General features: G+C 35.4%; 2 protein-coding genes across 2 annotated transcripts; both read right to left on the reverse strand.

Annotated features, from left to right (window-relative positions):
- Positions 1–30,535: 30,535 nt before the first annotated feature.
- On the reverse strand, positions 30,536–31,201 carry LOC149375955 (uncharacterized). Its single transcript, XM_089595103.1, has one exon. The coding sequence runs from the start codon at positions 31,199–31,201 to the stop codon at positions 30,536–30,538; it is 666 nt and encodes a 221-aa protein (XP_089451229.1).
- Positions 31,202–31,939: 738 nt separating this feature from the next.
- LOC149375956 (uncharacterized) lies at positions 31,940–33,382 on the reverse strand. Its single transcript, XM_089595110.1, has 2 exons — positions 32,656–33,382; positions 31,940–32,571 (listed from the first exon to the last, which is right to left on the reverse strand). Exons 1-2 carry the CDS (start codon positions 33,380–33,382, stop codon positions 31,940–31,942), a joined length of 1,359 nt encoding a protein of 452 aa, XP_089451236.1.
- Between the last annotated feature and the right edge of the window lie 38,707 nt (positions 33,383–72,089).

The raw sequence follows: 72,089 nt of genomic DNA on the forward strand, positions 1-72,089 counted from the left end.
TGCCGTTATCGAAGGTTAAACACCCCTCTGGCCCCTCAGAAACTCGCCTGGTGGCCAATCTGCCTCATTTCGGTAGGGTGCTGGACTACTTGATTGCTGAGAAAATTTATGATTATTTGGAAGGCGCCTCGCTTCTATCACCTTTCCAGTCGGATTTTTGGCGAGGGTTTAGTACCCAGACAGCTCTGCTGCGGGTGACTGACGACATTCGATGAGGTATGGATAGGGGAATGATAATTTTCTCTGTTTACTTCGATTTTAGAAAAGCCTTTAATACTTTGGATCACCGTAGACTCTTGTCAGCGCTCAAACAGCTAAATTTTACTACTGACTCAGGGATCGTTGCCTGGCCCGATACTGTTTTTCGTCTACATTAACTCTGTCATATCGTGTCTTAAATACAGTAAAGCTATGCTCTTTGCAGACGACCTCCAGTTGTGCATCCAGTGCCTGCCTGAAGATATACCAGATACTATTAGAAAGTCTAATATTGACATAAGTGCTATCGATTGTTGGACCAATAATCATGGACTGTCGTTTGATTTTTCTGAGATTACAGCACAATTATTGGCAACGCCTCAGTTACTGAGGACGATTGATTATTCAGATATACCACCAATAGTTGTTCACGATACAGTGGTGCCCTTCGTTAAGTCAGTTAAGAATTTGGGTCTTATTATCACCAACGATCTTACCTGGAACACCCAGGTTTCTCGGATTTGTTCGGCTGTCCACGGAGTATTGCATAGGCTCTGGTTTAGGGCGGGTTCGTTGTCGTGATCAATGAAGAAAATACTTGTGGCTGCACTTGTGCTCCTCCACTTCGATTACGTGTCTCTGGCCTACTTGGACCTTTCGCAGTATCTCTAGCTCAAGATACACCGTTTGTTTAATACAGTTGTAAGATTTATTTTTGGGGTAGACCACGACGCTTAACCGAGACCCTTTTACCGGCAGCTCGGTTGGCTGACTGTTGGGGCCCGGAGGAAATACTTTCTGGGTTGTATGATTTGTCGGTTGCTTACCTCAGAAAAGCCGAAGTACTTGGCGGACCTATTTCCGCAGACCAAGGGCCTGAGGAGATCTGCTAGGCGTGTTACGTCTGGCTATTTTATACCTTTCGTACGCACAGTCACGTATGAGCGTTCTTTTGTCATAATTGCTCTAAAATTATGGGAGGAGATTCCTGGGTCTGTGAAATTGAAGGTCACTTACGAATCTGTTAAAGTTGCGCTTTTTGAACGTTTGTTTAACGATTGATTTTGAGAGTTCATTATAAATGTTGAGATAGATTTTGAATCATACATACTTACATATACATATACGAACTCACGGGTATACTTACTGGACACACAATAATTTTAATTTATGTATTTTATATTAACATATAAGTTTATATTAATTGTTATAGAAATGCGTCTCATTGATTGTTCTAATAGTCTGTTACTTATGCCAAAAATTTGTTATATTTTATATTATTGCTTGTTTTATATAATAATGTTTGTAAATCCTTTTTTATTTTTTTACATTGCCATACGGCTTATTAAACCTTGACATTAATAAATTTGTTTAAATTATCATCATCTCTTTCTTTCTCTCTCTCTCTCTCTCTCTCTCTCTCTCTCTCTCCGAGGTTCGTAGCCGTCGCACGTATTACATTGAAGCTCCTGTTTTTCAACCTGGCTTATATATATTCACACCTCCAATGGAGTTTTTATCAGGTACGCCACTACTCAGAGCCTGGGGTAGGCCTCTCACCTGTCTTCTTGGGGTCCTAGGCCTCCTGGTGCGTGGAGAAAGGTCTTTATTTACATTGTGCTGCCATAACTTCGCTGGAAGTGGAGCTGTTCTGATCCTTGTCTGACAATCACCGGCGGTCTGGTGGCTGCTCCCTGCAGGTTCCTTGGCTGCTGGCGTGTGATGAATGCTGTTACCGTGATCTGGTGAGTGTTTTCCTGCAGCATGCCTTGGTGGTTTTCTGGCCTCTTGGAGTACATCATCTGCTAGAGGGCCTTCGCACGTCGGTAGTCGACGGTGGCGCCATCTTGTGGGGCAGTTGTGAGCGCCGTTACGGGTTCTCCATCGATAGCTTTTTTTTTTACTGTTTTGTACGCTCGACTATTTGTATCCCACTGACGTGCGACGGGTTGCAGCTCTGCGGGCTTCTATGAAACCGTTCGTTCAGCATTAAGCGTAATTTACACTGACATCTAAATCCAAGCGTATTGTTGATAATTTTGTACTATTTTATATATATCCTGTAAATATAAAAAATAGTACCTTCGTATCTACATTTTTACTCGGTGTTACTGTAACTGTTCAACTCGTGAGCTGACGTTATTATCTGTTTTATTGTGGTTATTTTGCTTGTCTCTTAGTGTTAGTGTGCTATTATATTTATTTTAATTAGTATTCAATGAGTGACCCTCAGCGTAGTTGCCATAAGTGCTTAAGACCATTGGTGCACCGGGGTAAGAGCTGTCTGACTTGTAATAAGACCTTTCACAAAGGCTGTATTTTACTTTACTTAACCAAAAAAACGAGTAGTAGTTGTTGCGCTCGGGCTTTTAGTGATACTGTTCAACGATCTAGAGACTCATCATTGCGCGGAGCATCGCAACCTCAGGCAGGTACACGTGTGCGATTGGTTGATAGTGTTCGCGGCTTGGGTGCGGCTGATTTGGATCGGGGGGTCTCTGTTGTGGCGCCTTCGGCTGAACCCAGTCTGCCGGCGGGAAATATAAATACCGATACTAACCTTTTTGGGGACAACCAAAATATGGACGAGTCTTTCAGCTCTGTTGGCTCGGCTACTGGTCCCCCAGATGGCAAGGATCTGGGCACAGACGGGCTGCCCTTGGGTTGGGACACCTTTACACCGTCTGATCAGTTTGCTGCGCTCTATAAAGCCATCACAAAAACCAAGGCTGATACCGATAAGCGGCTGCAGCGAGTGGAGACCCAAGTGAGTGCTAACTCAGAGGAGTTGAGTCAGTTGCGCCGTGAGAACATACAGCTTAAGGCCACACTTCAACGCGTGGTTGAGGCTCATAGAGATCCGGCGCCGTGTCAGCTGAAGGTTATCGGTGTGCCGGCGCGTTATACACTTGACCCGCGTGATTTTATTCAGAGGCTCTTAGTCGTCCTACAATTGCAGAGTGTACTCTTAGACGTACTGGATATAGGTGCGTTCAAAGTTGGAGGGACTGCGGCAGCTGCGTCTTCTGGTGAAAATGAGATACGTGATAGAACCAATGAAAACAGCTCTTACTTGAAAACTCTTAAGACCAGCATGTCTCGCTATCATATTATTAAAGCATACAAACGTATAAATCCGTTAAAATTCTCGCAGATATACAGCGACTTCACTGGTAATAACACTATTAAACTATATGAGTTGCTTCCAAGATCAACGCACTCATTGCTCATGAAGGCCAAGTCTAAAGCTAAAAGTATTAATTATAAATTTGTATGGGCTCGTGGCTGCGAAGTTTTCGTGCAGCGGGATGAGCGATCTCAGCGACAGAATATACTTTCTGAGGCCGACTTGGATCTGCTGCAATGACTGCCGCGGCCGTGTGTTTCTGCTCAGGGCTGTGGGCGTAAGTTCCTCCGTCTAGCGCACCTCAATATTAATTCCATTCGTGAACACTTAGATGATTTCTGATACCTCCTTAACCGCCACAATATTGATGTCCTAGCACTTTCTAAGACTTGGCTTACACCCTTGCAATGTTCGTCCTTGTTTCATATAGCTGGTTATAAGTTGATGCGCAACGATAGAGGCCTTACGGCAACTACAGGACGGTGACGGTTTGTTCAGAGTGATGGTGTGGCCTGCTACGTGCGGGAGAACATCACATGTGATATTGTCGCGTCCCCACAGATCCGCAGATTAAATGAAACTGAGTACTTGATGTTGGACCTTAGGGTCAATGACGGCCATCGTATTCTATTGGCCACGGTCTACAGGCGCCCGAAGGGCGATGTCCTTACTGAGTTCTTTGCTGCGCTGCAGCAGGCTGTGGGGCGTTTTTCGGGCGTCCTGGTGGCCGGGGACCTGAACTCGGATCTGCTGGGACAAGACTATTATTCTAACCATCTTCGAAATCTGATTCTCGAGAATTCTCTCTATTTGGTCCCATTTGGGCCCACGCATCATCGTGGCGCCTCGCATACGTGGTTGGATGTGGTTTTGACGGATTCTAGTGAGTGGGTCCTGGTGTCTCGGTCGTCCAATGCACCATATGTCAATGGCCACGATTATTTGATTGTTGATTACAATATTACTGTGCCCCGTCCGTCCACCCTGCGCATAGTTCGAGATTTTAGACTTTTCTCCGCTGCTGAATTTAATAGAGATGTATGCATTGACCATCAACAGCGTGTGGAGCTGAGGGGTGGTGTGGAGGCTGGGGGCGTTAACACTTGCCTTGACGAGTTTCAGGGGATTGTGTTGGCGGCGCTTGACTCTCATGCGCCCTTGAGGGTGCGTCCCGAGCGCCGCCGCCTGCTGGCGCCCTGGTTTAGCCAGGATCTGAAGGCTAGGTGTAGGGCGCGTGACCGGTTGTATGGTTTAGCGAGGAGGACTGGTGACATGGCTCAGCTGGCTTAGTATCGTAGGGTGCGTGTCGAGTTGCGGAGGGACATTCGCTTTGCTCGGGACCAATTCATGAGGAGGGCCCTGGAGGGTGAAACGAACCCGACTCGGTGCTGGCAGGTTTTGCGTAGATATGGTCTTTTGGGGGCAAACCGTGAGTCTCCGCTGCGTTACCTCTCCGCTGATGCCGTCGGTGAGTACTTCTCCTCCGTGGCGTGTGTTTATCCCCTTTGCAGTGACACTGCGCTGAGACGAATTCTTCTAGAGTTGCCGGATGTTGTTGGATTCTCATTCGAGCCTGTAACGTGTGCCGAGGTGGGCCTGGCGGTTGCGCATTGTAATGGTAGAACTAGGGGTCGTAGCTTTGATGGACTGTCGTTTTCTTACCTGCGTGAGTCTTCTTCTTTTTTGATTCCGTTTCTGATTTATCTATTTAATTTGTCGCTTGAAACTTGTATTCATCCAGAGGACTGGAAAAAATTGGTGATTGTTCCACTCTCCAAAGTATCACGTCCCAGTGACCCATCAGATGCTCATCCTGTGGCCAATCTTGCTCACTTGGCTAAGGTGTTTGATGTCTTGATGGCGTGGAGGATATACAACTACTTGGAGACCAACGCCTTGCTTTCGCCTATGCAGTCCGGATTCCGGAGGGGCCATAGCACGCAGACGGCACTGCTGAAGCTCACTGATGACATACGCCTGGGTATGGAGCGTGGTATGGTGACGGTCCTGGTTTTATTTGATTTTCAGCGGGCATTTGACTCGATTGGCCATGCGTGTTTACTGCGTGTTATGGGCACAATGGGGTTTTCGGCCGAGTCTTTAAAATGGTTTTACTCTTATTTATCGGGTCGCTCACAGACAGTTCTTACGCTTGAGGGGGGGAGCACGGGATTTTTGCCAACAACCTCCGGCGTTCCGCAAGGTACTTCTCTTGGTCCTGTTATATTCCTTATTTTCATTAACACAATTCTTTCGGTTCTTTTCCATAGTACAGGTTTATTATTTGCAGATAATCTTCAAATTTATATTCAGTGTAAGCCGTGTGACCTCCCGAGGGCGATTGGCCTTTTGAACGAGGACATTGAGCGTTTTGTGTTGTGGTCTCAAAATTATGGCTTGGAATTACATCTGGGTAAGCTGTTGGCCACCTTATTTGGTACATGCCAGCAATGGATGAGGGTGGACCTGACTCGGCTGCCTCCTGTAATGGCCAGTGGCGTTGTTGTTCCTCTGGTCGAGAAAATCAGGGATCTGGGAGTGATAATCTCTAGTGACCTGACCTGGAATGCCCACGTATCTGCCATCTGCTCTCATGTCCATGGCGTGTTGTACTGACTGCGCTATAAGGGCCATCTTTTATCAAGTGCATTAAAGGCAAAACTAGTGGCGTGTCTAGTTAGACCCCATTTTGATTATGCATGCCTCGTATACATGGGCCTTTCTGGATATCTCACACTAAATTTAAATCGGCTTTTTAATACAGTAGTCCGTTATATTTTCAATCTCCGTCGTGATGCGACAATGAAGCCCTACTATGATAGGTTGGGTTGGCTGCGCCCGAACAAGAGATGCGAATATTTCTTGGGGGTATCGATATATAAGCTTCTGACCACGAAAAGGCCAAAGTATTTGTTTGATCTGTTTCCGCCGGTCTCTGATGAGTCTTGTAGACCAACGCGCCAAGCGTGGACTGGCATGCGAATCCCGCATGCTACACTAACATCGTATGCCTCCTCGTTCTCACTAACGGCAATGAGATTGTGGGAGTCTATACCGGCCTCTATTAGATTGAAGGACACGGTCGCGGCATTTAAAGCCTCATTTTACAAGTACGTAACCCTGCAGCCACCCGAGTAGTACATAATTTGCTAATTCTAGTATTATTTTCATTATTATTATTAAAACTGTTTAAATTTATTGGCGGATTATTAAAATTGTTTAAATGTAGTTTAATTGTAAGAGAGAGAAGTTAGAACTTACAACTATACCTGTGATATACTGTTGCCTTGTCATTGTATAGCTTTAAGTCTGATCTTAATTATATTGCGTTTTTTGTTAATATTCATCACATATAGTCTACATTAAATTTTATTGTTATGTTACCTTATATTTTACATTGAATTTACATGTGTATACGTTTCTTTTTTACTTTTATATTTTGATAATCACAAATGTATAAATATTGTTTTTGCCATACGGATCATATAGGTCCTTGGCATAATAAACGTGTTTCAATCAATCAATCTCTCTCTAGGCTACAACATATATTGAAGTGTACTACTTTATTGATAGAGTGTCTTACTGCAACTGTCCGTTTACTTTAATAACGTAGCTTCCAACGTCGTCTCTAGATGGGGCGTAGTGTAGTAAATAGTATGTGATTATGTAAAGCAGTTTTTAACATTGCAAAAGAATATTAAAGCGCGATTGTGAACCAGACGTAGTGTGCTCAGTCTGTCAAAAGAGATTCCATATGAGTTGTCTAGATATATGTAACCCCACTGATTATTTTTTTCTTAGTTGTTCAAAGCATTGCCCTTTATTAAACGGCTCAGCTCACCCTGAGCTGAGTAACTTAAATCGTTCTGCTTTAACCCTATCATCGGTGTCCAACAAGCGACTCCGATCTCCACCGTCGCAATCATCAGAGCAGTCAACTAAAACAGCACGTGTTGGCACAGCATCTACGGTTGTCTCGGGCGTTTATTCTATCGCAGAGTTTTCTAATGAAAATATGGCTGATCCACCACCATGGTTTCAGCAATATTTGGTAACCTATGCTGCTGATATGAAGGAGATCAAGGAGATGCAGAGGTCTTTGGATGGGCGTATTACGGCAGCTGAGGAAGGTCTGACCGAAATTTTTTAGCGTTTGGGATCTATAGAAAAGGCTTATGCTGATAATACTGCCACTGTTACTGTCACATAGCAGGATCGGTCTATGGTATCCACCGATCGTTGTGAGGTTTTACTTTCTGGCGTTTCACAGAATTTAGCATTATTACACCAAGATATTGTCAAATGTTTATTAAAAGCTATTGATTTACAGCGTATGTCACTTTTGATCACTTTTACTTATGATTGGGCTGATAGACGGGCTAGCGCATCCTCAACTCAAGTAGCCACATCTTCCTTAAGGGCCATTGTTCTAGAGTTATCTTCCCTGGTTGCTAGGAATCGTTTATTGTACCAGGCTTATCATCTTGCTGCAGCAAAAAACACTACCGTTTTTAGATCTAGTTGCGTGGGTAAATTGAGCTTGCGCGCTTCGTGGCCAAAGCCTTTGCATCAACTATTGTCAAAGGCAACTGCAGCAGCAAAAAATCTTAATTATGCTCGTCCAATAGTTCGTGACTAAAAGGTCTTTATTCATCAGACAAAAAAATCGGCTCATATTTATTTACAAACGGAAGCCGATTTTGCCACACTTCCTGTCTATTCAGCCACAACTCATACGCAATGAGATCTACTACCCTGTCCAATATCATCAGGTTGCTCTTCCAACGTCAAAATAGGCCATATTAATATCAATAGACTTAAAACAAACTTTTCACTGCTTGAAACTAAGCTATTAAATAGTCAGTATATGGCCCTTGGTGTCTTAAAAATCTTTTTAAACCATCTTGATAATGATTCTATTTGACGGCTATTTAATTTATCGCACTGATAGGGAGGAAAAAGAGGGTGGGGGTGTGGCTATCTATGTTAATGATGCTATGAAGGTTCAAGTCCTGGCAAGGTCAGATGTTGTCTATGACAATACAACTGAATATCTTATAATCAAGATTTCACAGGGTGCCTTCAAATTATTATTTGCTACTATCTACCGACGCCAAAAATCTGCTTACCCTATTAAATTCTTCAACGTGCTCACTGAATACCTTACCCTGTACTCTCTCTCTGTAGTCGTAGAAGATTTGAATGTAGACATGTCTTCAATTTCACAGGATTCAAGTTATCTACCTAATGTCATTAACTTCTATAGCCTACATCTAATTTACTCTGAACCTACTCATTATGCAGCTTATCAAAACAGACAAACACACACATGACTTGATCTTAGTTTAATAAGCGACATATCAAATCTTATTACATATACTAAATAAGACTCCCCTTTTGCAGCTGGACATGACTGGATGGAGGTAATATTACGACATTCTGCTAGTGTTACTCCACCATCAATAAAGCTTATACGCTTCTTAGCAAAAATAAATCGACCTGATCTCATAAGCTCTTTCACGGATGGTGTCAATCAATTTTTCATTAATACTCAACCTATCTATGATGTTCATTGTTTGACAATGTTACTTACCAAAACTACTACTAATGCATTTGATCTGCATGCACCTAAGCATGTAGTGATCTTCTCAAATCGGCAAAAGCCGTCGGTCAATGACACTATCAAAAAAAAATGAAGGAGAGAGATCGAGCTTACAAGGACTATCGCCAATCGGGGCTAAACATGGACTAAGTCAGGTTTTGGATACTCAGATTTTCAGTTCGTAATGCTCTTGATTGTGCTTAGAACAATTATTTCTCCTTAAAACTCAAGAATTTTCATGATTCAAGCTACCTATGGAGAATATTCCGTCAAATGAGGGTCACTGGAAAGACTAAATCAAAACTCTCGAACTTGTTTACTCCTCAGGAATTAAATACTTAATATGCTTCGATCATGGACAATTTTCTACTGCTAGCGATGGCTGAGCTAGCTGATGCCCTATTGTTGCTACTTCCGGAAGATCCCAACATGATCTTTTCTCTTAAAAACGTAACTGAAACTGATGCTTTGATTGCTCTCTCGAAGGCGGTATCTAGACCGGCCGGTAAAGACGGTATTTCTGTAAATATGATTGAAATGCTCACACCGAAAATTGCTTGCCTATTACAATACCTTATAAATCTCTCCAGTAGTACATCAAAATATCCTCAGTCATGGAAATCAGTGATTATTATGCCCCTTAGTAAATCCAAAGCCCTGACATCCCCATCAGATACTCGCCCTATTGCTCAGTCATCAGAGTATTCCAAAGCTTGCGAGCATTGTATTGATTCACTACTATCAGCGTTTATTAACTGAATCAACTTTCTTGATCCGTACCAATCTGCGTTTCGACAATACGCAAACGGCTTTTCTGAATCTTACTGAGGATATTAGATATGGGATTGAAAATGGTTGTTGTGGGATCGCTGTTTTATTTGATTTTACCAAGGCATTTAATCTGATGAGTCATCTAAAGCTTCTCAGAAAGCTCCAAAAACTTGGTTGTGACGATATAACTTTGAAATGATTTTACTCCTACATAACTGGCAGAAAACAGAAAACGGCACTTGACGCACACCCGATGTCAAACTGGGCTAATGTACCTTGTGGCGTGCCTCAAAGTAGCGTTCTCGGGCCTAACCTTTTTTTTCATATTTATCAGCGACCTGTTTCGATCTCTGAGTCATTGTGAGCACATTCTCTTTGCTGACGATTTTCAAATTTTCCTAACAGTGCCATGTAAGGGTGTTACGGAAGCAATTAGGCTGATAAACGAGGATATCTTTGCCATTGAACGGTGGGCTCATGAAAATGGCTTGCACATTAACCCTGGCAAGATCATGGCAAAAATTATGGGTAGCCATAAATTTGTTTCACGTTTGAATCTAGATGCTCTCGATAAGATTAGAGTCCTGGGCCATAACATTGAGTACGAGACGAAGATCAAGAATTAGGGAGTTTGGCTAAGCAACGATTTGTCCTGGTCTACTCATATTGACCATATTTCCATACAGGTATATCGCTCTCTACACACGTTACGACAGCATCGTCACTCCCTTATACTCGAACTACGCAAACATCTGGTGGAATCTATGATACTGCCCTATTTTGACTATGTTGCTGCAATCTACCATGGTCTTGACAAAACTCGTGAACTAAAGTTATATAGGTTGCTTAATGCATGCGTAAGATTTGTCGTCAGAAATATTCCGTATCATGCACATGTATCGCCTCATCGTCTAAAGCTTGGTTGGCTCAAATTCAAGCATAGGCGCGAGTATATGTTAGCATCGTTCGGATATAATTTGATAACTCACTAAAATCCAGAGACGCTCACTCAGCGCTTTACTCTTCGGTCGGAAATTGATTTGCACTACTCCACTAGAAGTCAAAATGAGGTCTTCTACTTTGGCAACCATCGTACTCAGGCTTGGACAGACTCTTTCGTTGTCGCTGCAGCTTACCTCATGAATGGCTTACCTTGCCCTGACTTTGCGCCTGACGGTCTTCCTAAATACAAAAGTGCTATCTTCCAAGAACTATTACGTCGTGACACTGGCGAGTGGCAGAATCGGACCATCACTCACTGACTAGTCACAATATCACGTGCATATTTTATTGTCTTTTACTCTATACTTTATTACATTATCTTGCTATATACTTCCTGTATTATACAGTTGTATTGACGAAAGTAAGTCTCAGCCCTCCCCGCTCCCCCCACTTCCCCTTAATTTACGTAGTTATTTGGTTGTTTTTCCATCATTTTATATCAAATTATATTTAAGTGAGCTCCCCCCGCTCCCCCTCAGCTCCTCCCTCCCCCTCCACTGGCCCCCCAAAAAAACTTTCTTATAAAACGTTTTACCATCAAAAATATACGCAGTTTAGTACGCAAGTCATAGCTCGTTTTTAGGAATTTAAAGTCACTGATTATAGGTCTCCCTTTGTCTATTTGCTCCCCCTTACTTACTATATGTCTCTGAAGTACCATTATTTGTTAAACTTGATTGAACTTTTACATTTCAAATCTCTTTCTGGTCCATGTTTACTTTACCATAATATAAAATTCTTGATTACCTGAGGACTTTATTAACAAAAAGACAGAATTCAGAAAAAGGTATAATTAAATAGACAAACACAATTAAGTTTTTAAAACAATAATTCATTCTGTTAGCATAATGTTGTGACATTTCATCTGTCGCTTTAACTCATCTGTTCTTTTAAAACCCTTTCCACATTTTTCACATATTTGTTTTCCATGGTTTTTATAAATTAACATACGTCTGTTTAAAAGTGGCGATCTTCAATGTTACATATTTTTTAATTACTAAAAAATTTCTTGCTAAACAATATTTTTACTTTCTAATTTATTCTTGGATTCAATCTGAATAAAAATTTTTTTTGAATTCTTACATCTTAATAAAGCAACGTATAATTGTCCGTAAGATAATAAAGGTTTTTTAATATACAATCCTAAGAAATCAAAACTCTGTTTTTTATGATTTGTTGATAAACATAGAACATGCTAATACAAAGGGAAACTTTTTTGTAAAGAAGAGAAAAGGTAATGATGATGAGGTGCCAGTATTTAATGTTATTCTAGGAATATAAACTTTGCTTTTTTTTTTCTCCCGTCATTATTTCTGCTTCTACATGATACTTAAATGATTTTGTTATTTTTAATCATTTGCCTCTACAGGACCGTCCGATTTACTTAAAGTTCTTATTAACACTACTATAGCATTTATTTTTAGTTTGAATTCGTGTGGTGGAAAATCTTCTCTGATATTATTTTAAAATTCTATTGAAAAATTAATACTTCTGTTATCATATGTTTTATCAACTCCTTTGTGAGTCACGTATTCTGCTGTTGTGAACTAATTATCAGCCTGCATTAATAAATACACCAGTGATGTCATTATTTTGTCTACTCAATCTGTTAGTGGGGGGTTGGCACGCGGAGCGCGCAGGGGGCGTTAGTATGTAGTTCACTAGTATATAAATATTTTATAAATATAAATATAAATATATATATATATATATATATATATATATATACATGTATATATATGTATGTTAATAATAATTCTTTTATAGTTACTGATTATGTTTATTTTACTAAAGATAGTACTGCTTAGCTGCTAATAGTTCTAATAATCTTTGATCTTTCATCTTAAATAAATAAATGAAAAAAATTGTTAAGATAGGGATAATGATGTATGTCAGAATAATTTTTCTCAGTATCATTGTTTAAAAGCTCTTAATAAATACCAGATTATTACTTATTGAAAGTGCTAATCTAATACTTTTAATACACCACTTTTGAACAGCTCACCTATGGAAAGATACTTTTAAGTTATCATGTTGCTATTGCTAAAGTGAAAATTATATTATCATTCTAATTTTCTTAACTTTTAATCAAATTTTATATGTATTAATGAACACTTTATAATTATTTTTCTTACAATACTTGGCAAATGTAATTTTGATACTGGCCAGATAAGGTTTTACCCCATGCCCAATAAATATATCTAATCTGATCTAATCTAATCTCTCTCTCCACTGTCTCCGCTATTGGGATTTCAGAAGGTCACGTGACTCTCGCGGTATATACGGTCATTTTAGGGAAAAACAACACAGGCCTAATGGGTGCAATTCTATTTTCATTTTTTTTAACATGTTCAACGATTGTAATACGATAAAAGCCTTTCAAAATCATATTTTTAAAGAGATGACAATACCTTAGCTATAACTTCCTAACTTGATTAGTTCTTTGCAGGTTAATACTTTTCTTTGAAAGTACGAAGACACACACTCAACCTGTACAAAGTTCTGCAGTTCCCGACTATATATTGGAGAACAAGCCAGATGTTAGTCAGGTTGAATGTGCGTATTCGCACTTTGAAAGGAAAAATTAAAGCTGCAAAAACCTAATTAAATTGGAAAAAAATTGATTAAGTACTGTCATCTCCTCAAAAATATGTGATTAAAAGGCTTTTATCGTATGACAATCATTGAACGGGTAAGAAAAATAAAAATAGAATTGCACCAATCAAGCCTGTGTTTTCTTCCCCCAAGTGACTATATACATTGCGAGAATCATGTGACCTTTTGGAATCCCGATACTCTCTCGCTCTAGCCTCAACTGATCACACGTTTGCGAGTCCAACCTGGCGCAATGTCGTCCGGGGTCCTCGAGTGGGTCGTTTGTCCTACGGTTTCACTCTTTCTCTCTTTTTCGCTCTCTTACCCGCTTCTTCTTTTCCCAGCGGCTTCCGTAGTCCTTGACCTGGAGGTCTCGTCGTCCTGAAAGAACACAGCAGCTGCTAGACTTCCGCTCACACACCTCTCTTCTCTCAACACTTTACTCTATAACTCTCTCTCTCTCTCTCTCTCAACTCTTAATACGAGAACCCACACAAAACACCAAAGCTCTCACTGCTTGCACGTAAGCGTACAGCTCGAGGCTCTACTCCAGACTGACTCACGATCTCTTGCTTGAGCAATGGGCACCGCACTATGTTCTGGAATGACGAAATCAAAGGAAGGTTTGTTCTAAATCTAATATCTTCAGATAGGAATAAGATAGAGGTCTGTTGTATTTAATTTGTAGGTCATTGTATTCCAGACATACAAAAAATAAAGTTAAGTCATACGGGTGTCAACCTAACCTTAAAAAAAATGTAAAAGCCATATTTTTCGTTTAACTTTATAAAACTGGTTGAATTTTATAAATATATTCTTAAAATACGACGTGAGAAAAAGTTTTAGAGCTCATTCCGTGCAAAATATTTCATAACAATCTAATGTGGACAATTTTTTCATTGTAAAGTTTTTGGTTTCATACCTGCCTGTCGAAAGCAATTTTGCGATCGATCTCTCTACCAATTCCTCAATTCTTACATGGCTGAAATTGTGCACTTCCCCCAGATTCTGATGATAATACAATTTAAAGTATTTAATATTATGTTACATCCAATATGGCCTCCATAACAATATGGCCGACCCCTTTTTTCTTCGGAATACCCTTATCATGGATATCAAATGAAAGGGTATTACAAGTAGGATTATTTTTATCATAATTAATTTAATTTAGGATTGTTTTTATTATTAACTTACTTAATACTTGCCAACATTTTCAATTTAAGAGTTTAACTAGAAAAATCTATTGATATAGTTGCAAAAAAAGATTTAATTTGCTGAACTGGAAATTTTTCTTTATGTTTCGCAGTTTAAAAAATACAAATAAAGTAAAATAATAAAAAGTATAAGACTAACATTCTAGCTCTTACTTATTGGCATAAAGAGTTAGTAAGTATTCTTATAATCTGAGTCACCCGTATGTTACTGTATGAATCAAAAATATCTTGTAGGTCCTGAATTTGGAATCTTCAATATGTATGTATGTATGTGTGTATGTATGAGAATTTATCATGAAACGTTTAATGCCCACTCTTACTGAATACCATGTACCGTACAACTTGCGGTGATTAACCATTTTTTTGTTCAAACATACATACACACAATAATATGTACATAATTACATACATATTAAAAATTCCAAATTAAAGACCTACATGATATTTTCGATTTATACAGTTACATACGGGTGACTCAGATTATAAGAATACTTACGAACTCTTTATGCCAATAAGTAAGAATGATTGTCTCACACTTTTTATTATTTCATTTAATCTTTTTTTTTTAAACTGCGAAACATAAAGAAAAATTTCCAGTTCAGCAAATTAAATCTTTTTTTGCAACTATATCAATAGATTTTTCTAGTTAAACTCTTAAATTGAAAATGTTGGCAAGTATTAAGTAAGTTAATAATAAAAACAATCCTAAATTAAATTAATTATGATAAAAATAATCCTACTTGTAATACCCTTTCATTTGATATCCATGATAAGGGTATTCCGAAGAAAAAAGGGGTCGGCCATATTGTTATGGAGGCCATATTGGATGTAACATAATATTAAATACTTTAAATTGTATTATCATCAGAATCTGGGGGAAGTGCACAATTTCAGCCATGTAAGAATTGAGGAATTGGTAGAGAGATCGATCGCAAAATTGCTTTCGACAGGCAGGTATGAAACCAAAAACTTTACAATGAAAAAATTGTCCACATTAGATTGTTATGAAATATTTTGCACGGAATGAGCTCTAAAACTTTTTATCACGTCGTATTTAAAACAATATTTATAAAATTTAACCAGTTTTATAAGTTTAAACGAAAAATAAAGTTTTTACATTTTTTTTTAAGTTAGGTTGACACCCGTATGACTTAACTTTATTTTTTGTATGTCTGGAATACAATGACCTACAAATTAAAAAAAACAGAACTCTATCTTATTCCTATCTGAAGATATTAGATTAAGAACAATCCTACCTTTGATTTTATCATTTCAGAACATAGTGCGGCGCCCATTGCTCAAGCAAGAGATCGTGAGTCAGTCTGGAGTAGAGCCTCGAGCTGTACGCTTACGTACAAGCAGTGAGAGCTTTGGTGTTTTGTATGGGTTCTCGTATTAAGAATTGAGAGAGAGAGAGAGAGAGAGAGAGAGAGAGAGTCATCGAGTAAAGTGTTGAGAGAAGAGAGGTGTGTGAGCGGAAGTCTAGCAGCTGCTGTGTTCTTCCAGGACGACGAGACCTCCAGGTCAAGAAATACGGAAACCGCTCGGAAAAGAAGAAGAGGGTAAGGGAGCGAAAAAGAGAGAAAGAGTGAAACCGTAGGACAAACGACCCACTCGAGGACCCCGGACGACATTGCGCCAGGTTGGACTCGCGAATGTGCGATCAGGTGAGGTTAAAGCGAGAGAGTATTGGGATCCCAAAAGGTCACATGATTCTCGCAATGTATATAGTCACTTGTGAGGAAAAAACGCAGGCTTTATCGGTGCAATTCTGTTTTTATTTTTCTTACGCGTTCAATGATTTTCACACGATAAAAGCCTTTTAATAACATATTTTTGAAGAGATGACAGTACTTTATCTATTTTTTCCCAATTCAATTAGTTTTTTGCAGCTTCAATTTTTCCTTTGAGAGTGCGAATACGCACATTTAACCTTACCAAAATCCTGTTTGTTTTCCTATATATAGTCGGGAACAGCAGAACTTTGTACAGGTTAAATGTATGTCTTCGTACTTTCAAAGAAAAGTATTAACCTGCAAAAAACTAATTAAGTTAGGAAGTAACAGCTAAGATATTGTCATCTGTTGGTACGCGTCCTTTTCTCCTCCTCTCAGTGTATATACAGCTCCCGAAAAACAAACACATTTGGAGAAGCTTTGACTTTCTGTTTTTTGTATATACGTTGCATCAGCAAGAGAATTTTGGAACATGGAGGCCATTTTGTCTCATTACAATTCTATGATAATTAACTTATAACTTAACTTAACTAAGTTACTAACATAAAAGTTCTATCATAAGCACACCTTGAGTATTAAAGACATATACGTATTCTGTAATTGACATTTGCTTTCGTGTTTTAAACTGATATAATTAAATGTGTAGAAAAAATGGTTTATTAATACTAACCTTATACTTTATAAAATTTTTAGCAATATCCAATGAAGAAACAGAAGCAAAGATATGTATTAAATCATCAAACTCCAGCACACACAAGTCCGCATTCCATCCCGTCCAAAATGGATACTTTTTAAATGACACTACTGCTTCGGAAAACTTTGAAGAAGATCTACTTAATTATAAAAATAAGACAGTAGAAAGTTCTAGTTTGAAAAATGTAGAAAAAAGTTCTGAATCGTCAAGTATTGTTACAATGGCGAAAACAGGATTTTGTGGAGTAACTGGTATAAAATATAAGAAGTTTATAAATTAAAAGTATTTATAAATGGCAAGCGTAAGTATCGTGATGTAATAAAAGAATAAATGTATTATTTGTCTATCTGCAACGTAGATCCTATTATGAAAATTCAACTGTCATAGTTTTTTACATTGTTAAAAAATATCTGTTAACAACAATTACAACTATAATAACAATAATAGGAATACTATTAAATAAAATAGAATACTGGAAATAGTAATAATAACTATGATTATAGTAAGAATAATTATAACTGGGATAATGTTTATGATAATAATAATAATAATAATAATAATAATAATACTAATAAAAATATTACAACAACAACAATAATAATAATAATAATCATGATAACAATAATAATAATAATTATTATAATGACTATAATAATAATGAAAAAAGTAATAACAAGGATAAAAACAGTTGTTGATGTAGTAATAATAATAAGTTAGTAACAGTTACATCAACAAAAGAAGTCATAACTGTTACAAAAAAAGTTGTAACTATAGTAGCAGTAACTAAAATAAAGGTACTAATACAAAAACTTAAACAAAATTCAATTACAGTTTCTGAATTCAGAAGTTTGTACCTCATTTAGTAGTAGAATACGAACACATAACGATTTCTTTTAACATTATATTCATTTTAAAGGATTTTTAACGTTTATATAAGAACTACTGAATAAATTTTTTTGTTCTCCTTCTTCAAAATAAGTTAATGTATGATAAGAAAGGTATGCATCTCACTGCTATATACTGACATCACTTTTTGATTCTGCCTACCCAGAGTTGCTTGCCTTTTCACCAGTTAAATTAAGTAGTTGACAATAAATGCACGTACGAGACTTTAACTATTTCCTAATTAACGTTTTTTACTCCAATCTTAATGACGAAGATCTTTATTTGCCACTTAAATAATTGGAATGGAAATAAAAGACCAAAAATCACTTAAACTCGCTATGTGTGCCGTTTTCTCTTCTATTATTATACGTATAACCATCGGGGAGAGCTTCTACATATTACTTTTTTACAAATCAAAACTTGAAGACAAAAACAACAAAAATAGCGAGTTTTGGTAAATTTTTGTCTTTTGCTGCTAATACAATTATTTAAGCCACTAACAAAGAACGTCATCGTAGAGATTAAGAATCAACACATGTGTTGAAAACAAAGTATGGTCTCATATGGGAATTTACTGTCGAATGATTAATTTTGCTATTAAAAAAGCAAGTGACGCTGTGTTGGTAGAATCAGAGGGTGGCGTCGGTTCATAGCAGTGAGATGCCAGATCTTATCGACGTGGCTGAGTGACTGCGCTCTTAAAACACCATAAATACTGTTTTAAATGAGTGATTTTTTAACACATATTTTAATTGTTAATGTCTTGTTATTTTTGTTATGTTCTTTGGGCCCATAAAAAGTGGATATCCAAGTTGAAATCGTCTACATACTGAGAAAATAATTTGTTTGTGTTTAATTCCATATGCTTACGATAATATGTATCTCGATTGGTGCCATCTGACCTGGGGCATGTTCAATGTAATTATGGCATGTGTACTTTTAACATGCTCTCTGTCTCAGTTAATATTTTAAAAGTTATACAGAACATGTAAACTAATTTTCTGTTAACACACTTGTACGTTGGTAGTAAACAAATCCGTCTCTCAGTGCATGTAGTAGATTATAGGCTCAACATATACAAATTTTGAAAGTTCGTTACTAAATATATATAAAAAGTGATTTTCTGTTAATAACAAAAAACACGATTGTTAAAAATGTTGAAAATCAGCTTCACAAAAAATTATAGTAATGCCTAGTATTTACTGCGCCATAAGCTTTCAAATGCTTTAATTCCAACACATTGTGAGATAACTGAAGAAAATTAGTTTTTAAACTTGATTTGCAACAAAAAAGTATCTTCCTAACCAGGTTTATATTAACTTTTTGAATGAATCGTTATGAAAGCAGTTATCTGTGGTTTTTGCGTAATTTTGTTAAATTTCATATAACAACGAAATTAAATCCTCTGGCTCTTCGACTATGACAGGGATTTAATATTCTGTTGTTGTTTGACGTACAGACAAAGATCTTTTTTTCAACGTCTACAAGAGAGATCATACAATATTAATATAGCAAGAACTTATATATGTGCTTATTAACTACAGTACAATTGAGGTTCAATATGAAATTAGAACAACAACTGTACACATTATTGTGTTAAATGATAACTAGTAACTATATAAATAAATTAATAACAATAAATAATACAAGTGATTGTAATTACGAAGCATACAATACAGTAGTGATTTAAGCACCGAATTTTTTTCATATGTAGGTAGACATGCACAAGAGTCTTTAAATGGTGAAGATAACTATAAAAAGTGAATTATAACGACTCGTGGTAAAAATATACCGTTCTTTACCTAACTTAAACAGCGAAATCAGGAAAATAAAAAGAAACTTCCAAGTTCTTGAAGCAGGAGTAAAAGTTATTATAAGACACAACGGCATCTTCCAAGTACATGCTGATTATCAGGGTGCAGAGAGATGGTTAAAGAGATAATTTTTCTTTCTTTTTATAATAATTAACTTTAAGCAATGGGATGGTACTCTATCTAACTAGTACAATATGCACTAGAGACAAAATTGTAGGTCTTACGTTTTAACAGTTTTAACGTAGTATTTAAAAAAGTTATTGATAAAGTGAAGTATCAGATAACAGCATCAACAATCAAAGTAAGAACTGTATCTTTGGTAGTAACAGCATAGTCTTACATTTGGGCTGACTTGAGATAGTAAGATACAATGTGGAAGGAAGAGTTCAAGAGACCACGAAGGGATGATATAAATAATACACAGCGTTATTTGACTTTGCCATTCTTTAAACTAAGCAGATAATAAGTTTATAATCTAGTCTGGTAGATTATAGTCTAAGATAGACTTGTGAGAAGTTCAATGTGTGGTCAGCAGGCCTTACTATCAATGTCACTTAAGCTGCTCGGTTTTCTCGCTGTCAAGATGTTTTAAAGTAAGATCTTATAAGTTGCAAGAGAATGATGAGATTGAGTCGATAGATTACTTAAAAAATTGATCTGTAGGATATTTGTAAGAACGTGTTTGAACAGTTTACTATCTTGAATTAAAAGTAATTTTTTTCTATTTTACAAATGATAATGTGCTTAGTTTTGTCAGCAAATATAGGCGTGCGCATACTGTACACTCCTTTGTATCCATCAGCTATACTCCGAAACGGTGTATCGGCCCTTGCTTACAGCTTGAATTGCCACCAAGCCGCACTAAAAAGAACTTTGAATGAAATTGTGATTTATGGTACCAGTGGCAATACACTCACGTTACAGTGTATACTGAGCGTTCGTTTTTCTTCATTTTTGTCTTCTCACAGAGTGGCTGGCTTAGATCTAGGATAGCTCAGGATGGTGGTAAGCCCGTGGAGGTGCAGGATAAGTAAAGTGCTTATCACTCCTTTTAATAATGTAAGACTGTACATAAAAATTTTTAAATTACAAAGTGGACAAAGATAAGGGTGATCAGCAATAAGAGCGCGTCGCCGTGGAACATATTTTACTCAAAGCTGACGGCACAGGCCAAGACAACTGGGTACGGAGAAAAAATACGCGGCTAACATAAAGCTTGTAGGTGTCTGATGCTTGTCTAACATTAAAGACGCCTTAAGTAAGAAAAGCTCCAGTGGAAAAATTTCAACAAGACAATTGCAGGCTCATGACACTTACCCTTGTAGGAAATTGGCTACCAATGCAAAATTCTTTTGGTGGGGTATAGATGCAAGGAGCCACTTTTAGTCTATGAGTTTTCATCTGTGAGCATCACAGGTGCCCTCAGGATAATAAGGAGCATTGTGGTCGACTGGTGGGAGCTACTTATCCCACAATAACTACTTCTTTTCTATACAGGTGAGAGGACGCATTCAGCTCATAAACTAACTATACCTTTTTGATGCTCTATTAATAATCGTAGTTTCGTGACTCTAGTACCTAGCGTGACAGCCAGCCGATTAACTTTGCATATTGCACAGTCATTAAAAGCTTATGTGGTCTATAGTGACCTTGAAGTGGCTCCCTACATCATACGGGCTCAATTTGCACATTTCTTAGAGTACAGTGGGGTATTCTTATACTGTCACGCGCTAATTATATTTAGCTGGCATCTTGGGTATGTTCCAAGTCTTTTATCACTAGCATCTGTTTTAACGCTAAATGGCTTGATACTTAGAGAATTGGCCTGCTTAGTAGCACTTTATTGTGTTTCGGACCTCTCAAAATACTGTCTTTTCATAAAAGTAAAGTCAAAGGATCTTGAGTGACCTCATGCTGATAGTTAAGTTTCGTAACTACCAGGCATTGAATGCTACGTCATCGAGCTGTTTTTCTGAAAACTAGTTTTAAAGGGGCGTATGTGTATTTTTTTGTCAATTGTTAAGAAAATAAAATACATCTTATTTTCCTTACTCGTCTTATTATTGTTATTTTTTAAAAACATTTAAAGATATTCAGTGAGTGTATGATGTGATCCTCCAAGACAGCCATTTGATTGGGGGTGTAAGGCTATTGTTTTTAATTGCTTTATTTGGAAATGGCTGGCTACTCTTTTTTTAATTTGCTTAGAAAATCAATGCACTAATTAATAGTTGAAGCTGCTTGGATTACATATACACAAAGGAATTTTTTGGCGAATGCATCTGCTAGTAGTATGGCTGTTTGATCCTGTAGTAGTAAGGCTATAGCCTATTTTGAGAACAAACATCATATCACTTAGATATACTTTTTATGTTGAAAGTTTGTGGGTAACGGTCCCACTATTTCTAAAGCAATTTCAGAAAAAAAGTTTGTTTGGTATGTCAGTAATGATTGATAATTTTTTTTTAGTTTTCAAACACACTAATTTCTTTAGTTGACATTCGAGGAATTTTTAAATAATTACTTGAAAAACGTCTTTCTTGTGTTCCCAAAATTGTTTGTTTTAATGTTTTGTTTACTCCCTTGTGCCATCACTACTTCATTTAAGCGAATAAAAACTTTATTGAGCGTTGTGGTGATGGTGATTTTACTTTTACTACTGGGATCTATTACGGATATATCCATGTTGAAATTTGCGATATGCTTCATTAATTGAGGTGTATTGATGAGTTATTTTCTCAAGCAATGTCATTCAATTATTGAATGGAGATCTTGTGCTACATCATTTAGTGATTGGCTGGAATGTTTGTAAGGTTCACGCAATCGTCTTTTTCTTATAAAGGTTTACTCTGGAAAAAATTATTTTATTTGTTTTATTGATTTGAGTGAGCGAACTTTTGAGCGTATTAGATATTTTATGCTCTTATATGGGTAGGATACAAAAAACTTTTTTTTTAGTAATCATGTTGTTAGATTAAAATAATTTCCTAATAAGTGGCCACCTGATCTGGCACCGCATTCTCGAAAACAGGTAGGTTGGGTGCATTGCCCTAAATTCTATTGCTGTCAAGTTTTCGTTTTTTTTTGGAAGTTAAGGCTAATGAAACTTCTTTGTAGCAAAAGCTTCTATTCTTCATACACTTTGGCATGTTTTATGGCATATTATTCATTTTTCGTAGATATTACAGCTGACAGCTGTTCTACCTCTCCATCTCTGAAGGTAAGCTGAGATATTTGGACACCAATTAGATTTCTAGACAACACATCTGCGTTGATGATTTAGAGATCTAAGTTGTACACTCTATCAAACTGAGAATTAGTGACTTTAAGACGCCTGCATGTTACTCTGGGACATGCGTCTTCTATCAAGTTGAGTTACTCGAGAGGCAGGAAAAATATGATCTCTTATTACATGTGCTTATCCTGAGTATTAGATGTAAGAGTTTAACCTATATATTTGAGACATATTGACAATTACCAATTGAATTTCTTTTAACTAAACGAGTATTTATAAAAAAGTTAAGTGAACAAAAAAGTATTTTTACTGTGTAACTATTTCCTTGGCTTTTTATTTTTTATGCTAGTGAGAGTCTATTGTTTCATTAATAAAGAATCTTCCTGTTTTAACTTATGTCATCATAATGGTATATTTTTTGTTGTAGTACGCTTTTTTCTAAGCTTGTTTAAAGAGACAAAAAAAGACGTATCCCATGGCTGTACGAAGTTCATAGCATTTTTGTAAATCCCAATAAAAATAGTTTGCCTTTCCTCACACAATGCAACTACAAAAATACTTCAATGAGATATATGGCTATCAAAGGAAGCAGTTACTAAGAAAATTATTTTTTTACACAAGCCATGGATAAAATACGTTTATGATGAATTCATAAAAAGTTTTGGAGGTTCTGTAACTTTTTTCTGAAATTTTAATACCCCAGACCTTTAGTGTATTTTGTATAATATTTTTAGAAGATTTTCAGTACGTATAAATTATCATTTGTGGGGCACTCACACAAGTTGCGCCATTTACTAAAGTACACCTCTTATGTCATCAGAACCAAGGAACTTTGGTTTAAGTTTGCCATAACCAAGTTAGATATTAAAATTATTCTGGAATAACATAACAAACAATATGTAGGAGTTGTACCAATCCAAGTTTGTGTGGAAAATGTGTAGGAATTGCAGAACTCAAATATTTCCTAGAGATGACCTATTTTTTGACATATTGCGACAAACATTTACCCTTTATATTAAGAGCTTGTAGAAATATTTTGCAAAGAGTAATTTCTTCGTTGTTCATTAAGCTCTTAAGTGAAACTCATAAAAATTGAAAACACTTTAATAACTTAATAGTAAAACATCATAAACCTGCAAAAAACCTACCCATACATCAACCCTCTGGGAGTAATACGAGATGTCATTTGTTTTTATTTTTATCTTGGAATAGTTTATCCCTGGTACGTACAACTTAAACAAAATTTTATCAAGATTAAAGGCATAGCGTGTTGGCTGAGACAACTAGAGTGCTTATCGAGAACATCAATAGTATTGGACTACGCTAAGGAGCGAGGTACAGCAAAGAAGGCCCACCGAAAGTGATTCCAGCAATACAGAGAAAGCAGAATTTGCAACATCCTACTGGCCACGAACTCATTTGTGTATTTTTAGGAAACACTAAAGGTTATCGCACGAAGCATTAGGAAACTCCGAAGCAGCAGTAACAACAATCAGTGATAGATGTAAGTTATTCATCAATAATGAAATTAACGCTGAGCCTTGTTAAAGTGATCCGATGAAATTGTATTTAAATAAACAAATTTTTTTTAAATTACTATAATAAAAAAATATAAAGTCCGGTCACAACATCCCCGTTAGCCAAAAAAAAGGAAGAAGATACTTAAATTTGTGGATAGTCTACTTTATTTCAATGATATTTTCAAGGATATTAAATGTGATTAAGTAAGAATTCAGGACAAGAACTGTACGCATATTAAACTTTCCTTGGGTTATTCTATATACTAAAAAAGGTACCATGGTCAAACATGCCAATATTTAAAATGCGCGAAACCAATACTGGAAGGTGATACACAGTAATCTCTTAAATATTTCAAATTTTTAAATTAGTAGGAAACGTATTCTTTTTTTATGGCGGTAAAAAATTCAGGCATTAAGCTCCAGGATTTTGTTGCTCTGGTAATAAAGTTGTGAGTTAAGAGAGAAAAAAATTTTTTTAATATATAATTTTTGGGAGTTATAAATCTTAACAGCTTCACCAAAGAGCCCTTTTTGTAAATTATACGGGAGATACTTCAAATCAACGGCCCCTTTACGAGCAATAGATGATTAGCAGCTGACAGTTCTCCTGGTTGGCCAGTGAAGTAAATTACTTGTTAAGCCAGTAATATATTATAAGAAAGGGGAATCTCAATAGAATTATCAACAAAACTTGCTTTATTGAATCACAAATATTATAAGGATAATTAAGACAATCGGAAGGTTAATAATAGAACTTGCTGTAGTTAGAGCTGGCTATAATTGTTGGCCATGAAGGGCCGCTAATTTGCACTTTCTTACTTTATAATAAATAAAACAAGCTACTTTTCAAAGCTGAAAAGATTTGAAACTTACAAAAAATACAGAAATAAAAATTTTTTCTCTTATCTTACAACTTTGTTCCCAGAGCAACAAAGTCCTGGAACTTAATCTCTATTTTTCTTATTGCCACAAAAAAATAAATACATATTCTACCAATTTAAAAATCTGTAAGATTTAAGAGATTACTCTGAGGGTTATCATTATAAGCTAATCTCCCACTTAATCCTATCCTGAAAACCTAAGGGTGATCTTCTCTGGCCTGATGTTGTAGTACCAGACTAATAGGGAGGATAACTACAATGTCTGAAACGTTAGAGCTCGTTGTAGAGCTCTTTCCCATTGTCTTCTGGTATTACGCTAGACTCGTTGGTGTCTAAAGCACCTTTTTTTGCAAAGCCCAGTCATTTTGGTGATCTAAGGTGGGGAGATAAATTCGTGATGCTTGACCGATAAAGTCTGTCTCGTTTGCTCGAGCTTATTTTTTCCCTCATAGATTTACTGTAAGGTTCGCCCAACGCAGACTTTCGAGAGAATCGGTGATTCCTGATCGAATGCTTAAAGTCGAGAGCGTAATGTATGGTTATCGGTTGCCAGGGTTTCCAGCATCACAACGAAACTGTAGTTGTGATGTTTGCCAATGAATAATTAACTCGATTTCATAGTTTCCAGCTTTATATAGTCTTTTAGTTGACGAGTCATTGCCGGAAATAGTAATAGAAATGTATTCGTTGACAAGTTAGTTTAACGTTAGATGGCCCTAAAAGGAACTAACGAGATTTATAGTTAATAAGGAGACGTAAGTACTTATAATGGCCCTGGAAACGGCCAGTGGTGATACTTCTAGTCATTTCTTATCATTATTGATCAACGATGGAGTGCCAGCTGCGCGTAGCTTGACTCTTACTTTCGGAGTCTCTGCGTCCGGAGATTATGGTGAAGACAGGTACGCCTGTCACCACTGGACAAAAAACATATTATCTTAAAATCATGCCCCAGATATCCAACGGTTTACTGTTGGTAAGGAAAGTTGGCCTGGAGAATATCTCTTCTGTGAGTATGCTGTTGGGACAGATAACTGAAAAGAAGGCTGATGAAACTTCCATTTGACGAGGCTGGCTGAACTAGACAGGGTTGTTTTTTCTGGCTCACTGTTGTCACCAAATCTGCTACAGTAGCATCAGCTGCATGACTCACAACTTTATTCGTGATGCACTGCCAAAGACGACTGTCGTATTCAGCAATTTTACTTCTACGCCACCTAGCAGATGCTACTAAAGAAAAGTGGAAAGCTAGCGTATTTTTGAAAATTTTTGAGCTAATTCATCACTTTTGCTCACACTTCTAAAGTGTCAAGAATCAGTATGCGAGGTTTCAGCAAAATCGATTGGATAGCTCTCATGGTTAGTGATTACAACTATGTTTGTGACTTTGCTTTATATATTAATAAGATATCAGAGTTAGTCATCAAACCTAATTAAATATGCAAAAGTATTTCTGAGTGAAGTGTATCATTTTTTTGTTGATCAAGTATCATCAGCAGATCAAGATGAATTTATCGTATTAAAATAACTCCCATAAATTATAAGTACACATTGATTATGAACACTTATCTGTTTGTTTTTTGATCATTTGAATAAAAAGAGAATTTTTACTTACAGGAGAAAGCTAAAAAAGATCTTAGGAAACAAATACATTTGTTTGTTATTTGTTTTTTATATTCTGCCATATAATCATGCTTTACTAGAAACTGTGTACAAATCTATGTAATAATATATGTATCATTAGTCCTTAGATATTGTCAGCATGGATTCCAGTTATAGCTGTAATAACAGCTGTATTTTATCTTTCTCTTACTTTATCCCATAATATCGAATTTTAAATAATGAGACTTTCATTGATTGTACCTCTTGGTTCACTTATAATCATTCTTATGATTTTAGTATTAAATTTTCGAGCTGATATAACTTTATTTAAATACTCTTAACTCAATTGAATTTTAATACAGATTCTTGTTAATCTTATTCTCTAACGATACCTTAAAAGTCTTAAGATGCTGGCTAGTTTTTTGAACAAAACTGATAGTAGCTAATGAGATATGATTTTTTACATTTTCTATAGTAGACGCCATCTTATAATTTTTAATACTTTGCTTTGTAAGCTAGTTACTGCTTGACAATTTTAATCTACTTAGCTAAGTCATACGAGTATAACTTATTTAACTATTCTGGTCTATTGGGATTGTAATTATCGACAAATGAATCATAATGTACATCTGTACACATTTTTTGAAGATCTTTTATATCTTTGGCTTTAATTTTTGACATCATGTACTAATATTATTTTAATACTTATTAGTTTTATCTGAATAAGTTACATGCAATGGTGTTCCTTATAACCAATCAGCTATTATCATTGCTCCGAATCGTTGTGGTTTAAATGTCTTATATTGTCTTATACGAAGTAATGACTGGCATGTCTAAATTCCATTTCTCCCTTTGTTTGATGTTAACATACATTTTTTTTTAAAGATACAAAAATTCTTTAACATGCTGAGCATCATTGCTTATTTTCCTATAAAGAAAAAAGGAGGTTTAAAACCATTTATCTTTTGTTCATCTTTTTTTAATTGATCAAATAACTTGTCTGAGCAAAGAAGAAACACAATTTTCGAATAACTAAAATTCATTCTAACCACGCCAGATAAGAAATGTTTTTAACGTAATCTTGCCGAATAGTTTGACCCCTTGTTGGATGACAGGTGTCAAACAACCAAGAGTTCTCATGCAAGCGCACAACGATTTTACTCTCTTTCCAACTCTGGCTGGCAGTAGAGGGAGAGCTCCCCCTAACTTTACCTTTTACCCAAGCTTCCCTTACTCTAACAGCTTGAACATAATCTTATACTATAAAGGCGTATTATCGTCTTTGGGTGAGTGGGCTATGTATTTTACGCGCCTTCATAAAATTTAATAAATATGCTATCGATTCTTGATCAGTCCAATTTTTTTTTTTTTTTTACCGTTATCATTCTTTCTGCTGTCCTTTCTTACAATGGTCCTTTTATTACAAGCTAATTTTTTGGAAAGCATCACAGTTTTTATTAAAAAATTGTCGTTTTTATCTATGAATTTAATTTATTATTTATATAATATTATGATAAACATAAAACAGTTTTTTGACATGGTAAGTAACAGCAGCACATTTTGCTAAACAACTTTAACAAATAGGCAGACAAACATTCTACTCACCAGACAACCAGATTCATTAAACTCAACAGTGGTTTCTGCAACAACAGCTACTACTAAAAACAAAATCATTCTCTAATCGACAAAAGCGATGGCAGTCATGCAAATATTTACATTATTAAGTACTCTAAGACTAAGCTTTTGCAGTAATTTGCGACTTATATTAATACATTTTTAAATTAAACAAATCAAGTGGATTTTGAGGTATTTTAAAATTTAAAGCTGTACTGCCATGAGTTGAATAATAAGACCTTATAAAAAAGTGCAGTTAATAATTCTATCTTAATTATATTTTGGTTCTTAGACTTAACGTCTGTGATCATAAAAATACATGTACGTGTATTTGTCCAACCCGATGTTGGACGATTATCCTTCCATCTCTTCTTCCGCGTCGGTGGTAGTTTTTTTGTCCAGTTGTTTTTGAAACCAGATGTGGGTCGTGGGACCCACGACAAATGTGAGACATCAAAGAACATGTTATTGAACTTAGTAGTATTTGATTGTCTATGATGAAAATAGTAGTTTTTGTCAGATAAGTGCTATCGTCTCCAGGACTTTTTTGCAGCGTGAGAAACCTGCAAAACAGGACCCAAGAGACGTAAAGCAGACACGGCAATGGCACTTATGTGGCGAATCCTATTTTTTCTACCGAGTGCAAACCAGCCTCTCAAAAACGCATTAGGTAGAGAAAGTAATAATTTTTTGACTCTAAACAATTCATTTTTTATTTTTGTATTGACAACGCAGTTTATTGATAAATATGCATTTTAACCAGTGAATATTGTAGATTAGGGAAAAGAAAATAACATTTTTTTTTTTTTTTTTTGTTCATCAACATATAAATAATGAGAACAAGAAACAACAATAAAAGACGGTGAAGAGTCTCCATACTACCTTCTCACAAAAAGGTACTTACAGTAGTTTAACAAACGTTCGTGTGTATTACTTTCTCAGTCTCTCTGTCTTTTTTTGGATTCGGATATCTGTTTACTGTGCGTAGTTGCGCACCTGAGCGAATTTAGTTGGGTGGGCTCTTTACTAAAGACGAGATAAGATGGTGTTTATATAAACACAGTTGGAACCCAAAGAAATTTTACAATATGGTAAAATATTAATATTTTAAAATAATCCTCTTTATAGAGAAAAAATTTTTTAAGAATGATAAAAAAATGATGCTAATTAGAATATCAATTAATCATATTTTACAAGCACAAAATATTGAGGAAAGAAATAAAAAAGGCCTACCAGTATGAGTACAATAGAAAGAGAGAGTATAAAGTGTATAGAGTGTGATTATTTTAGTTAAGGACCTACAGTCCCTATTAGCCTAGGCTCAAGTTTTTACAAAACTGCTAAAAGCAGTTTATACAAGGTTAGTGACACGCACGTCACAATAGTACAAGATATATCGCAGATAAATTAACAACAACAAAGTTATTGAAGATAAAGTGTTAATTAATAGTTAATATAATTTAAAATAAATTAAATAGTAAGAATCAAATGTAATAAAATCTGCTGATGGTTACAGTACTCTTAAAATTTGTAAATATAGGCTAACTTAATTGCACATGTAAAAACATATAAAATAATTTATAATTTTATTACTTAAGTCTAAGATCTTCACTAATAATACATTTAAATAATTTGCTTTTAAACAATGCTGGAGTTTGGATGGATCGTAGGTTAGCAGGCAGTACATTCCATTCAATAGCTGTTGCAATGGTAAATTAATGTCTATATGCATCTAGATTAACACATGACACTAGTAACTCTGCGGTAGAGAGATAGATTTAGATTTAGATTTAGATTTAGATTTATTAGGCTAAGGGCCATAGTCCCAGAATAGCCTTGACAAGGTAAGTACATATCAGACACAGAGATTGATACATTAGAGCTGCATAGTAGCAAAAATATGTGTCAGCATAAACATTGGTGCAGAAAAACAAGTATTAAGTAAAGTGAAGTAAAATTAAAGTTAAAAGAATAATTGAATGAATTAAAAGTAAATAAAAGAAATTTGACACTGGTAATAGGTATCAGAATTAATCCACTATAGACTAAGGATCGTGTAGCCGGTTGTCTCGTGATCGAATTAAATCCAACAGTCTGTGCTTGAAGCCGAGTCTAGAGAAACTCATTCGGAGGCTGACAGGTAACCTGTTCCATTCTCTGGCCGCTGCGACAGTGAATGAAGTTTTGAATATGTCCAGAGCGGCTTTGGGTATGAAGAGTTCTTTGGTGTTCGATTTTCTGGAACAGACTGTATCTGATAACGTAATTTTAAATGCAAATCTATCTGCGAGGTAGGTAGGAATTTCAGTCTTGAGGATACAGGCCAACAGACTAAGCATGCAGTAGAGGATCTTGCTACTGAAAGACAGGATGTGATGTTTGCGGTATGCTGGTGTGATGTGTTCCGATTTGCGCATGTTTTCTACAAAGCGGAGAGCGGCATTTTTGCATCGACCTAATTTGGTCGTCATCTCGGCCGAAAGTCCGTAAAGCAACGCTGCACAGTACTCGAGTCGTGGAAAAACCAGTGATTGAACGAGAAGTAGCTTTGTATCACTAGGTATGCAGTCTTTAAGGCGCTTGAGTTTTGCAAGCGCAGTGAAACAGCTGGCGGCGGTGGCAGTGCAATGAGGTCTCATAGTGAGAGATGAGTCGAGGAATACACCGAGGAGCTTGATGGTATCACTGGTGTCGATGATGGCCTCGTTCATTTTGATAGGAGGTAGAGTTTAATTCATTCTATTCCTAAATCCCCGGGTTCCAAACCAAATGGCAACAGTCTTCAGTACATTTACTATTAGGCCGTTCTGTTCAGCCCATATAGAAATTCGCGATAGTACTAAGTTCACTTGTTCAATAAGACGCTCGGCTTCTTTGACATGGCCATGGAAATAAAAACAAAAATTATTAGCATAGATGTGGTAGCCACAATTCTGACAGACAGCAAGAAGATCGTTAATGAAAATTGAAAACAGAAGAGGTCCTAGTAGGCTCCCCTGCGGCACGCCTAGGCTGCGAAACAAAGTCTGAGAGAGTTCACCATCTGGTGAGCGAACAGTCTGTGTGCGATTTGATAAGTAAGATTCGATCCATTGCGCGGCAGGGTCTGAGAAACCGTAACACTTGAGCTTATTGACAAGTAGTTCGATGTTAACAAGGTCAAAAGCTCGAGTCTGATCAATGGAGACAAGTAGGGTTATTTGATCCTTATCCATGGCGCTCTGGATATCGTCGACGATGTTAATCAGAGCGGTATGGGTACTCTGTCCTGACCTATAGCCCGACTGATGACTATCGAGAATGCTCCTTCTACTTATTTATTCCGAAATTTTGTAGAGAGCGACTGCCTCAAGCAACTTTCCCCCTGCGGCCAGGATGCTTATGGGCCTGAAATCCTTAGCAGCAACAGCTTTGTCTTTTTTGGGTATAGGGACGATAGTAGCATGCTTTCACAGAGTAGGGAATATGCCTGTCTGGAGCGACGTGTCGAATATGTGAAGCAGAACCAGCATGATGACTGGGAGACATGTCTCGAGAAATCGAACAGGCAGCCCATTGGAGCCACAAGCATTGGACTTAGCTGACTTAAAGGCCCTCAGCACTTCCGATTCCTCGACGTGGTTGAAGTAGAATCGTTCATCTGGATCAACTTGAGCGAATTGATGAGGTAACAGTGACACTGGCTCATCGCAGCCCACAAAAAACTTGTTCATCTCCGATGGCGAAGAAGGGAGCTGAGCCCTCTTGTGCGTACGTCCACCAAGGCCAATCGACTTGATCATCTTCCAGGTTTCCGCAGTGGTGTGACATTGAAGAAACCTAGTTTTGTGGTACTGAAGCATGGCGTCGCGAGTAGCTTGTTTGACTACGTTACGTAGGGTTTTGTACTTTGCACGAAGGTGTTCCGATGAATTACGCTTGACATCGCGCCAGGCCCGGTTACGGGCTTTAATCAGGTCCTTAATTTCAGAGGTAATCCATGGTGTTGGGCGTGTTTTTGCCTTGAAAGTACGTGTTGGCGCATGCTTATCGTAGGTGGTTTTCAGAAAGTCAGCGAAGAGATAGACTTTCTCATTAACGTCTGCAGATTCAGTTATCTGGTACCAGTTTTATTGGTTAAAATCCTGTATGACGGCATGTTCGCTGAAGCTCCTGAAGGACCTACAAGTGATGTAGCATGGAGCTTTTTCTGGGGCAGGGACATTAAGCACAGCTATAATAGCATCATGAGCTGATATCCAAGGCATCCTGAGCTGCTCGTTCAGAAGAAGAAGATGAGGAGTGCTGAGACAGATGTAGTCGATGGTGGAGTCTGAGTTGCAGCTGCGATGTGTAGGTGAGAAAGGTACTCGTTCTAGGCCAAGAAGACACATGCTTTCCTTAAAATTTCGAGAGGTTCTAAGGTCTGAGCTCCATTCAATATTGAGATCACCCATGAGGATCAGGGTGTCATAAGCACAGGAGCAGTTAAGGATGGCCATCTCAACGTCTTCCCAGAAACCAGATTTGGGGGGGCTGTACGCCACAATGAACAGCATTGTGAAAGCACCTGATTTGATCACCGAAAGCATAAATTCCGGACGCTTGGTGTACATGAGAGGACGGTTGGATGTCTCGAGTATCTTACAGGTCAGGGATTGGTGCACATAGAGGGCAACCCCTCCGCATCCCCGGCCAATACAGTCGTGCCTGTAAAAGTTATATCCTTGCAGATGTACCAATTGGTCGGGTATTTTTGGCTTCAAAAAACTTTCACTAACGCCAAAAATCGATATGTTTTTGCTGGTGATCAAGTTGTGGATGACAACAAGGTGTGCAGTGAGAGATTGAGCATTGATGTGACCCAATTTGACATTGCCTGTGTAGTTTGAGTAAATATTATTACTCCCCATAATTTATAGTACGGGTTTCTCGCTCAATGCTGGCTCACAAAAGAGGACATTTTTCTTTGTCAAAGGCGTTGTGTTTGTGGTTGACCTGCTTGCTGGTTTTGCAGTTGATACAGCAGACAGCAGTCTTATGGGTGCAGTCTGTAGTTGAGTGTTCACCCGCGCAATGGCCACATGCCACAGTATTCGAGCAATCGGCAGCTGTATGACCTAGCATGAGGCACTTGTAGCACTGTAAAAGAGAAACGTGGTCAGCAAAATGGCATTGGGACCATCCAAGGCTTATCCGATCACGACAGAAAAGCGCAGTACGACATTCAGGGGATACCTCGATGATACAAGACCTGTGCTTCTTGCTCTTAGCTGGGTAGAGATAGACTATTTTCACCTCGTCGTTTCCGCATTCAGGCGAATTCTGCGCAATGACACACTGTAGTATGTCCTCCTTGGATTACTCGACAGGTATGCCATTTATAATGATGCGAGGCATGAGTTTCTTAAAAGGTTTGACTTCGAGTCCCAGCTCACCAAGAACAGGGCTCGTAGCAAGAGCTTTAACAGTTTCGCCCTCGACAATGATTGAGCAATCTGAGCGTAGATTTACACGTCCAACATGAAGTTGAAGAGCAGCAGCGCTGACTTTGTTGAGCAAAGCTTTTTTGGTGTCATTCGCAGAGGTAAATTCATCCGCATGGTCCCTGCAAGGGCCTATAACTATCCTCTCAGAGCGTTTGATGGGAATGGATTTGCCATGTCCTAAGAGAACCTTATTGGAAACTTTTGAAGGCTTTGCAGCGGTGGCAGCATATGAAAGTTGCGACGGTTTTGTCGACGCGCCGTTAAAAAGTGCCTACGTCATGGGCCCACAAGCAGTATCAACACTGGTTTTAAGTCTGGCGATAGCTTGTGTGCACGCAGTTAGGGCACTATCAGACGCAAGGCGCGCGGTATAAGCGAAAATTATGCTCTCAAATGCAGCAGAGAAACCGTTGACTGCAGCACGTAGTTCTTTCTTGCGTGTGGTTTCTTTCTCGTTGATAGAGAGATAGATAGATAGATAGAATAAGTTTATTAAGGCTTTGGGGTCAGGCTCCATATAGCCCTGAATATGCAAATACAATTTGATTAACAATTTATAAAATATATACAAAAGTATTAACAAGAATAATGTAATTTTCATATGATAAATCACTTGATAAGTAACGCAATTTAACAGCTAGAGTTACATGGTATACTGTCTAGTATTATAACTTATATTTAATTACATAAGAGGCTACTTAGTGTATTATCATGCGGTAATGGATTAAGAGTCAAGTTAACATCATATTCAACTCTATTCCGCCACTGATTAACCTCTAATTGGACCAGTTAATTACGAACTTTTTGCTTAAAATTACTTGTAAGTCTGAGATCAAATAAGACATTCATATCCGTCATTGTGTTAATGAACCTTGACGCAGTTAGATGGAATGAGTTTTCAAGTACCTTTGTACGTGGCACACTAGTTAGTAATGGTGCAGGAGGATAACGTGGAGTGACACGTCTCTGTGTCATATTGTCTCGTATTTTGAATAGATCAAATAAGTAGACTGGTTTACCAGACGAGATTACCATGAAGGCAAGATTAACAATAAAAAATAATCGCCTATTTTCAACATTTAGCCACCCAAGAGCTAGTCGATACGGTGTTACCGGAGCTTGCCATGGAATGTGCCCATAAACAAATCGAACACATCTGTTCAGAAGACGGTGTAGTTTTAGATTTTGCTCCTGCATTAAATCATTATAAACTGCTGCTGCATAATCAAAATGTGAAAAAATCAGAGACTCAACAAGACGTTGCCTAAGTGTTTTCGAAAGTGCATGTTTGTGATAACGCAGCGAATAAAGCGCTCCGTGGACCCGACTATAAATCTGACTAATATGTTAGTCCCAGTTCAAATTTGAAGCAATTTGCACTCCAAGGTCAGATACATTACTGGAGTAAGAAATCGTAATGCCATTAATTATCACACTTGGAAGAATGGATAGATTAATGCTCGCAATAAATGGTTGACTTCCTAAAACAATCAATTATGTTTTACTCGGATTCAGTTTAATCTGATTATTCTCTGCCCATTCAAAAACACGCTGTGCATCGTCAGCAAGTTTAAGTATATGTTCATGAAGTTGACTAGGAGAACAATGAAGATAGATGCGAGTGTCATCTGCATATGTTCCATGCTTGGTATGAGTCAGAGTTTTTGGCAAGTCATTTATGAAAATTGCAAACAGCAGTGGGCCAAGCACACCGTTTGCGTTGAATGACGCGGTCTGAAACCTTATTGCCGAGAATCCAAAAGATTATGAGTGTTGAGATACCCAATCAGTTGCTCATGAATCACACGTTCAAACAGTTTGGAAAATTCAGAGAGAATCGCAATTGGGCATGTATCAGATGGTGTGGTTGGTGGATTTATTTTGGCAAGTGGTATGATTGAAGCAAGCTTCCAAGTGTCTGGAAAAACACCCTGTTCAATTGATCTATTAAAGATCTCAATTTAGTATGGTCTTAGAACTGGGTATGAAATTTTAATCATTTCAGTTGATATTGAATCAGAACCTGTGCAATTTTTCTGTGCTTTCAATAATGCCCGATCAATGTCGACACCTGTTATAGGTGTAAATTCAAAGAGGCTTGGGAGATTACTACTAAGCGGGCACTTAATCACATCAAGAATTTCACTTGGTTGAAGTGGTTGAGATGCACGAGAGACTGAAGCAAAATGCTCATTTAGAACATGCGGTGAAAAATACTTAAGCGGCGAAACAGGTTTTGGCGCAGTCAAATTCATATTTTTAAGAATTTTCCAAGTAGTTTTAGCATCAGATGATGTATCAAGTAAAGATCAATAGTAGCAATTTTTCGCTACATCAATATTATTTCTTACTCTTGACCGTAAACTAGTAAATAACAGCTTGTCAGAAGGCAAGCCATATAAATGCGCTCTGCGATATGCAGCATTCCCAGTCTTCACAAGCGCACGAATGTCAGCTGTGATCCATGGCTTATTCTTTGCAGGAATCGTAATTGTGCGTTTCGGAGCATGCATATCAAAAACATCAAGCAAGCTATTACTAAACGTTGTAGCTATGGAAGACAAATTACTTAACTCTATTGAAGTATCTAAGTGATCATTGTCACTTATCATAGTGGCAGGCTCAGCCGAAAAATCTAGTCTTAATCTAGAAAATAATTCCTCATTAAATAAATTGATGTTCAAATTCTTAAGATTGTGAAGAGGGATCGTATTTGGTTTTACAGCTAATGATGGAAGGTTATACTCAAGTGAGATAAGATCATGACCAGCTGCAAATGGAGTATCAGTCTTCGTGTAAGAGCGCACTAAATCGAGCGATGGAAGAATGAATAAGTCGAGCCAGGTATGAGTCTCGCTACCATCTTCTCGAAAAATATGATGAGTAGGCTCTGATGGAACTAGTTGAAGATTATGCTCAAGAAGGAGATTATTAAAATAGTCTGATTCTGGATGACTTCTATGCATGGGAAAGTTAAAATCACCCATGATAATAAGATCATTATAATTTAAAGCTAAATCAGAAAGCAAGGCAAATAATGCAGTCGGGTAGCTTGCATGCGGACGACGATAAACAACTGCTATTAAAATAGCAGTTGATTCATGCTTAACTTCTACAACTAAATACTCCGGTTTATTATCAAATAGATTATTAGAACTACTTAATACTTTAGTTTTTTAACAATCACGAATGTAGAGAGCAACCCCACCACCCTCTTTGCCAATACGGTCCTGACGATGCAAATTGTAACCTTGAAGCCTAAAAGGTATATCAGGACTTTCAGGAGTAAGAAAAGTTTCTGTTAAAGCAATTACATCATACATAAAATTTATTGAATCGAGAAAAGCTTCCAAATTATTGAAATTTGCTGAAATATGATTAATATTGCTATGACAAGTTTTAAAATAACCTCTTGAAGTAAAAAATTCATTTTGCGGCTGAGCAGTAAACCGTTATTGAGAAGTGACGTTTGGTTGAAAATTATTGAGATCATTTACAGAATACACGGGAACCAGAGGTGCTGCCTTATCAGCGCGCATACAAACAATTAAATTTCTCACAACTGGATTCATATAGTTTAATGATTTTGCTTTTTGAATAGCCATGCGTAATAATTCATATGTTGGTTTTGGCCAGATAGGTCTCATGTAGATCTGCTGGCTACCACCAATACCAAATACCATATTTGAGGTTTTACCTTCAAGCAAGTATGATTGCGATATTACATTATTCCGAATATTTGACGAACTAAGCTTCACAACAACAGAAATAGACTCATCATTGTCAAACTGATTTGTAGCTGTTGCAACATTAGTTGCAGCAGGTTGTGAAGATGGATAAATACGTACAGAGGATACAAAGTTAAGATTTTGTTCATTATTTGTCACTTTAAATACCTTTCGGACAGCCTCTTTACAATCATTCGTACTAGACTTTGGTATTCCCGTAATACGCACCTCACAAGAGTCAGATAACAAATCCCAGTCTTTCATACTTTTGAGCGAAGCTTTGACTTCATCTAGCCCCTTTTGATTTTCATTGCATACAGCCTCAAGATCAGTTATTCGCGAAGTCAAATCATTCAGTTGCTCATTAACCTGTGTTATGAAAGGTTGGATAATTTGAGCAGACCATCCTGAAAACCATTCTGGCATTTGGTCACCCATATTTTCAATGGATTTTGATGGTGAAACTAACGAGCAAGATACTTTATTCCTTTGTAAGCACGTTGGAGATGGAGGAGACCGATCCACTGTCAATCTCTTGCGAGATACTGACGTGTTACCCGATGAAGAAAGAGGAGTCAATGACAGTGAATCAGATGAATTTCTGGTTTGTACTCCGCTTTCGGTGATCGTGTTCAGAATAAACGTACCAATATCAGTTGATGAATTCGAGGCAACCGATGAACGTGATTTAGTGCAAGGTGCACACGAATACCACTCTAAATTCCACTCCCAAGAACCTTTTAAGCACGTAAAATGAAAGCAGTTTCCACACAACTTACAATTTTTGTAAGATTTAAATCCAGATTTAATGTTACAGTTACATGCAGGGCACACTCTCTCATTCATACTTCAGCGCTGTACAAATAACATGGTAAAATCTGCCGCTAGTTAATCTATGCTAATAAAAAGAACAAATAATAAGTAACCAAACTGCTCAGACTCTCTCTCGCCTAAAACATACCGAAAAATTAGCAGCACGTGTATATACAGTATTTTCTCATACACACTTGCACACACATAGAATGATCATACATACATACATACACGTATGATTATATGTACACACATATACACCCAACAAGTAGCAATGCTGTACTTTATGCTTTTATAGTAGTATTTATGCTAATCAATCATATAATCAATATGCGATACACTATTAATTATCCTACACCAAAAACTTTCTGCAAATATGCAAATAATATTTTCAAGCTTTCACGTTTCACGAGTATAAGTGTCGGCAAGGTAGTAGACAGTTTTCACTCATATATGTTACAGATCTATTAATACTACCGCTCTATATATCCATACACTCATACCGTACACTTACACTTGTAACAGCACTTGCTTATGTCACACGTACACGTGTGTGTGCAAAACATGCATGTGTAAACAACAGCCTCACATATATATTCATACGTATCTGCAAATGCTTATGTATATATAAAAGCAGAAATCCACACCTTATTAATTAATCGACTTAACAATGTTTGATGCACTTATACAATAAGCAATTAACAAACATAGAAATCAAAATGTTATCGATCTCACACACTCTCACTTTGATACACTCTATAGTAGTATGCAAAGAAATTCCCACCTAAACTATCACATGTAAGTTTGTCATTTGCAGTTAAAATTATGCACTTATGTCTTATTGTTACGTACTGTTCACACCACTATCACACATATCGATGCATGTAGGCGAAGATGACGTTGTCCGGTGTTTATCAGCAAAGATATAAGGACACTTGTTGCAGATGGATAAGCAGACAGCAGCAGCTATAGCACACACCAACACAAGCAAAGCAGGAAAGCGTAAAATGGCTTCAAGCAGCGAGTAAGGTTTAGCAGCAAATTGCAAAGTTGAAATATCGTACAAGGGTCCATATATGCAAGAATTGACTAATGCACATTTGGCTACTGCTTCAGGACCCACCTATGAACGTATTTCTGCAAAAAATTTTCACTCAAAAAAGTGAAAAATAGGTTAAATTATGTTGAAAAGCAGGAGCGATGTGAAACACGTGTGTATATACTCACTTTATCCAAGGAGAGAGAGAGAAAGAGAGAGAGAGAGAGAGAGAGCGAGCGTAAAAGCAGATGATCAATGGCTCTTTTTATTTGCTGGTATTTTTATTTACAAGTACTGCCAAAACGACTATTCTATTTTTTTCTCATTATTTTGCGCTTGTCAAAACAAAATTAAAAGTGCTTAATGATAGAAAATTTTTTGCCCTACATGCTGGTATTCTTATTTTTTCTGTATGTTAAACTGTTGAAAGAAATACGCAAAACAAATCTTAGAACAGAATTTTACACAATTTTGACATTATTACACCACTCAAAAATAATCATAACTATTTCTTTTAAAATTGGTGGGCTCAATTATACATGATATAAAGAATAGCTGAATATGAATCAGTTTTCTAATTCAAAAGTCTCTCGGTTGGTGTCCATAAATAATACGAACAAAGATTGGATTCACGTACTGCATAGCACAATTGATTAGGTCCCCGACTACCAATCCTAATGATGTAGTTCGATTCTCGGAGTCAGTAAACTTTGAAAATTTTGATGTCACTTGTATAATACATATATGCATACGTCTATGTATAAGCTGTGTAATAGAATACATTTATGACATTGAATTATTATATTCTTTTCTATTGGAAATATGCCTGTATTACGTGACATGGCGATGTGTATATTTATATCAGTGAGGCTCCGCCCCCCTGCGCGCTCCGCACGCCAACCACCTCTTTTATTGTGCTATAAGTGTAATTTTTTTAAAACAAGGTTTTTAATTATATTTTCTAAGGCCTTAAAGAGTAATAAAATTAATTGTTAGTATGAAAATAATATGTTGAAGTATATTTTACAGAATTCGGAAGACTATGGCATTATTCGATAATACACGGGAATAAATTTTCTACGCTGGGGAATGATTACTGGTCTGCTTTTAAGGAAATATGAAGAACAAGCTGCTCATTTCAAATAAAAGTGGTAAAGTTTATATAGACAGAAAGATGAGCCCTTGACTTTTTGTTGGTGAGCTTTATTATTTCTTCTAGTGGCTCCCTTTTTTAAATGAGCTGTCTATCCTGTATGTGTCAATAGATATTTCTAAGCTCTTATAACTATATTTGCCCCTGAGCGGTCTGCGCACCAACCCCCGTAATTGCAAACTAGATTTACGAAGTATGGAAAAAAACCCGATTTACATTAATTGTTACTTAAAATTTATATATGTAATTAATGTATATTGATCACAATCAACTACATGAACTTTTAACAATAACTTTTTATTTTCCCTGACAAATGCCTAATTTTTATATATTAAAAACGACAACGTATTGGAAGATTTAAAATTTTTTTTTTTCTTTTAATTTTTTATAACCAAAATTTTGGCCCATTGAATAATTTTTCCAACCAAAATTTTGGCCAGTTGGTATTTTTTTCTTTGTTTACTTCCACTCCGTAAATTCGTTTTAAAAAGTTACAAAATGTCTAAGCGGAAATTTGACAGTGAATTAGACTCTCAAATTGCAACGAAAAAAAAAATTCTTCCTTTTACATCTACAGAGAACTTGAAGTCTAAATTTAAAGTTGGAGATAGATCGGTGTAAGAAAATTATACATTACTACTACTACTACTTTCTACTATAATTACTATTATTACTACTATTAATACTATTACTACTACTGTTACTACTACTACTACCCTGCTTTTATCATTATTATTTCTTTTGAAATGTTTTTATTTTACTACTTATGTTATAAGTTCATAAAATATATTTATATTTTTATCCAAACTCCAAAACATCGAAAGAACAATTTAGAAAGTAAATAATAATTATTTTGTAATAATATTATATTTTATCATAGTTTTCTATTCGCATTTCATTTATGTATATGACCATTATAATTGCTCTTGTTTGAAAAACTCTTACTACATGTACAACATACTTACACTTTCGAATTATCATGAGAGTATTATCACCAGTTTGAGCCAGATAAACAAAAATTACGTAATGTAGAAGTAATTATTTGGGATGAAGCCTGTATGATACCGAAAAAAGCGTGAGAAATCGTTGATAGGACTTCAAAAGATTTATCTAGTAGTAATAAACCTTTTGGAAATAAAATAATAATTTTAGGTGGAGACTTTCGTCAAATTCCCCCAGTAGTAAGAAACAAAAGCAAAATTACTATTGTTCAAGAAACCATAAAATTTTCCAATTTATGGCCTTCATTCAATATTTTTTATCTAAAAAATAATATATGTTTAATTGATAAAAAACTTTCTTCATTGCTACTCAATATAGGAAAAGGCAAAATTAAAACTATTATAATTCCTCAGACATGGAAAACAAATGATGTATGTTCTAAAATTCTTAATACTGATGATGATTCTTTTATAAGTAAAGCTATATTGACATCGCACAATGAATATACTCATTTTTACTTCAAAAAAGTTTTAAATAATATGGTAGGAATATTAGTAACGTATTATAGTATTGATAAAGCAACTTACAAGGGAGTAAATGATTCAGACGATAATATTTATACTAATTTCCCTAAAAAATATTTAAAAAGTATTAAGGAAGGTCGTTTTCCACACAAATTAAATCGCAAAACCTCGCTCTAACTCTTACGACTATATAATATAGGAAGATATATATATACACACGTACATGACAATGAGAGGAAAAGTAGTTCAGGCTTTATGGATAAAATTAGGTTTTCATTTTATTCCTCGTGGAAAAGATGTTAAACACAAAAAGTTTCTGGAGTACATATTTTTATCATTGTAAGAGTTAGTTTTTTATTTGTTTTTACATGATAAAATCGTTAATTAAGGTCAAAACCATCTTTCTAAAGGTACGAAGTAGAGTTTAAACCTAACATTGAGCTGCTTCTTTACCTCTGAGCAGGTGCAACAGCGACAGCAACAGCAGCATAAACGAGTAGCTCAATGTAGAGTTAACCGTGTTTCATACCTTTAAAACGCTGTTTATGGCCTCAATAAACGATTTTATCTTATCAAAAAAAATACAACCTAACTCTCATAATGTTAAAAAAATATAATCTGATAACTTTTTCTATTCAACACCTTCTCCACCATGAAAAACAATGAAAACATAAGTTCTTTCATAAGGCCTGTAAAAATAAAAATTCAACCAATTTTTTCGAATTTCTATTTCATCTGCCTTAAGTAGACGGCTGAATTTAAATGCATGCATTAGCCCCATCCACATCTCCCAAATCTTTTAAATCCTTATCATAACTTTATGATAACAATCTCTCACGACCTTTTTTGTGGCATTTTTATGTAGAAAATAAAAGCTAATCTTTATTAGAATTTGTAAACACGAACTGATTATTTTATGGATAATAATTTTCTTTGTTTGAAAAGTGGCATTAAATTTATTAAAATGATGCACACTAAAATAAAAGAAATGTAAATATGTTATCACTTTTTTATCATTTAGTAAACTATAAATATAATCGGATTAGCTCTTTTTTTCTCACTTTTACTGTCTAAGGTATTTTCGTTTGTTTCAAGCACAAAAAATGATTTTAAAGCTGGCAAATTATCACGAACGCGATCAACGCAACTAAAAAGAAACAGCCATCGACTGTTAGTTAGCTTTAGAATTTTTTGTGTGTTGAAGTCTGATAAGAAATTTGAGAATCTATAAAGTTAAAAAATCTCTTGGAACTGTTTAAAATATTTTGGAATACTTTGAAGTAAAATTTGACATTCTGAAGGAATTTTTGCGCAACTTTTTTTAGCAACTATGGGTAAAGTATGGTCAGTTCATGGCAATAAAACGCATGGCAATTAAAGTAATGCAGTTTACAAAAAAATGTTTGCAACTGGTCATGATGCTAGCGTTTCTATTAGCTATGCTAACAATATTGCTAAGAGAAACTCTATTATCTTATAAAAAATTTTTCGTATTAGTAAAAAAGTTCCTGAGCCTTACACTGTCAGGCATCAAGTTCAATTTATTTTAACATATGTAACATCAATTTATTGTTTTCGGCATCTGTGTATTTTACAACTACGCACATTTTTTAAAACTGATTTCGTTAGATTTGTCAAGTAAAACTAAAAACGTTGCTTTCTTAAAATATTTAAAACTTTTTGAAGTTTACTAGCACTCAGTACTTTTGTTATTAAGTTAACATTTTTGTCTTTTTTCATGCCCATTTTTTCAACAGCCTCTAATTTTTGCACAGTTTTCGAAGAAAAGTAATGAGATCATCTACAAGACAAACTGGCTGGTTAAAATGCGCCACAAAGAGAGTAGTCATCAACTCAAACTCCTTGACTTGATTATCAAATTCTTACTGAAAAATTAAAGGAACGTTGAATTGTTTTTGTGATGTATTGACATTATCTTCATGTGTTTGAAGTGCAGCGTACCTTGGTTAGTCTGGTTTGTTATATCATGTGATATTCACGCTACAGAGACAGAAACGGGCAGATTTTTCCAAATCTGATTTGGTTTTTAAAAGCCAATGTTTAAACTAAAGTTTTTCGAACCAAGCGTGATGTAAAATACAGATTTTTTTTGCTGCGTTGACATGTCAATATCACAACTTTCTTGTACTCTCTGTTTTAGAGACATTCCCGTTCTAAAGGCTATTATTTTAATCTGGGTGTTGCCCAGAAAAAAACAAGAAATGTCTGATATTCCATGATATATACCTCATAGTTATTACTTGAAAACGGAGAGTTTCGTTTTTAAATTATAGAAAGCCAAACCTTAGCGATCTCGAAACATCGAGCGGTACACCAGCTTCTGCAATCGCGTGACATTCAACTTACTTCATTTGAAACAAGCTACCGTCGCAAATCTCGAACTACTTGTGCAACCTCCAACAATCTTATAAAATCCTAATGTGACAAATATGAATGATAAACAATTTTCATATTGTCCACAAGACATATCATACACAATTTCAACAGCAACTTGTACTTAATGTAAGATCCGAGGGATCAGAAGTATTAACCATCAAATACTGCGTAATTATTGCACCACGACTGTGCTGGTGTCAATTAAGAATAATTAGATTAAGCTCTAAATGGCTGTTCGGATTTCCAACCTGACGCGTCCTTCTTAAGTACAAAAGTATAAAAACTCCTAGCTCATAACACTATTCGCCTTTTCTCTTTTTTCAAGTGCTCTAAAGTAACTATAGAGGGAAGAGAGTGAGTTCTGTTGCATCTTTTAAGCGGATGTAAGACTTAGTTCGGTGATTAAACTACGTGTTAGAAGCGTAAATTTCAAGCAAATGTAAGACTTACTTCAGTGACTAAGCTGTGTTAGAAAAGCTCGATCAAACTAGGCCACGGTAAACTCGCTTGAAAAAAGGAATTAAGGAAAAACAAAAAAGAAGGTACCGTCGACTTGGGTTTCGACGTTAAAAGCAGCTGTCTAATTATTGTCATTGCCATTAGTACTCTGGTGTAGGATTAGAATCATCATTGCAGTCAAGCTTGTAAGATCTTGCGACTGCGTGCGCGCAAGCAGTGGCTAACCGACGATCATAGAAGTAAGTAAGTTAAGGAAACCACAAATTGTATTAACATTGTAAATGCGAATCTAAACTTTATAATTTATATTATTTGTGAAATTAACTAATTCTGGCTTTTCCAAATTCATCAAATCATCAGATAAGACATAACATGATTGTGGATTAAATTTACTTTTTTATTTCAATTACTGTATTATACATTCCAAGATTCATTACTTTAATCAATTGACACATCATTATTACCTTGATGAATTAATTGAGTGTCAAAAAATATTTAAATAGACAATGTATGGCAAAGACTTTTACGAGGACGTGAGATAAAAAAACGAATAAGGTATGCCACTACTGTATGGCATAGGACATAAGCTCAAACAGTGAGACAAAGCCAGCTCGGCGTACACCACTCTATACATATTGTTTGGTGAAACCTAACACCACAACGCTGAATCAACGATTTAAAAGAAAAGTATACTGTGAGTAAAAGCAAATAAGGCCTTTGAGCCTACAGCTGATTCCTGACAAACAAAAGTTAAATTTATTTGTTTTTAAAATGAATCAACGAATTCCACTCTTCTTCTATAGAAGTTCAGACATAACAAATGTATACAAGTATAAGTCATAAAAAATTTAAGAAACAAGGCAGTTAGCTGAGTGAAGAGACTCTACCCTTGTAATTTTGAAAATATTTATTTCATTTAACGTCAAATACTTTTATATTATTGCAACTTGCAAATTTAATTATAAACTTAGACCATTAGTTAACAACTATTAAAAGAATTATTTTAAAATATCAAAAATTTTCTTACAGTTATCAAAAATACAATATCTGTATAAAAAGAAACATGACGGATCATTTGAAAAATATGACGGCAAAAATTTTTTAAATAAATTTTTTTTTTAAAGCCTTTCGATAATATATGTAAGAAAATGTTTAGTAATTATTTTTTATCTCCTATACGCTTATATCTGACAATTATGTTGATCGCGTTTATGATAATTTGCCAGCTATAAAGTTGTTTCTTATGCTTGAAACACAAGAAAAAACCATAAATAGTAAAAGTCAGGAAAAAAAAGCTTATCAGATTATATTTATAGTTTTATAAATAACAACAAAATGATAACTAAAATTTACATTTTTTCCATTTCAGTGTGCATCATTTTAACAAATCTAACGCCACTTTTCAATCAAATAAAACTATTATCCATAAAGTAATCAGTTCGTGTTCACAAGTTCTAATAAAGATCAGCTCTTATGTTCTTCATGAAAATACCATATGGGTGGTTGCGAAAGATTGTAATTATAGAGTTAAGATGAGGATTTTAATTCAAAAATGTATGAACATAAGGCGCAAATTACTAAAAAAGTTGAGTCTTAGAGTACTTAATAACGTAAATATTTGCATGACTGCCATCGCTTTTGTAGATTGGTCGATGACTTCGTTTTCAGTAGTAGCTATGTAGCAGAAATCACTGTTGAGTTCAATGAATCCGGTTGTCTGGTAAGTAGGATGTTTGTCATTGCCTATTCGTCAAAGTTGTTGAGCAAAATGTGCTGCTGTTACTTAATATCAAAAAACTGTTTTATGTTGATCAGAACATTATTTCAATATAAAATAAAATTTATAGGATGCAACAAAAATTTTTTAACACAAAATGTGATGCTTTCCAAACACTTGGCTTAAATAAAATGACTTTTATAAAATAGAACACCAGAACGAATGGTCACAGTTAATAAAAAACAAAAAAAGTAAAAAAATTAGACTGATCAGGAATCGATAACATATTTATCAGATTCTATGTGCCAGCAAAAATGTGGGCTGGATGGCTTCTAACAAAAATTTACAATGCATGACTTGCACTTAGAAGGTCTACATGTTTTTAAAAAGTTTTTTCCAATTATAAAGGTAAGTGAAACTTCTATCCAAGAGCTTTCACAATCTTTACGTAATGTCACTTCAAGGAAACTTAAAATATAATTTGGTGGCATAATGTTTATTTTAGATTTGTCGAACTCGATTTACAGACAAATTTTTTACTAGAACTTAGCATGTAATCATGCAAGTCTATTACTTTTTAGAAAACATTACATTTTATTGATAATAGTTAAAAGCCATATTACGTTTATGATTTTAACTGAAATTCTTAATATCCTCAGCACAAAATCATAATTCATTATAAGAAATACACGGGACTGATGGTAAATTTGCACCTATTGTTTTATATACTTTAATGTCTAAATAAAATTTTTCATGTGAACATCCTTTCAAACGTTTGTTATTTCTAAATGTCGTGCCAATTTTTTTGCTTGTTGTACAATACTTTTAAAAAACCAAGGTTGGCTTTTTGAAACATTTTATAATTTGACAGTAAGTGTAAATAATTGTTTTTATGTGTGTAACGTTCTTTTGATCGTACGAAACTTATTATAATAAAAAGATTAATCTAACAGTTTCAAGATTTTTGAAGTATACAATAGCGTTTAAGCAAGACAATATCTTGGGTGATTATATATATATAATCATCTTGTAATTCAGCTGAAAATAAATTCATCCTTGTCAATAACTTGTCTGCATTTTTAACAAAACCTTCAAAAATCTATAAATAAGGATAACAGACTGGAATATTCAAAAGTACTGTGGGAGTGGGAACTGGCGTGTAGTGCAGCTTTTTTTGAGCCAAAATCCGTTAACAGAATAACTGTTTGACAATTATTTGTTAAGTAAAAGGATTTTAAAAAGTGCTGAATTTCAGCGTGTTTCGAACGGAAATTTCAATGGCGCGGGCTGCTATAAAGTGCATTGTCATTAATCGCGGCAACATAGCAACGAACCTGTAGGTTGGTAAACAAAGTGTAAAGAGATAATCTAGCGGTCAAGAGATTGTGCTCAGATGTGATGACAAAGTTATTGAAAGGAGGTAAAGGGCTCAGTATCAGAAACATAAAATAGATAAATAACTGTACGAAAAAGTTATTCAATTTTGCTAAGATATTTTTGTTAAATCATTATAATTATAAGCGTCACATAAAATAAGAATAATAACAATGATGATGATGACCATAATAAACATGATAGTAAATATAATCAAAGTAGTAAAAATACAATTATAAACAACAATAATAATAGTAGAGATGAGGATTAAAATAATAAATACTTATATTAAAAATAATGAATTAATAAACTTGAGCGGTTATCAGTCTGTACTTGAGATGCACTTAAGTGACAATTTTGCAGTGGTACATCGGCCGCATTTGGGTGGCATATAAGCAGCTGTACTTGGAAAGTGGAAAATCGACTTCACTTGGGTGGTTCCTGAGCAGTACTTAAATAACGGTACTTCGGGGACACTTAGGTGGCACTTACGCAGTGGCACTTGAGCGGTACTTACATAGCATTTAAACAGGAGCACTTAGGCAATACTTAAGCGGTACTTTAACAGCCCCTGGGTGGTACTTGAGCAATATTTCAACGGCACTTGGGCAGTAGTTTGGCAAAATTCAGGCAGTGGTACTTGAGCAGCACCTGGGTGGTACTCAAGCGGTACTTTGGCAGCACTTAAGTGGTATTTAAACAGTGGAAATTGGCCGGTACTTCAGCGGTACTTGGGTGGTACTGGGGCAGCATTTAAGCAGTGGCACTTGGGCGGTTCTTGAGCAGTACTTTAGCTGCACTTTGGCAGTACTTTGGCAGAACTTAGGCAGCGGTACTTTAGCAGAATCTGGGTGGTACTTTAACAGTACTTTGGCGGTACTTCGTTGGTACTTGGGCAAAACTTGGACAGCACGTAATCAGTGGCATGTAGACAGTACTTGAACAGTACTTCAGCGGTACTTGGGTGGTATTTGGGCAGCATTTAATCAGTGGCACTTAGACAGTTCTTCAGCGGTACTTTGGCGGCAATTAGACGGTACTTAAGAGGAATTGAAGTAGCGGCATTTTGGTGACAGTGAGGCAGTACTAAGGAGGCGTTAAAGCAGTGGCAATGGGCGGCAATTTTGCGGTACATGATGGCACTTAAACAGCGACACTTGGGCAGCATTTCAGCGGTACTTTTTTGGTCAAGCAGGTTACTGCATTTTGTCAGTACTTCAGTGGCGCTTGGGCATGTTTTTGGTGGTACTTTGGTGGCAATGGAGCCGCAATTTATCAGTGCCTCTTGGACAGCATTTAAGCAGCGGGACTTAGGTGGCACTATGGCAGCACTTGGTTGGTACTTGAGTGGTACTTAAGTGGTATTTAGGCGGCATTTCAGCAGCAGTACTCGTGCGGTACTTCAGCGGTACCTCACTGGCACTTGGGCAGCACTTAGGAGGTATTTGGGCATCATTTAAGGAGTGGCACTTAGGTAGCATTTCGGCAGTACTTCTGTGGCACTTGGGTTGTACCCGGTGATATTTAAACAGTGGCACTTGGAAGATACTAAAGTGGTACTTTGGCGGCACTTGGGTGATATTTGTACAGCATTTAGGCAGTGGCAATCGGGTAGCTATTTGGCAGCACCTGGGTGCCACTGAAGCTGCGGCACTTGGTCGGTACTTTAGTAGTACTTTGGTGGCACCTTGGCGATATTTAAGCAGTGGTTCTTGGGCGGTACTTGAGCAGATCTTCAGTGGCAATTCGGTGGTACTTTAGTGGTACATGGACGGTATTTGGGCATCATTTAAGCAGCTGCACTTTGGCAGCATTTCGGCGGTACTTCAGTGGCATTTGGGCGTTACTCAGTGACATTTAAACAGTAGCACTTGGGCGATATTTGAGTGGTACTTTGGCAGCACTTGGATACTATTTGGGAAGTATTTAAGCAGTTGCACTTGGGTGGCACTTTGGCTGTACTTTGGTGGCACTTGGGCAGTACTTGGGTAGGACTTAGGCAGTATTGAGACACAACTTGGGCAGCGCTTAAGCAGCGGTACTTTGGCGGCACTTGGATGGTACTTGCGCGGTATTAACACAACTTGGGAGGCACTTAAGTAGTGGTACTTTGGCAGCACTTGGGTGACACTTAGGCATCACTTAAACAGTGGTACTATAGCGTAGTTTGGCCAGTGCTTTAGCAGCACGTGGACAGTACTTTCGCTGTTTAAATGCCGCAAAATACTGCATAAGTACCAGCGAAGTACCACTTAAGTATCACCTTAGTGCTGCTGAAGGAGCACTACCTTAATTCGGCCTAAGTACCACCCAAAAGCCGTTGAAGTACTATCCACTTTCTGCTGTATACATACCTCAAATACCACAGAAGTGCTACCAAAATACTGTTCTAGTACCGCCCAAGTGCCGCTGCTTAAGTGGCACTTAAGTGCTGCAAAAGTGCTGCCAAAGTGGCGCCTAATCACCGCTACCTTAATGCTGCCCAAGAACCACCTAAATACCGCTGCTTAAGTGCCGCAGTTGTAATACTAAAAAACCGATCAAGTGCCGCGGCTTAAATGCTGCTCAAGTACTGTCCAGGGGCTGTTAAAGTACTGCTTAAGTACCGCCCAAGTGCCGCTGTTTAAATGCTATGTAAGTACCGCCTAAGTCCCGCTGCGTAAGTACCACCAAAACATCGCCACAGTACCGCTACTTAAGTACAGCTTAAAGAAAGTAGCTGAAAAAGAAAGTACATCTGAAATAGTGTCGAGGGAAGCTGTGGGGGGCTGTGGCAAGGTAGAGTAGAGTAGAGTGTATTTATTTAAGGTGTCTGTGGGTGTGGCGTGAGGGGCTAAATGTGGGGCTAGCATATTTTCAACTATGTTAAAATCACGTAAAAACGATCGAATCTTACCTCATGTTGTGGAGAGGCTATGTCTAACAAAGTTTTGTTTGTGGTGGTGTTGTGTGTGATGGATGTGGGGGGGATATGTGATTGCCAGACTTAAAAGAACTACATACTATAGGAATATATATATATATATATATATATATATATATATATAAATATACATACATAAATATACATTTATTTTTTGTCAAATAAAGCCCAGTTGATCAAAACAAATTTTCAGCTTCAATTAATTAATGACTTGAGTCTAGAGCAAAAACAAACAGACTAATGTACAAAAAAATATTTATAAAAGGACGTTAGTTAAAGGACGCATTAGAATTTGTAATTACTGCCATACATCAGACAAACTTGTACACAGATTGTCGAACATCATTTAGCCACACGACACACCCATGTCACTCCATACGTATCACTCGGCGAAATTTAATACTAAAACGCTGAGTAAACGAATTTAGAAGAAAAGCATACTGTCAATAAGATCAAATAAGGTTTCGGTCCCACTGATGTTCCCTGACAAAGAAAAATAAACTTATTTGTTTGTCAAATGAATCTGAAAGTTCCGCTTTTATTAAGGAATTCTAATCTTATAAATTGGCATACCTTGTCAGGAAATAAGTCATTTGTTTATACTTAAAATATACTTCAACTGCTCAAAATTCTCATCTTATCGAACTTGATTGAATTTTTTTTTTTTTCCTTTTCTCAAAATTTCATCGCAATTGATCATACACTTAAGGATATTAACAAAATGGCTGGTGTTGCTATAACAGTACAATTACTTCAATAATACCATAAAACAAGAAAAATCGTAAAATCACTCGAATTTCTTTAATTATTTTATCCATCCCTTATTTTAGGTGCAGAAGACCTATACTTTGAAGGAAAATTATTTCGTGGCTGAAGAGTTGAGCAAGAGCTTGTTTAAGGGGAGTAATAATAAAAACATAACACCATTCAGAAGTACACTTTTCTCTCTTTAAAGCTTACGCCAAATAAATTATTAATATCAACAATTCTTAAATAATACAGAAGATAACTGTTTACGGTTTTTACATGGAAATTTTTGAACTTATAAATGAAGTCGCAAAAGCCGCAAAAAAAGAAGCCAGCGTAATTAGCATTCTCGAAGAAGCCCCATGTTTTAGGGACCACTCTTTGCCAGTCAGGCCAGCGATCCCTGTCTGGCCTAACTAATCCACTAATCCTTACCTGTAGCCCTAATACTGTTCCGTATTGACACAGGTCCAAAGACCTGTGGGGCAAGAAAAGAACCCTAAAACAACTTTGAAGGAAAATTCTACAGAAAAACCTGCCCCAAAACAGCCGGGGTTGCATAGGAACTTTTTCTGGTGATAACTTTTGGCCCCACACAATCAGTTAATCACTAAAACTAATAATAAGCTTATTTACATTATCACTTTCTTACAATTCCAATGCAGAGTTTATTTGTCAACTCATTTTCTACTCCAATACGCAATTACCTTTGCACTTAAGAAACGTTTAGACACGTCTAACAGAATAAAAAAATAACAGCCTTCGTTTGAGATTGAATTCATTTAAAAGTCACAAAATGTTCAGCCCAAGTTGTCTTAAGCCAAACTTTCTCTTAAATAAAAGTATTCTTAGAACAGGAGTGGTACTCGGTACTAAGATGCAACAGCAGGAAAAAATCTGAATGAGTACTTTCCGACGAACCACTTTGTGCCATCCCTCGAGGTCCATCACAAAAAGCATCAGCTATGCGGCAATCGTAAGGCTAAAAATCTTACACTTAATTAAAAGCAAGAGCCTATTTATTACAATCATAGAAGCTGCTGTCAGTGTCGTAAAAATATCGTCATCACTTTTAAATGTTATCATAAAGACGAATACAAAAATTGCCCTTTTCGGACTAGCTTTTCCAAATATCATAACAGTAGGAACAGTGATGCTAAATATATTGAAATTTATTGAAAATTACATTTCTCATGTCTTATCACAAAAAACACGATTCAGTAAGACATGAGTATTAGAAAATTCATTTCCAGCTGAAGAACTAGCTAGACTTTGTTGATACTGAAAAAAAGACCAATAAACTCTATCCCATTTGTAGAAAGAATGGCAACAACAAGATACAGAGAGCGTGGACTGGAATTGCTTAAAACAAGGATGAAATATACAATTTTAGAAAATTATTGTTGAAAAATAATGGACAATATAGTGAAGAATTAGAAAACTAAAAATAATTCGGAAAATTTGTTAACATTTTAAGCTTCCAGGTACAACCATCAGACAGAGCCATGTATGTAAAATAACTGCCAAAACGAAAACCCTAACAAAGATTCCTATAACACAAACTGGAAGCCATGGTCAGGCTTATCTATGCATGATACGAGCTACTCCTGAAATATTCATAGAAGTAGCAGCGATAACATACGATCAGGATCGCTGTTTTACCGTGGTTATTAATACAAGAGAGAAACAAATAAGAATCAAGATCCCTTGTAAAGGTCTTGCAACTTTTAACTTAGTCAACTTTGAGAAGAAAATTTTCGTGAATTAGATTTAAATAATAATATCCTCAACACAACAACCGAAGAAATAATTTAATGTATTACAGAAAAGCTTTGCTTCATTTTCAAGATAAGACAACTTTTAACTAATTTTATTAAATAATAAAAATATTTTTCAATCTATTTTGCATTAAAAACGATGCTGATTTACGTGAATTGTATGCAAAGCATAAAATACCAACTAACAGTGAGCCAGGCTTTACTAAAATATATATGTACCCACCTGTTCTACGCAAGAAAATTAGAGATCAAATCAGAGACATATAAACGAAAAACAATACAAACAAAATAAAAAAAGAAATAAAGAAAAAAAAAATAAAAAAAATAGAAAAAAAAAACCAGGGGGGATAAATGGGTCATGGGACCCGCGGTAAGAACGAAGTTCTTTAAACATGAGATAAGTATGGACACAATTTCTTAGGTAACAAGGGGGTCGCTAGACCCACAGAAAGAATGAAGCTCTGTAAACGTTGGTACTGCATTCATGTTATTTACTAAAACAAAAACTCGAAAAACAAATAAAAAAAAAAAAAAAATATTTTACTACTCACGATGGTGAACTTCGTGAGAACGTCGTGCATAAATACAGTACTCACGAAGTTCAACCATCGTGAGTAGTAAAATATTTTTTTTTTTTTTTTTATTCGTTCTTCAAGTTTTTGTTTTAGTAAACAACATGAATGCAGTACCAACGTTTACAGAGCTTCATTCTTTCTGTGGGTCTAGCGACCCCCTTGTTACCTAAGAAATTGTGTCTATACTTATCTCATGTTTAAAGAACTTCGTTCTTACCGTGGGTCCCATGACCCATTTATCCCCCCTAGTTTTTTTTTTTTTTTTCATTGTTTTTTTTCTTTACTTCTTGTTTTATTTTTTTATATTTCTTGTTTTTTTTCATATTTTATTTTATTACATTTTTTTCATTTTTTTCTTTATTTCTTGTTTTATTTAATTTTTTTTTTTTTATTTCTTGTTTTATTTTTTTTCATATTTCATTTAATTTCATTTTTTTCATTTTTTTGTATTTTCTTTATTTAATTTCTTCCTTCTTTTCATATTTAATTTTTTTTTTTTGTTCCATTTTGCCTCGTATATCATTCCTTTTTTTTTGTATTTAATTTCATTACTTTTTTTTTTCATTCTTTTGTATTTCCTTGTATTGTGGGAGAATAAAATTAAAATTTGTTAAAAAATTAATTGCTTGGGAGTGTGAGGGGGAATGGTGGGTAAAGGTGTGTAGAAGAGTAACACGGCATGGTTGGCAGATATACATATCTAGTGGGGAGAGGGGAAGTGTATGGAGAACCGATGGTGAGGGGGGCGGGGTAAGGGGGGAAACTTGATAGGGAGAGACTCTGGGTAAACGACTTTCGTTTAAAAAAAAAAAAATTTGTCGGTTTTAAAATTCCAGCCCCCCGAGTAACACGACATAAAGAACTTCGTTCTGAAAATTGTTTGATAGACGAACATACGCTGAAATAATACTACAGCTAGATAAATTAAAAACTTTCGACCACAAAACTGACATGTTAGAGAGTAAAAAAGGTGAATATGGAGAAAGTAGAACTTGTTGGATTTACAGAGTTTTATAAAAAATTTTTTGAAAATCATGCTGAAACTGCAGAAGATTGAACTCAATCATTGCGAAAAAGTCTATAATTCAATCGGACTTTAGAAAATAATTAAGAAAAATTATAATTAGCCTCGTGCAAAGATTTTATACTTGCAAGTTGTGACCTCTACCTATCATGTATTATATAGACACGTTTAATTTAGCTATCTGTATTGTAATATGTCAAGGAAAGCAAGGAGAAAGTACCAATTTAGCTTACATGTCTCGTACTCTTGATAGAAGTGGAAGAAATAACTCCACAACTAAAAAGAAATACTAAATTTAAAAAAATTAATTTTGGACGAGTACAGGGAACATATTTATTGGTTACAATAATTTTTATTATTATGATTATGTATAATATATGGCTTGTTACGATTATAATAATCGGTAATAGTCGTTATCAAAACTATCATTCAAAAAAATTCTCACATACTTAGCACCCCACTACAGCTTATAACATTTACAATGTTAGCCAAACAATTAACTATACCAATCACTCTATTGCTGGGTCACAGTAACTTTTTTAATTCTTACTTCATTAGTAATTTTACTACTGAAAAAAATACACTATGGATAAAAGTTGTGTTTAAAAATTCTAAGAATACAACGAGTTACAGCAAAACAATATTGTCTTACATTTTTTATACGTATAATATAGAATCAAGGGATTTTACTGCTTATTTAAAACTAATTATTATTTTATTAATTAAAGTTATTTCTCAAAGCATGATGCCTAATAATAATAACATGATTAACCATGGCAACAAATATAATTGTAACAAACCGCTTAAGAAAATACGACCTGTAATATGCTGCTACTTCTGAGATTATGAGTTCAAGCTCTCTCACATGCAGTGGCACTGCAGGACATGAGTCACTGTCAAATAACTCAATTAACCACATTGAAAGTTTTAAAGTGTTATTTTACTCTTACTTATGTCCATGATTCAAATATTAAGGCAGAAGTTTTACAAAAAAAAAAAAAAAAAAAACAAATGCTCTTCAAAATAAGAAGACGTAATAAAGAATCTTGGTTGGATGTGAAGGCGAAGATAACGTGAAATGGTGGTACTGCAGGGGTAGGAAAAAAAAAAGTTCTCTGAATAAGAGATAAGGAGAAATAATAAGAGCCACATGCACTGTCACAAAAAATTATCTATTCAAGATACACACGTAGTACACCATAGCTAGTAATATAGAACCATCTTACTTATAGCCTGGCCTAGTAATCGTAAGGGGCTACAAGGTTATATTATTAATACTAACGTAAATCCAGATCAGCATACCTGCTAGCGCTACATCCAAGCCCAACTCCCTTGTCATATTATCCTGTACCATATCTTCTCGTATAACTAAATCCATAAGCACTATTACGGTAGGGAAGTGCAGTAATTAATATCGGGAGCTAAAATGCTGTATAATTAGTTATATTAATACCTTGCACAATAAACTTTTTGAGACACTTTTTCTTTAATTCTTAAATTATTTTATACATGAGACAATACTAAATAACATTTAGGTCTGTACAAGACAATCACCTGTATGCTACTACTTGACTTGGTCTTCTTAACGCTTCACTCGGATAGCTTAAAACTACTAACTGTTCCAGGTATAGTATGATATACTAACGGTGAAAAATCTATCTTAACTCTTTCCCTTGTTCAATAATAAGCTTTGGGGAGCACTGCAAAAAAGATTCAATTGATTAATCTGCGTATCGTTCATGTGATTTTCCAGAATCGATTTTAACAACAAAAGGACTAGTTAAAGTTTGTTTGACAAGCTCACCTGAAATTCTGCTTCTATCATGAATGCTGTGTGTGTCCATTAAAACATTATCAGCTACGTCAATATTTACATAACGAATGCTGTGTCTTATGAGTACTTATGACTCTCCTGATTTTCTAAATATTTTAACATACTAGATCTAAGGAAAATGAATCGTATTCTTATTATTAATGTAATACTAGTCAGGTCGATACCCATGATAAGGTGAGAAACATTACGATAGCTAAATACAAACGTATTAACTGCATGATCTACGCTCTACCACTCTTCCATGATTTTCTTGACCCTATTTTGAAAAGTCTATAAGAAATTCTATAATACGCCATATGTGGCTGTATAATGCGGAAGTGAAAATGCATTGTTAATTTCGTTAATTTTAAAAACTGTGTACATTCTACACTTTTAATCGGTGGAGCTTTGTCCATGACACAGTAAATCTGTAACGCATATCAAACCAAAACTTTTTTTAACTCTTCGATTATTCTTTTTTGCTTCCATATTATCTAACACTCATTGATGTTAAATCATTTGCTATGCGCATCAATGATGATCAGATTCATATCACCTTCCAATGTGGAGTAATCGCAATGAATGCATTCCAATACTTAAGTTAACCAGAGTAATTGTTAGAGGAATTTTTTCCGTGCTTTTTGTATCAATTTAACAGCTTTTACAGCTATTTGCAAGATTCACTAGTTTTACGTTCATCTCTGGCCAATATACATATAACATTTTTATTTTAAAGAAAAGTTTCAAGAAAAGGCATTCTCAACAGTTTACTTAAACCGTATCTTGTAGTATATTTTCCCTTTTCATGTTAAATTTTTTTAAGCAAGCCAATAATCTGTTACATATCATACAATACTTCTTATAGTTGTATCTTTCTTACACACTGCTTTGAAAATTCTACTATTAGAAATAGTCTCGATCATTTGTCTGCATTTTTATTATTTCTGGACCTAACGTATTCTATTTGAGCCTAGAAAGAAAGTACCCATAGCTGTACAACCTATTATCAGCATTCTGTGGTAATCTTTCTTATGGTCCTAAGATAAGCTGCGATAGTTTATTATGTGTCCTTTATATAATTTCCTGCCAAGAAATAAAATACTGAAACCATTTAAAGCCAAATATTATATAAATAGCATTTTTATTAACAATAGCGTCCTTAGTTTCAGTTGATGGAATTATTTTTGATGCATACATAACTAGTTTTTGGTTGGTTATCCCTAACTATTATACAAGAGCTTTGGTTAACTAAGTTCGTTTGGGGCTCTGAGCTTTCACCTAGCATTTAAAAACGTTACTTTTACTGGTTTAGTGGAATCCAACAGTTGAAGATTATTGTTATTCCTCATTGAAACTATGTTAACTTTAAGCACTAATAGAGATACATGGTTATTCTGGTGCCTCCAAGGCTACATACGCTGATTTGTGTTTGCGCATTATGAGAGATGATCGAGTTACCATCTCACTGCTATCTTCCAAATCAAAGGTGGCCTTCTTGAACAACGTTAGCCTGCCCAAAGTTGGACCTTAGTACTGCACTCTTATTTGGAAAACTAACAAAGCACTATCTCGACATATTTTTGATAAAGTTCAGTTCAACTCATCTTTAAATCAATTCCAAGGACGTAATTCATCGGCCATAAGCTCAGCCCTCTACATTTATCGCTAACCAATGTAGCAGTAGTCATATTTTTTTTTCTCTTGCGTTCTGGCTCCACGTTTCTAGTACAGCTATCCCTGCCAATAAAGCCTCCAGAGGAATGCTGTCTTCTCATCTTTTACGAAGTAAAACCTGTTTCTATTGCCCGCTACATCTCCACGAAAAAGATCTAAAATATCCTGGATTCACCACTAGACTCTAAGAACTAGAGTCTTGTCAGGCTACAACTTGGGCTAAAAATGCACATGTCTGGCCAACTTTTATGTGTAAGGGTTATGACGTAACAGCATACTATCTACGGTTTTATTTCAAGGCTTATTGTCACTTGCTTAGGCAGTGTTGGTTAAGAGAGTTAACATCCTCTAGAACCCGTGACCTTTTTTCATTCGATACCATCAAATGATATGCTTTAGGCGAAAGTATGAGGCCTAATAGACTGAACAACAATCTAACAACAAGAAGAACAATCTGACATCATTTTCCCTGAAACGAATTATCTGCTCCCGCTTAAGCCTGTATTAAAGGACTCTCTACTATAGGTAGGTAATAAATTAAGCAGATCATTTCATCAATCTTTTGACTAGAGATTCTTATCTACTCTCCTTACACGGAGGTATTTAACTCTCGCTTAGTACGTTGAGACAATAATACTGGATCCTTTATGTATAGGCAGTTTATTTGATTATTTTTCACTGTCTTTCATGTCACGAATATGCAGCTTCTACTCTTACTTAACAAATGGCTGACCTTTCAGAAGTTTTGGTTGTTCTTGCATTTTCTCGATGTGGTGTTAATTACAAAGGGCCCTTTGCCGTTTATTTTTTCCAACTAAGCCTAATCCTCTGCTTACCTCTCTGTGCAGCAAAGGAAAAGTTATGCATTTGATCTCACAATGCTTTAAATTTCCTTAGGAAAATTAGCGTTCCCTCTAATAAAAGTAGTGCACAACAAGTGCATCTTCCTCGGCTGGTGGATGAGGTGAAGCAGTATAATACAACCAACCCAGCCACTAAGAAGATAATACAATACGTCAGAGGAACTCTAACCATTATTGATGAACAACAGTCCTTTTATTTAAACATAAGCCCTAAGACGTAGTCATGAAGTATATGACAGAAAATTTGACAGCATACTACATCACACTCTTACACTTGCCTTCTACAAAATAGATTGTTCCATAGTGTTTCCGCAAACATTTTCCTTATTTTTCTTATTTTCGTTGTGCATTCCAAATTAATATAAAAATGTTAAAGTGACGACTGGTCGATTTGTTTTTTTCAATAATTATTCCCGGTGAATATTACCATGACATCAAAAAATAAAAAAAATAAATAAAAATTTGAGCGATGAATCAAAAAATCGTCATTTTGGTACTGGCAGCAACAACGAAACCTTTTCTCTAGTCATAACCACAAAATCTTTACTTTGTTTTTTTTCCCTTTTGGTATAATTTTTAGTGCTGTGTTGTGATCGTGTGTGTGCCAAATTTTAAGTTCAGATTCTGCCAAACATAAATTTTCATTTGCTGTCGACAGTGAGGAGACAGCCATCCTGTTAGCCCAAGCGCTCGGTATATCAGCAACCAGTCAGCAAAGGCTACATCTTGTCATTCACAGACAACGTCTCCTCCTTTATGGACAACGTTTCATTTCTTCATGAAACAAACGGACTTGTTAATCTGGGGTTCCATCGGCCATCGTGCTTTCAATCACCGATTAGTGACCAACACATACTCTTATAAGTTCTTTTCTTCTTTTTTCTCTTAGATTCAATATTCCATTACCTTGATTACTCTTGTCTCAATTCAGTTGTTGTTATTATTGAGATTTAAAAATAAGGATAGTTGTTTTTTATATCTGTGAATAAAATAGATCTTGTAATTTAGTTGTTAAAATTATAAAAAGTACATGTTTAAATCAAGGAAAAATTACTTGGTCTCTGGACCTACTGAGCGGCCAAAACTGCCTACCTATTGTACACATAGTACGTATAAATAACAGTTATTTTCCTGATTAATTAAATAACTCGCTTCTTATCTGTAAAAATTATCAATAATACCATGACGTATTACTTATTAACAGACTTACCCATCATTTCATCGAATTTCCTAACCTACTTGCACTCTTCACTGTCAAAAATACTCAACATGACCTCAGAAATGCCTGATATATTCCAGAACAGACCTATACTATTTACTGCCTTTTCCACTCCCTCATACCCCACCTCAAACATTTATTCAACACTGTTATCCAAAGTTTGCCTGAAATCGATAGCACACATATTTTTAAGAATAGTTTCCATCAAATCGTATTCACAAAGCAATAGCTCGTTTCGTCCTACATCATCACTCTCCAGCCTTTTTATCACATTATCGCTGATATTAGGTTTGTAACATTTTGCTTATTGTTCTCTTGGTTGATAATTATCTTGTTAACTAGCCTGCACACTCAACTAAGGTGCGCTATTTAATATTTAATAATTGCCACTTGATCTTATTTCTATCCACAACTTCAAATTATTATTCAGGTATACTATGTGGTGTTGGGTTGACAAGGAGGGTTATAGGGTAATAAATAAAGATCTTCCATGTCTTTCTCTTAAAAGGATAAACTTTCACATGGAATTCCAAAACTAACAACAAACAGTAACAGTTTAATAGTATTCTTATGAACAAATATAAAATGTATCACTTCTGTGTGAGAATGGAAATGATATGGAAAATGAAATGTCCTATATTTATCAAACAAAATAAAAAAAAAATAAAAACCCACTTCCACAAATTTTTTACGAAATAATGGTTTTTACGTATTCTATTATCTCGTTGAAGTAAAAATTCGAATACGTAGCTATATAAGCTTGTAAACAATTTAAAGTAAAAAAAATAAGATAAAAAATTTAAATTTGATACGAGTGATATAAAAATTAATAATCACTTACTGGAACAGGAACCATCTTTGATTTTCTTGTTTCAAATTTTCTGAAACAACCAGCTCTTAATAAATCGCAAAAGGATGATCATAAGCAAACAAATAATAAACGTAATAGTATAGTTTTAGTGACACTCATATTTACTCCAATTTTGTGAAATACCTTGTTAATTCTACAATGAGTAAGAGATGTATCCCAAGCTAATTAATTATAAAATAAATAAATCTTCTCGTGACAATTTAATCAGTTTGCATGGTACAAAACTTGTAATTGTGGTGTAAGACTGCTGGTACCAAAGAAAGGAAGAATAACTCTTCGTAATCGAGCTCTTCAACGAAGTGCTTGAATTTCTTATTGCCCTCTTATTTTCATCATGCCATCCCCTTTTATAACTAAAAGTTGCCAAAACCGCTAACTGCCTTCATTAGTCTTCGCGTTTACTCACACCTGGTCATGGCCCTATGCTTTTCGGATGCTCTTCACATATCGGGACCTTGCAATGCACATTATTTATTCATTTAAGTTACTCTGCTGCATATAATTCTTTTTACCTAATAACTCAGTTATTTCTATAATTATTTAACAAATACACCCTTGTAAAATTCGTCATGTACTGCGCTTGGCAATACACTTTTATTGTTGAACTGTGATTAAATTAAATTAAATCTTTTGACATAGTATCACTATGTACAAATCTTTCTGTTTTCTTAATCAAAAAATATCGCGAAAAACTAGCAATTTCATTAGCCTCTTAGGTACAAATAGAACTAAGTTTTAAGGTGGAATTGACTTTCTCATTAATTCTAATTATTTTTCTTTCAATGACAACGTCTAAAAAAAATCTTGTGAAACTCCCATGGAACGTTGTTGTTCACCTTGATTCACGGGAGTTACATTGGAATCTTTGTAGAGTTGAATACGGAATGGCTGTCATGACTCTGTTTTGCTGTATCTAAGATATGTTGATGATTGCCTATAAGTAATGAAAACTGATTAAATAATTCATGCCTTAAACCTATTCAACAATTTTAATCCATTTATACACTTTACAGTCAAATATGAAGTCAACAATTCAATTACCTTCTTAGATATTAACATTACAAGTATTATGAATTTCATTAATGCAATAGATTTATATAAAAAATTCTCGGCTTCAGGTAGAATACTGAACTTTTTTTTACACAACTCACAATGCCAAAGAATAGCCATTATGTTCTCTATGATTGATAAAGCTATCAAATTTGCAGATCCATCGTTTGGATCTAAGAATATTTCAGCAGCTTGTAAGATTCTTGCCAATAAAGCTTATCCTCCGTCTTTCATAAAAAAATACATGAAAACTAAATTCAGTTTTCTCACTAGACAGAGAAAAGGTTTCCATAAATCTTGCATCTAAAATCTTCAAGAATGCGATAGTTGCACTAGTTGTTTCTCGTTCCTCGAATCTGTCAGTTCTAAACGGGAATGTTCTCCCTGCCGTTCCATATCTCTGACCTATGGAGATAACTCTCCATAAGGCCCTATCCAAATACAATACACGTGTTGTTTATACAAATTCTGGAAATTTAACTCATATTATCAAGTTGTGAGAGGACTCAATAAATAAATTAGACATGAGTGGCATTTTCTATAAGATTGCAAGTAGGTGTGGTCTGTGTTTCATTAGCCAAAGTAATAGACACTTGTACGTACGTTTACAAGAACACAAATGCTACATGAGAAACAGGGATGAAAGGTTGGCCCTGTACTGACATTCTACACACTGTCCACAAGGCTTCAAATTCAAGAGAACAGTGATCTTTGATTAAGAGCCTAAAAGGTTCAAACGTTAATTTTCTGAAATAATTCTCATAACTTTATTCAATAATTATATAAATAGACAATTAGATGCACAAAAACTTAACAATTCTTACAACCATTTTCAAAACCAAACTGAAAATCAAACGAAAAATTTAATAATAGATTTCAGTAGTACATTTTTATAATTAAAACAACAAAAGATCTTGCAATAAGTATAAACTGTATAACTACAATTCCAGATATATCTTCTACATCCTCGGTATAGGGTCTCCTTCAATGATCATTGTTCCCTATGATGTATAATTGATATGTGCACCGATCTTAACTTACTTTTTACTTCTTACATGTCTGCGCCGTCTTTGTATGACTTTTTAAGAAAAATTTTTTTCTTATTTTTCTGATTTTTATGTAACTAAATTTTGAGAACATGATTGTTATTGTAACTAAGTTAAGTATATGTAATACGTGGACGAGAATGTAGGCACGATGGAAGCCTCTATTACGTGTTGGCTTGGCACCAACATGGTATATTACTATATTTAACAGTATTCGTACATACAAAACTATGTTTTACATTTATGAAACTTTTACTAGAATTTTGATTCGATGACAGTTGTAGATCTCTTATCCTGAAGGGCTGCCAGCAAGACAGAAACATATTAATTTGTAGAATTGATTATGTAAATAAATAGTCATGCTTCTTAATACCAAGTTGTGGTTCTCAATGTTATTTATTATGATAAAGAAGCAAGTAGAAGGGGTGCATAGATATTAAAAAAAAAAAAAATATTCCAACAGTAAGAGCCGATCCCAATGTTGCAGAATTATTCGAATAACAGCAGAAACTTATCATCTTAGCTATCGAGACTTCGGACAAAATAAGTCTTGAAGTCACACATGTTTATTTATTAATAATCTCTAAGGCTTGTCCTACAGTTCATAACAGTTTTAATAAGGGAAAATATTAAACTAGTTAAAAGCTAAGCTGCTAGTCTCAAAAACAGCTCAATATTTTTTAAAAATATTATTGGATTTTAAAATAAGTATTAAAAGTATAGAAACAATGAAAAAAAAAAGTCTAGGAATAAAAAGCTTATACACATAATTGGGAGCATTTTGTTCCTTGACTTAATTGAATGAAAAATAACATTGAAGTAAGAGCAAGAGTAAGTGAATTCACACGAATCTATTCCTCTTCTCGTAGGCACACGCTTTTTGATACGATTCTGGTGCTCTCGAAGAATGTGCGCCTGGTTTAATGGCTGGCCAGGGTAGATCGCCCCAACTAGTACCAAAAAGTGGCCTTGCATTGTAGCATTGGCGTTAGCATTCTCTCTACTTATCTCTGGCTTTTATTTCAAGTATATAATGCATAAAATGCGCTAAACCAAATATAGTATGGTTTGCTAGCTTATACACTGTGATGCACACGGACGTAGTGCACGAAGCTTCTGTGCAAAGTGTTTTGTTTTTACTTCTGCTAAACTTGAGTGACAGCTATACAAAGTTCACCTCATGAACATGTGGTCTGCGTTACAGTTAATACTGATGCGGTGTGCAATGTGTGTATACATCTACTTATGTTGAAAAGTTTTTTGGGTAGGGTATTCCACACAAATCACTGCAGCCTCTCCACACCCTCACGACCCTCTTACAGACTTACGACGACCCACCATTACCACCACACTGGTCCTCCCAGATAAGGTGAATTTCCGTAGTTTTCTTTCTTATTTTAGCTTAGCTTATGTTCAGTTTTGTACCTGAATATTTGCCGACAAACCTTTTCTAAATTTAAATTGCGTCACGTTCGTTATCCTTATATTAAAGTTAAAGTAATTTTCCGATCATACGCCTTTATCATCATTTGCAATGCCCAAGAGACCGTTTTACATTTACTCTTGTACCTTTATTTATCAATGTACTAGAAGTTTCTACTTTAACTTTTGTCTCTATAAATATTGCTCTGCGAGCATAGTAAGTTAGTTAGCGCGCCACGGTGGCAGAGAAAGCTTCTCTCCGCTTGCCTTCACTTGAGCACATTTTCATAATTTAAGCACTGTAAATATATTGTATAAATTTTTATTGCACATTTTGCGTTACATTTATTTTCCGCCGTAAACCACTTCCACCTCTACACGACTGAACTGGATTGGGAGCAGCATAAAACCCCTTCCCTCGTGAACATTTTGGTAGCAGAGCGTGGTTCCAGGGACCGACGGTCAGTGCAGGAGTGGATATGTGCTAGTGCTCAGTGAAGCCTTGAATTTTGCCTTGACCATTTGATGCCGTGTAGGTGAACGCGCTCTCGCGAAGCTGCAGTAGTGAGTCATTTAAGGAATCAGAGTGTGTGCATGCTCTTCGTGCTTGAATTTGTCAAGGCGGGTAGTCGTTAGCTGCCAACACTCAGCCCCATTATCAAGCGCTTCATCGCGACATCGACTGCTTCATGGCAGACGTCAAGGAACTCAAAATTTTTATTTAAGCGTCAACAGGAGTTGTACAAAAGCATCAGCAATGCTTGCGAAAACCTCAAAAAGCGCGGCAAGGATAAGTTCACTCGTGCAATCATCGAGAGCCGTATACAGCAACTATTAAAGGCACTTCTTTGGGCACTACTCTAGGTACTCAGCACTTGGGAGAAAGAAGTGGACAGGGATGGTAGGCCACTCGTTACTAAGAGGTAGATAGGAGAAAAAAGGGAAGTTTTATTGCGAAAAGTTCGCCTCTCCCCTTCACGAGGAGCATTGCATGGTGATTTACAGAAGTATTTGCTCAGAAAAGTCACAGTTCTAGCTGGGAATCAAACTAAGATAAACTGAATATTTACTTACTTAAACTATTTGCACATTAAGTTGTGTGCATGCTTATGTAAAAATTGATAAGTTTACTTTAAAGAAATATATATGTACATCCATTAAACGCATTCAAAATAAATTCAAACTGAGATTTTTAAAAAGAAAGATGAAGGAGAAATACGCTGTTGACTCTTGCTAATCAAGGGCATCGTTTTTAAGGGCACGATACAGGTAATGCACCTTATATTGACTGTGTTTATAAAGAATAAGGAAAAAAAAATATAACAAAGTTTGTGATTCCGTAGAGAAAGTATTACGATATTGCCGTTACATTTATGCAATGTATGTAATTAAGACTGTGAATTTTTTATAATGTAGTAAAATATGCGTTTTCTTATGTTATCTGAAGAGAGATTAGATGAACACTGTAGTTTAATGGTGCAACCTTACTCTTTACATGTTAAATACATCAAAGTGTCAGTAACATAAGCTTTAAGACTTTTGGACGCTACACTTTCGAATAAGTTTATATGAAAAAAAAAAACAGTTTATGCTTTTACATTAGTTTTTTATTGATATTTTCATAAAAACATCTCATACTATCGATGGTAAAGGTTTGATAATGGGGCTAACTACCATATTCCGAAAAATAACAGTGTCATAGTGCACAAATACATTTTCTATGTAAATTATTTTTTATCTCTTTAAAAAACGTAAAATAATACATGATTGAAGGAATTAGTGCGTAAAGCAGGCATAGGTGGAGTTTTACTAGTATATATCTTCCTAAGTTACACAGTTATATTAATGCGATTCAGCCTCTAACCCCCTCCATCATTCACCCATCCTGCTTAAAATATCTGATTGTGCGTTTTCTTTACTGTTTCTTATATTATTCTCCACGTATCCCCCACGTATACTCCTCCATCTCCTACTTATCTTCTTACAATCATCGTTTATTCCATACTCATCCTCCTCCATTTCTACATTTATTATTATTCTTTTCTGGGTGAAGATTTTCCCACTAAGTTAATTTTGTTACCTTGGGATCGATTTAATCATTTAGTAGTGAATTGTATGTCCGAAGAGGTCACAGAAGCAGTAGAACAAAACAGGCTAATAAATTAAGAAATACTTGAATTTTTTTGGGTAGTTGATGTTCGTGAATTTAGTTGTGCCAATAAATTTGAGAGTTGTACAAAAAATTTTGATACTTTTTTTAAGAAGTCTTAAATTTTTATGGTAGTAAGATTGTTCAGATTTGGACCCAGTGATAATAAGAAGAAATGAATAGTTTGTGTAACTATATAGAAATTTATTAAAAAAATAATTGTACATTAGAAATTCACAAATTGTGAATTTTTCTGTCTGTTCGAATTTTCTGACCTTAAAAATCCTTTTCCACGTTTTAAACAAATTTTTTGAATTTACACCTACTGCAAATATTCATATGTGTATTTAAATAAATATATCTGTTAAATTCCATATTAGAATGTACTTGGATTTGGCTCAAACTGTAGTTTGTTATAAGGCCTCAAAAAATAAGATAAAAGCTAAAATTTTAGTCCTGGCCCTTTGAAGTCGGAAAATTGGCTTTATTAAGCTCTTTTTTTTTAAATGTTTCTAAAATAATGCCAAATGTCAAGCTATAAAGCTTAAATACCCGATGTAAGCGAGTTTTTTTTTTCTTGGATGATGCTTCAAAACTACTTTCATATAATAGGGTTTTGTTCAAAGGGGTGCCCTTAGAGTCCCAAATAGTATGACGAGCATTTTGTAATTTTAGCCTATATTTAAACGCTCACAACTTTGACCCCTTTTAAAATTTCTTGTTGTATTTTTATACACGCCAAAAGTTTTAAGAGTTATACTGTTAAAGTCGAGATCAAGACCTACAATGCATTTTTTTTCATTTTCTAGCTGGTTGTAGACAACAGTTATTGCAGTCACTTTTTTAAGTGTTGATTAATATCATTGTTAGTTATTGAAAATCATCATTGATAATACTAATAATAATAATAAAGTAATGAAAAAATCTATAGAATGTACATTAAATTCATAAATAAGTATATTATTTCACTGTGTAGTTAATGATTTTTACAGCTTCATTATACAAGAGCCGTTACCATTTGAAAACATTTTGCACTAGTGGCCTCCCCGTCTTGGTTTCGCCCGAGACTCACTAATAGAATACCGTGATGTGTTGACATGTAATGTGAAACGTTTTCAGCCGAAAATTTTACATCTATTTCTCATACTTCTCAGAGCGAAAATCTTCTTATAAAAAACGTATTTGTTTGGAATCCATATAGTTGATTTGGTCAAGTGAAAAGCTGTAAAAACAAAAAAAATATAATTATGCTGAAAAGTACCGTGCACTCCATACGCCATAAAACAATCGTTGGCCCTAAGAGGCCGTTGATTTCCAGCTTCTCGCATGCAATCTATGAACAGAGCTATTTTGTAAGGCGGTAAAGATTTAAAACTCACAAATAATATGTAGTTACAAAAAATTGTTTCTCTTATCTCAACTTTATTAACACAGCAGCAAAGTACAGAAGCTTAATCTTTACATTTTATATCGCCACAAAAATACAAATACATATTCTATCTATTTAAAAATCTGCGAGATTCAAGAAATTGCTATGAGGGTTATAGTGAAAAGCTTATCCTTCACTTTATAAATTATTTGTTTATCGATTCTGATACTGCTTTATTCTCGATAAATGTTCAGCGACATTTTCTTGAGACCTAAAATTGTGTTCGTAAGACGCATTTCAAGTTTTCCTTCCAATTCGACTTCTTGCAACTTTTGGCATAGTTAACGTGGTCCTTCACCTAACCCATTTACTTAAACTTACAGGGAAACTTGGAGAGATTGTTTTTAAAGTTATAAGGCATCTTCTCTCAAAATTTCAAGTCCCTTTATTAGGCAAATTTTTGAAAACAAGTCAGTCAAAAAATGCACTATTAACATGTACTGTCATGTAGGTTACTTTTCCATACTACGATATCATGTAATATCTCGTAAAGTAAACTCAAGATCGTAATAGAAAAAGTTTGTAGTGAAAGAAGAACTTTTCAGCTTTCTTATAATATAAAAAAAGTATGGGCTAATTAGGAAAATAGTATACGATATTTAATCGTAAACGTAATCAGTTATCGATCATGCAGAAATCGGTGGCAACGTCTGCTTTAGTAGGAGCGTACATGTCATTTTCAGAACCTTGCGTCAAAAAAATTTTTTTTCATAACTCTTACTTTAACTTTATTAGCATGTTTATTTGTATGTAAATGCAATAATATTATAGTCAAGTGCCAGTACAACATATTTTATGTTGCAAATAATACGCTAATCGAAAATTAGAAAACCACAGGGTCCCGTGTCACTTTGATATGGCACCATCGTGAAGAACCACCTTAAGACTTTTGTGAGTCCTAAAAGCTATTTTTTTCTACTTTACTAGCTTATAATATATTTTTTGGTAAGGTAATTCAATGTCTGATGACCCTGAAAAGGACAAATAAATTTCTAAAGTAAACTCTTGACTGAAATTATCCGCAAACGTGATTGCCTCTACACCTCAGGGTGATTTTCTCTGGCCTGTTATTGTGGCACCACACTCATTGAAAGAAGAACTAAAACGTTTAAAGCTTTGGAGTTAGTTATGGAACTTTTCCCCGACGTCTGCTGTTATAACGTCAAAAATATTGGTGTCTAAAGCACCTTTTTTTTTAACAGACTAGGAGGGATTGGTTCGTGATGCTTGCTTGTTGGAGACTGTACCGTTGTCTCAAGTTTATTTTTTTTCATAGCTGTTAGGTTCTCCCAGCACAGACCTTGGAGAGGATCAGTGATTCCTGATTGAATGCTTATAGCCGAGAGGGTAATATAGGGTCGTTGGTCACCAGGGTTCCCAGCCTTGCGAAGAATAACTCAGCTCATGACGTCTGCTAATAAATGACTAACTCGGTTTAATAGTGGCCAGCCTTACATAGTCTTTTAGTCAACGAATCTTTTTTGGAAATGGTAGTTAAAATGTACTTGTTAGCAAGGAACTTTAAACTTAGGTGTCCCTTAAAAGAACTGATCAGATTAACGGTTAAGTAGGGAACGTAAATATTTATAATGACCCTGAAAAGAGCCAGTGGAGAAATTTCCAGTTATTCCTTATTAATATTCTTGATGATGGAAAGCCAGCTACGGGTAGCTTGACTCTTATCCTTGGAATCTATATGTACAGAGGTCACTGGAAGGAGGTATGCCACTGACCAGAGAATATCTCGTCTTCAGATCTTTCCCCGGATAACCAACCGCTCATCGATAGTCGGGAAAGGGAGCAGGTTGTGCTCTGGCTAGACACATCTCCCGGTATTCCCCCAGAGATGTTGACGTTCCAAGCGCCTTATTTTCTGTAGCTCTTAGTTATTTTGGTTATCTGGGGTGAAAACCGAGTTATTTCGCTTGTCCATAAAAGAAGAGTGTCATCGATAGCTGAAATGCCCAGCTGCACGACAAAAAACTTTGATTTTGGTGTACTGCCAAAGAACGACTACGATAATCTACAACTCGATGGGGCATCTTATGACCACTTTTCACTATTTTTCATTTCGCGTTTGCTTCAATTTTACCTTGACGCCACATAGTGGATACTACTGATCTAAAGCGCAAAGCTAGCTTATTTTAGCAAAACTTTGAGCTTATTTATCGCTATTGTTATTAAACTATGCCAAAACCATCTTGGAATCTTTAAGAATCAGTATGCAAAATTTCAGCAAAATCTGTTTCGTAGTTTTCTTGGTTAGTAATTACAACAGTTTTAGTGACTTTGCTTTATATATTAGTAATATTCTATGGTAGCAGAATCGATTAGTCGAAAAAAATTATATTTTCTTGTATGGTTTCGACTTATTACAGAATTATATCTTCTAACAGTTTTCTTTCTCTTGCCAAAACTTCTTTTTCTGAAACGTAGAAAAAATTGAAATATTGTCAATTATTTATGAATGCAGGATAAACAAAAATGGTGACGATGTTAAGGAGCTTTATAAAATTATTTATGATCACTTGCATGATATGTAAAAATAAACTATTTGACTTATTTTAACTAAGGTATATGTATGTAGTAATAATTTTTTGAATCTTTTAAATTTTTGTGAGAGAATACGTTTAATAACACGTATCCCTTGGAAATCACTACATGACGAAGTTACCTAATAAGAATTATTATACAAATCAATATATAGTGTACTTTACACCTAAAATCTTCTGATCAAGTACTCGAACATTTTATCAGCTGTTAAAATGTGTACGCCCTAAAGTGAACCCTCCCGAGCAGTACGCTTAGCTGCTGCCTTAACGTCATCATATCGTATTGAAGGGACAGAACAGACTTATTACAGCATAGATTCTGCAGAATATAAAAGTAGTGATCACACTGATGAAAATGTAAGCATGAGATTTTAAATAGAAACTGTAAATATTATAGTTTAAGTATGACCACCACATGTTTTAAATTTAAAAGTATATGATATTATTATTTTCATAAAAAACTTGAGTATATTCGATGGCTGGTGCAATGGCACTTGACTACGTAAAACAAAATAATTGAAGTAAAACTCAGAAACAAAAGTAATAACTAGAGAAAAATTTGATTGTAAAGTTTTCATACCAAGTATTACATTAAATATAGGTAATAATTAATCTTTACTACTTATTATATACAGAGAACAGTTTCCAGTAGTTCTATCTTTTTCTACGTCAATCAATAAATCGCCAGGTCAAAGTTTTGATAAATGAGGTTCTTACTACAAAAGATCTTTGCTTTCTCATAGTCAACTGTATATATTTGTATCAAGATAGAAAAATTCTGAAAATGTATTTATGCACAATGATTTACAGAATCAAATGAGCACTGAAAACATTATATGGCAAGAAATTG

This window comes from Copidosoma floridanum, unplaced genomic scaffold (assembly GCF_036245765.1).
Source record: "Copidosoma floridanum isolate Cflo_tuat_1 unplaced genomic scaffold, Cflo_Japanese_pri ptg000002l, whole genome shotgun sequence".
In the NCBI taxonomy this organism is placed as follows: domain Eukaryota; kingdom Metazoa; phylum Arthropoda; class Insecta; order Hymenoptera; family Encyrtidae; genus Copidosoma; species Copidosoma floridanum.

Bases quoted from the DNA above. Each gene is read 5' to 3' on its own strand.
- LOC149375955 (XM_089595103.1), bottom strand. From the start codon at position 31,201: ATGAACGAGGCCATCATCGACACCAGTGATACCATCAAGCTCCTCGGT.
- LOC149375956 (XM_089595110.1), bottom strand. From the start codon at position 33,382: ATGGGGAGTAATAATATTTACTCAAACTACACAGGCAATGTCAAATTG. The intron at 32,572-32,655 runs GTAGGTCCTTCA...CTGAATCTGCAG, and splicing joins AGCTCCATGCTACATCACTT to ACGTTAATGAGAAAGTCTAT.